Here is a 72,089-nt window from a genome sequence, read left to right on the forward strand (position 1 = left end):
GCCGCGAGATTATGCATGATTTTGCGTGACGTCATTCATAATTGGTCCCCAAGATTGGTTAGAAACTGCTAAATTCTTGCATGTTCCTTTTAAGCCAGTCCCCAAAGTCTGAGACTCCTAAAAATTGAATATTCGATCCATTGTCCCCTCCCTTACTCCCTGTGGCCAATTGTATTTTTTGTTCAGGCAACACTATTGTATTCCCTTTTTTACCCCCTCTTTACCCCCTCTATACCCCCTTCCCATTTTTATACTCAATTCAAGAATTAAGACGTTGCCTGTACAATATAATATGATATTTTCATATAATTCCTTTTATTGTAGTTTATATACTATATTGTAAACTTTTTTTTTCAATTTTGCTTACAATGGATTCGTAATATTTTTCTGATTCTAAAGGTTTATATGAACCCATATTTTTTTACTTGTGAAATGATAAAATTGAGTTCAAAGTTTTTATTCTCGTGGGTTTAAAAAAATCGATTTTTTCAATAATTACCTGACAGAATTGAAAAAGTAAGGTGTCAAATTAAAGATCTTACTATTTTTGTTCATAATGGCCATTTTCTTTCTTTTTTTTGTTGCATTTTAGTACCTTAAAATCGACTTATTTTTTTTTTTTTTAAACTTAAATTACTTAAAAAATAAGAGGTCTACAAAAAAACCGATTGCATATCTGAATTCTATGAAAAATTTTACATCTACTACTTACTAAAAGAACCGGCTAGCTATAAAAAAAAAGTTGATACACCTTCTTTCACAGGAATTACACAAAACGATAGGGGTAAAAAACACTAAATTTTTGGGCTTTGGATATTGTTATTCTTGTTAAATGCAATGCAGCTTTTATTCTATTCGAAAAAAAGAATCTAATCACTCTTAAATTTATTTGGCTGCATCTTTAAAATAATTCTATATAAATCTGTATTCTATTTATTATTTTTAGCCCATTTCTATATAAAATTCTATTTCAGTCAAGCATACATATTTTGATTTTTAAGACTTTCTAATGACTTCCCCTCAGGGAAACAGGGCTCGGCAACCACCTACTTTCAAGAGGGCTTGGCCACGGATAGATAAAAGGAAGTTAACATTGCTGCAGGTGCATTTATTGATAAATATTGAAATAAAAAACGGCTTGGATAATGCAGCGGATGTAAAAAAAATTAAGCGCAGTTCATACCTTTAGCTCCGAACTGCCCCCATTTCGCGCGGCTTAGCTGCAGATTTTTTCCTATCTGACGGCTCCGGCAGATTGTTATAAATTGGTTAGGCAGCTGCTGCATATGACGAGCCCTGCTTTGCTTAGTTTAAGGTATGTAAATTGTTAAGAATAGAGAAATTATGTCACCTTGTCATGCATATTATGTAATTCTAGAAACAATTGTTTTGGATAATGCAGGTAATTTATTATTATTTTCAAATTAATAACCACTGTGAATAGATCAGACAACATTTTATTTTGTATATTATCCCCGAACTTTCAATTTTAGTTTTAAAACAAAAAGTTAAAAAAATTGGGGGGGGGGGTTGATTTTTTCCTAGGAGCGATTTCTCTTGGGAGGGTGGTGATACCCTCCCATAGAATATTAAAAGGACCTTCCCAGGACCTATTAGAAGCTCCGCTGTAAAGGAGAACCATGTTGGTTCAGCGGTTACAGAGAATACTTAGGTTTAGAAGGCTTTTTTGATTGATTGAAATTCAAGTTTTTTCCCCAAGCTATCAAAGTGTGATTTTACCAATATTACCTGGAAAGCCAAATTTGGCACAATTCTAAAACAAGTTAATCTGCCCTAATTTATCAGTGTGTAATGTCAAACAATTCTGATTGTATTGATCCAAATACACAAATAAACGTGGTTCTATACATTAACATGGATTATTGTTCTGAAAAACAAAAAATTATTTTTAGAATAACATGCTTTTACTTTCTTACACCTTATAATCCTAAAGGAGGTGAGTTGTGTGTCTTGTATCTAATAGATCTGTTTGACCACTGGACTGTTATGGTTATCACTTATATACAGCGAAGCTTTTGACTTTTGGACGCATTCAACCCGTCTCACTCCCCCCACCCCCTCACTAAAACCAAAATGTTTTTCAAGCCTTTGTATATAGAGATGAACTAGTATTTTATAAATATGAATTGTTAGATATTGTTATATTTAATGTTAAATAAATTAAGTTTAACAAATCTGTTTTGAAATCACTCTATCTGCTTTTTGGAAAAATTATCACAAATCATTGGCAAAACTTCTTTTCTATACAGGTTCATTTTTGCGGTTACAATACAAATCCATATCTATAATCATATATTACAAACAGCTTAATTGTGTTTATTTAAACGAAGCTTTTCTACATTTAAAGTTTTTCTGTCTATTACGGTTAGCTCTGTTCGTAATTGATTTTAAACGTCATAGTTATCGTTAATTGTTTTTTTAAAATGCTTATTCCTATAACGATTAGAAACGATCTTTATAGCGCATATAATAATAATTTAGGCTTAAATAGCAAGCAATCAATCATTTTTAAAATATTTTTTTCCATTTAGACCATGCTTATCACATTTGCTGTTCGTTTTTCATCAGCTTTGCCATTATGGATGTTGTTTGTCTTGCGTTTATTTATTTTTATGTAGAACAATTATAGAATACATACAATGACATGAAAAATAAAGGAAATATTGATTTTAATACCTTCTTTAGGAAAGCTATATGTCATTTTTAAACTAGGCTAATTGTCATAGTTTATTATAAACAAAAAGAAAGGTAACTAATTTTGTATTGACAGACAGACAGACCCCCTCCTTTTATTTAACTAATTATTGTATTAGAATTTCATAAAAATTATGTTGATTATGGAGAAGCTTTATTTCTACATATTGGAGGAAGGGGACAATTGACTGTAAATTATACTGGTACCCAAAGTTTTATAAACATTCTTCCACATTCGTTTGCTTAAAAACTGTAAGTACTTATTAATTATTGATGAGTTGATTTAAACTAATACTGATTAAACTTTTCAACCGATAATTTATTTTAAAAAATAGGGATACTTTCGTTTATCATCAATATGGGTGTATATCTAGTGATGGTCCATTGTTTTGTCCTTTAAGATATCAGTACAAATATGGTTGCATACTTTCAAGGATGGTTAAATAGAAGCTAAGCTGTATTTCCTACAAATATAGCTTTGCATATATCTAAAATCAATATTACTGCATTGCCATATTAACAACATACACACGAATAAACTATGAAAAAATGTATCAAAGGTTGGATTGTAGACTTTTTGTTTTTGTTAAAATCACCTATTGCCTAATTGGAGCGGGATTCTTCTTAGATTTCAAGTGATCATCTAGAAAACCCAAGTGCATCATCCGCTTGTAATGATAATGAGTTGTGCTTGTTTAAGCACTAAGGCATTTCTCATACTATAACTATTTATGACATGCATCTGACATAGCAGCAGTAGGAACCGAGAATCAAACTTTTCACCTCCCCGACGACGAGCGGATGCGCTACGTTTCGAGCCACGGCGCGTTTTTCTTTGTTCAAATAGTATAATTTACGAGTTATTATTATTCAGAGCATACCCTTCAAGAATAAACTTCATAAAATAATACGGTTTTTTATTCTTGAAAAAAACTTTAAAAGATTGAATTAAATGAAACAAGGTTTTTAAAAAAGAATCATTAATTTTTTTACCTATATTATTGTCAGAGAGGGAGGAGATAGAATTATACTGACATCAAAAGGTTATAGACTCGTTCTGCTATTCGTAGGTTTAAAACTTTTTTTTTTCTCACTAAATCTTGATTGGAGGGTCCAACATTATTTTTTAAATTTCTTTTGATGGCAAGTGGAATTGTAGAGAAGCTTGGTTATTAAAACTTGTGTACAAAAATGATTTTTGCTTTATTATTGAATAAAGATGATACATATTCATTTGTGGTTTTTGGTTATATATAGGTGTGTATGTATGTGTGTGTGTGTGTGCGGTTAATGTAGGTATGTATATAGGTATATAGGCCATCAATTGAAAGTAAGAATAATCTAATTAGAATATCATCAGGGATCTAGGGATAAGTAATGTCGCTGTAGAGACTTTTCAGTCTTTGAGGACTATATCTGCATCGTTTAGGTTACTGTCTCTCTTTCTACATATACAGTGGTACCCACTCCAAAAAAAAAGTTATAAACCTTCTCACGGGACATATAGAAAGATACATTGTACAGGAGAACAATATTGATGAACTGGTTAGCAAGATTCTTCGGTACATATAGACATACAGGCAGTCATCATATATGTTTTATATTTATAATATTTTACTTTCTGTATTTATTTTAAATCCTTGTAACTTCTGGGTAAAGGAGAATAATACTGCATTCTATATACTCTCCTCGTATATATGTTATATATATAATACTAATTTGTACTGATATAGATGTGTGGTCTTGTCAGCAAAGTTTCTCTACAATTTTAATTATATGCTCTTATACTGTTGTAAATTTCTATTGAAACAAGATGATTATATCTATAGGAAGCTTAGCAATGTCATGCAAAAACAACAATTTTCCATCATAAACAGTGTAAAAAAAACGGGTTAAAAACTGAACAGTGAACGAAAGTAAAATAAAACCAGTTCTGGCGACGGGTGTTAGCGACAAATGGCCGTAAATATGTGTTAAAAAGTTGCTAGCTTTTAAAACAATAAGTTCGAGTCAGGAAGTGTAAAAACTAAATATACATATTATATATGCTTCACATGGGTTGAAGAGGCTGTGACCCGTACACGCAAATACACACCTAAATGTGTACAGATAGTCGGATAGTTTTACTCAAAGCTTTCAATTAATCGCTGCTATTACAAAAACAAACAAAATGGCATCAAAAATTGAAATAAATCTATCAGAAAATGTTGATGTTGTGCATCTGTTTGTTGTTTATGTTAATAAATTGTGGCGAGTAGTAGAAAGATGGAAATTAAATAGAAAGCCAGAAAAATGCCTGTTTATAGTATTCTGTAGGTGTCTACAGATGGAATATATTATGCTAAGCAGGTGGGAATATCTTGCAAAACTTTTCTAAATGTTGGGTCGGTCAGTCGCGACCTCAGCGGATGGCTCTGAGCACAAACTCGGTGTTAACTCTGCTAGGTCTGTACTAGAGTCACTAAAGTGACCAAACATTTAAAGTCTTTAAGCCATCAATTATGATGTAAAACTTTGGGGACAGTATATTTACTGTCAAATTTTGCCTTCCTACCTGTATCATGGCTCATATAATTTTAAAATATTTCTAAACTGGAAAAATGTATTTAAAACGCAGAAAATTGTTTAATTACGGACGGCCGACATGTTTTATTATAGTGCAATTGTGATACAAACTTACAAGGCAAAGAACACAAAGTGTGATCCTTTATAATATATATGTATACAAATATGATGCTTTATATGCATTGAAAGAAAGTACATATATTATAAAGATAACATATGCATAAAATCAAATATCATTTCAAATAATGAATTATTAAGAACTATTGCAGCTTTGGATCCATAAAAGCGAAGCTCTGAAACGGTAAGACAAAAGGGCATCAACACTTGTAGAGTGTCAGAACTGAATAATCAGAATATAAATGTATAAGAGTCGAAGCAAAATTGTAAGTAAATTTTTTGAAAAATTGCTTGATGTAGGATAATGTTTAAGGACAAACTTACATTTTTAGGACTTGATTATAGAGTTGCTTTGCTCATAAAATTATACTTTGTTGTCCCAGGAATCAGTATACCAAAAATCAGATCAATCGGATAATTAGATCCTATATAAATTAGTTGTTAAAAAAGTGAAATGTTAGAAATGAACGTACGGACATTCTGATAACGATTATAGAGTTGCTACGCTTTCTAAATTGTACCTAACTACTACAGGGATCACCATGCAAAATTTGAAATCGACAGGACAATTCTAACGTGCCTAAATTAACGTAAAAAGCTATCCGTCACGGACGGGCGTACGGACCGACCCTAATTTTTTCATTCTTTTCATTTTTTCAGGGAGGAGGGGTTTGTTACAGGGTTTTTACACAGCCTCGGAATAAAAATCAAGATCATGGTTTGACTATTAGGGATATTCCTTGTTAAGCAGAGTCCAATCGGTCCAGTGGTTATTGGGGGGGGGGAGGGGGGGTATAGATTTTGTCAGTCCAATGTACACGCTAAATAATGGACTGGCCGATAGACAATGTTCTGGTTTGTATCTTTGAAAAAAGTGTTTTTTTTTCAATTCTCAAACAGAATTTTAAGTTTTGTATGTTTTTGTAAATCCTGTATTCCTTTAAATGCAGCGACAACGTGCCTGTTTGTGGAGTGTCATTTTTGACAGGTAATTCGCCCACAGTCTATTCATAAATTTTCTTTTAAACGTCTATATATACAGGGAATAATTCAACATGAACAAATTTCTCAAAAGACAAAATAGGACATAAAAAGCAGGGCTTGGCTTCCGGAAATTAATTTGGTGGCTGCCTGTAAATTGTGCTTTTTCCTTAACTATGGATTTAACTTGATTTATTGATTATTGATTTTCCACCTATGATTTTTGGTCCAAAGAAATGGTAACTTTGTTTATCATAATTAAAGGAGTCAATTTAACGTTCATTGTTAAATCAGGTCAACATTTAGTATTCTCTTAAAATAATATTAATAGGTTCTTATAAACCAATGTATGTACAATCTTAGGATTAAAAAATTATAAAAGGATTTAAAAAGAAAATTTCTGTTTTTTTTTCAAATACCTTTAAGTAATTAGAAACTTACTAACCACAGATTGGGTTTTATTTTAGTGAAGCTTTAAATAGGTCCTGGGATAATCTTATATTATATTTCAATTATATTTCTAGAGATGGTATTAGACTATACCCTTTCCTCTGCCGCCGTAGGTGCTACAGTAAAAACGTTATTTGACGATCATGTCAAGAATTAATATTCCTTATAATAAAAGTTGTTCTAAAGGTGAGAATTTCCCTCTAACCTTTTCTGTCATTCCCTAGCAATAGATTTATTAATTAGACTGCTAATAACAAAACACTTTGTTGCAAAGTCCACAAGAAATTCTATTGACATAGTGAAGTATTTAATTAAGGTGCCAGTTGAAAAAATTTGTAATAAAGGGAGTGAGGGGGGGGGTTCTGTGCCTGTACCCAAAATAACTTAAAGTAATATACTTATTAGGGTTTGGCCGGATACTTTTTTGGCCGGATACCGGATATCCGGCTGATTTCAAATGCCGGATATCCGGTAACCGGCCGGATATCCGGCCAACGCCGGATATCCGGCAAATATTCGGTTATCCGGCCAAATTACCGGATATCCGGCCGGATAACCGGCCAAATTACCAGATATTAAAGTAGTAAAAAAAATTTCTTCAGAAATCTTATATAAATTTACATAAAGTTAAACTTATTCAGAAAAAATATTCTTCTAGCTTCAATAATAAGAAAATTATAGCCATTTAAGATTTTAAAAAGCAGAGATTTTTGGTGTAAAGTATAAAAAATTATAGAGCCGGATATCCGGCCGGATAGTTTGAATTTCCGGTATCCGGCCGGATATTGAAAATGGCCGGATATCCGGCCGCACCGGATATCCGGCCCAACCCTAATACTTATACAATATACATATCTACGTATGGTTTCATAGACCGTAGTTAGGAAAAATAAAAATCAAAATTTCCATACTCAACATGCGTTTTCAGCACGGCTCAAAAACGAACCAGAGCAATGTTGGAAATATATTCTTTATTAAAATGTTAAAATTACTCTACTGAAAAATTCGTACTTTTTAATAATGAATAAGGGGAATTTAACAGCGAGGGAAAGATGAATAGATGATTATTTCTATTATACATGAATAATTTCTAATAAAAGGTTACTTTATATAATCCATCATCTGCCTTTTTTGTAGTAAAGCTACTCTATAACTAACGTAAGTATTTTCAGTCACGCGTTCACATAATTGTCTTAAATTTAGAGTATCATTACAATTAATCATTAAATATTTACTATATTTTTTTTACATAAAAATGTTATAGGCTTATTTTGACTGGGCTAGCTATAAATGTGATAAATATCTTTTAATTGGTAGTATATCACATCATGATAGTACTACAAATATATATAAAAAAACTGACAATTGACGATTAATAACATTTTTTGGTATATGATAGAACGATATGCTACGTAGGTATGTTTGTGTCCTTGTTTACAACACTGGCGTTGCTTTAAAAGATAAATTGGAAGCCTCAATGAACATTGAAATCGTAACATATGTGGTCTAATTAAGCCATTTCAAAAACAACCTTTGACGGATGCAATATCAGCTTTGATATAACATCTGCACTTATGATGCAACATGTTCATTTTTTTGTGCTTTTATAACATTCATCCAAGAGTAGAAGCAATTATGTTATCAGATGAGTGGAACATGGTAGCAGCTTATACCAACAACGAAATTAATTCGGAAAAAAACTTACAAAACCTATGCGTGATTTTCAGCTGTCGTTGGGGGAACACTTATTACAATTGACGACTTTTTTATCTGCCACCAAAATATTGATTTAAATTTATTTCGCTTGTTGCCTATGGATTAAGATTTAAAACAGAAGATCTGGGAAAATGTTGGTCCCAATTTGTTTTCTTTTTTAAAAGCATTATATAAAAATTTCCTTGGTGTATTTTAGATTATTTTCCCGACTTACCCTGACCTTTCAAAGAGGCTAGGCAAGAAGCAACTAGTATAATACAAAGTGGAAAATATATATCCGTCTGTTTACTGTATGAAGCTCAAAATCTCGGTAACCGCTTAACCAATGGGATCTACTTTACACGGAAATTACCTTCTAAGGTTTGAGAAACCCGTTCCCTTGAAAAAAATCTCACCCCTTCTCGATCAGAAGCCACTAGCTTGTTAAAAAGTATAAAAGGCAGAAGTAAAAAGAATATTGCTACTGTTTTTATGTCAATAAGTATTGGTGAAATAAGCAATCAAATAAATTGGTTGGATCAGAACTGAAGATAAAAATATTCGGATTTCTCCCATATTTAGCTGGTTTCATTGAAAATGATTTTATTTCAGTATAATATGACCATGTACTGTGTATTAAGGTCAGAATCAAGCTGTAATACTACAATTTTTGCTAACTATAGGAAAGTGCTTTATGATATGTAGAAACTGCACCAATGAATTTTTATAAATGTTGCTACTCTATAAATAAAGCGTAGTCGGTATCTCAATCCTATATCAAGGTAAATTATATCCAACTACTGTATATCTCTCGTTTTTTGACAAGCTTAAAAAATTTGTGAACATTAATTGCTTCGATTAATAAGCGGACGAATTTGTATGTCATATTTTGTGATCTGTAATCAATACCTGGTTTTTTTTTAATCAAAACTACTTTTAACTTATGGACATGATTTTCCTAGTTTTTATTATGAACATAAGGGATGATGCAGCTGTGCTTGCTGGCAGATTTATTCATAAGTAAACTTAAATCCCTTTTATGAAACATTGCCCTTTTTATGAACTAGAGCTTCGCCAAAAGCTTCAAGGGGCTTTGCTACCCACATTTGTGAAAAAAATATTGTGGGGTAATTTGTTTCTTTTTATTTAAAAAAAATTAATGAGACCTAGAATCTTCACTATAAAGGAAAAAAATATGAGTCTAGCAATTATTAAAAATTTTTGGATACAGACAGACAAACATACCGACTTTTCTTTTATAACCTTTAAAACCACCTCTCCTGCATGTGTGGTGCACTATAGTCATATAAATTAACTTAAGTCCCATATGTGTTGAGTGTTTTTTTTTGTGTATATGTTACATGCGACAAGTGTAAGAAAATTATACTTTCTACGAATTTCGTAACTTTGAAATTGAATCTAGATAAATCTGACCATCCTTTCCTTAATCAACGCACAATTGGAAAACCCATAGGTCATAATAGCTTTAATAAACACTATGGCCTTGTAGACCAGTTAGTCAGCTACCCTTAAAAATTCATTACCTTTTGTATGACCTGTATATCAAGGGCTTTTAATCCACCCTTTGGGGAAAAACCTATGAATCACAACAAAGCTACACTGCGCCGGTTTTATATGTTAATTTATTATTGAAATTATATAAAGTTTTAGGGTAGCATAGATTTTTAAGTTACTACAAAAGCGTGAAATTGAGAAGCCCTAAAACCACCTGAAATTGTCCGTCCTGTTTTATCCTCCCCCTTTTTTCCACCTTCCCTGAAAAATGTCCGTCAATTGCCAAAAATCACCCCAACCCTTAATACCTCCCCCTTGAAAGGTGAAGAGGTCCCATGATTGTTAATGTTGCGCTACCAGGAGCTTGGTGAACCTGTCTGTCCGTCAAGGCGATACAACAACAACACTGTTGTTCTTTACAAAGGTGACTACACCTGACGGTGATAAATATCAAGAGGCCCAAGCAACTTTAGAAAAGAAAATATACAATATATGATAATTGTTATGCCCTATACTATGTCCGCCCGTCCAGATATCTTTCTCTAAAAAATTACATGCTTTTTGTTTTTAACATATTTTATACCTTAAATTTGTGATTCCTTGAGTTCACCAGCACCTACATAGTATTGGATCGATGAAAATTCTTGACAAAATAACTCCCCCCCCCCCCCCTTATCCCCACATATGTATAGTCCTCCACTTTCTATGCTCTTCCCCTCGATGAAAGAGATGTAGGATAGGAAGAAGTTTAGATCAATAATTTCGGAAACAGGGAAACGTGTTATGAAGAAAATTAATTTGAATGTTTAATGTTTTTGATTATAAATGGCTGGGCTCGGCCATAGCAACTGCGACAAGTCGTACAAACCGCAGCCGCACCTTTAAAGTATTTTACATGAAATTCCAGTCTTAGAGGTGGCTAAAGACTATGATTAAATTTTCCTAATATTTACTAGCTACCAATGATTAAATACAAATCTATAATTTGAGGGAAAATTAAATTATCGTCCATTGTCCTATCTGGGTTTACTCTCTTGCTCTCTTAAACTTTGGGTTTACAATTTTCTAAACAATGGCATTTTTATATATGTCCGGGTTAAGTCCAATATTAAATTTTTCTTTATCTTGCAATATATATTATTTTTTTAAAGAAAATTAATCCATTTCTTTAAATATGTTGAAGTACATTATACATATCTTCTTATTGTATATTAATATATATATATAGTACATTTCTTTCAAAGGAACCTTTTTATTATTTTCTCAGATTTATTCAAAATTTTATTAATGTAGAATCAAGTCTATAGTGATTTTACAGTAATTTTTGTCATTTTCTTCGTATATATATAAAAATAATTTTGAAAGTCTATTTATTTTGTTTAAGATAATAAGAATAGGAATTTAATCAAAATGTAGACTGTCCCTTTTTTTCAAAGAAAGTATGCCCCCCCCCCCCCCGTGCCGGTTGAAAATGAAAGGTCTTTGGAAAGCAACCACTTCTAGCAGGCACGGTACATCAGAACTTTCATGTCAATACAGGGGTGCTGAGCTTTCTATTTAGCTCCCCTCTCTATTTATATGGCTTTCCTATTTCTACCCCGCACTTGCAATATCCCTTTAAATAGGCCTACTCCTAAATTAAATACCCATCCCGCTCCCTCCTTACTTCCCTACATTCCCCTTAACTTTGCTTTCAATGGGGGGAATGTTATTGTTTATCGGAAGTTTTGTAAAGGGAAGTGGTAGGAATTAAATCTGCCCCCCCCCTTGTTCCTTTTAGCACAGCTGCTATTTACTGTTCTGTCAGATTTAAATTTGGTTATTTTTTTATTCAGTTGTTTATAGTATATTGCCACCTCTGTACTTTCATGAAAAACTTTAAAATTCTGAGATTTGTTTCCTTGAAGTTTTAGCAAATTTGTGATATATTTTTAGAATTATAAAAAAAAAGACAGCTTGTAAAGTTTTAACAAAAAAATTAATCCAAGTACTGTCATATTTCTCAGCTTTCTCTGTTGTTTCTCCGTCGGAGCTATACCCCTACCCTCTCCCTTTGATTCAATACCCCTCTGCAAAGTTACGGAGGTATTTGAGAGCCAAAAAGGGGAGGTTACCTTAAAGCAGCATAACGCAGCAGTTTTCAACAACTATTGATTTTTCCTGCTTATTCTACTACATTGTAAAACTAGTCGGATGAGCGGAATCTTTTTTTTTACAAAGATCCGTAAAAATGTATTATATTTAGTGATTTGTCATAATTAACAATATTTATATTATTCAAAACGGGTTAATAAAGTGAGTTTAGTTAATTAGAATTAGTTTTGCCACACAAATTGCGGTGAAAATTTATAGTTATGAATTCTGAAAGATAAAGTGAAAGTCAAAAAGTTAAAAATAAAGGATAAAAATATTCGATGTTTTTATTGCAAATTATTATTCCTTTTATATGTAGAAATGTATACCAGAAGTGATTTTGTAATAATTTTATCTGCGCTAAGATTATTTGCGGCGGTTAGCCAGTGCTGAGCAATGAACAGAGAAGTGATAACAATTGTTGAAAGTTATAATTGCAGGTTTTTTGGAATCATGTTTTTTTTAATTAATTTTGTATAAAAACAAGTTGCAATCATTTTTAAAATTATAACATACAAAATTATTAATTTAATCAAAATTTGATACGATTTTCAAGATTTCAAATCCGTTGAAAATTTATTTATATTAGTTGAAATAGATATAATTTAGGAAAAGCCAAAGCTTTTTCTTATATACTTTTGAAAAAAAAACTTTCATCATTTAATAAATTTATAGGTTAAAAATAATTATAGAATAAATTAATTAATTCTCAGTTTAGAATTATCGTATTAAATTAATGCTTTTTAAGTTTTTATATTTTACACTTGAAAATGTAATGAAATTTACAAAAATAGAAATAATTTAATAGATAATACTTACCCAATCAATTGTTATAATATTGTGAAAATCTGTTAAAATTCTGCCCATGTTATTAATAACAATTAATAAATTTAAATTTTAAAGATAATATTTAAAATGCATTATTAATTATTTCCCATTGATCAATACATAGAGAAAAAAAGTACACACAAATGAGAATTCAATTGAACAATAAATATGAATAAAAACATGAATATTCCATTTCAAGGTACTGTGACAAAAGTTTAAACAGTGAGCAAGCCTTGAGACAACACGAGATATTACACTCATCCAACCTTAGGTTTCAGTGTAGGTATGAGACATTTTTTTTTATTATAGAGTAGCTATTCTATAGTTTTTACTTTTTGAATTATAGAGTAGCTACTCTAGAGTTCTTACTATTTGAATTGTGAGTTTCTACTCTATAGTGCTTACTATTTAAATTATAAAGTAGCTACTCTAGAGTTCTTACTATTTGAATTTTAGAGTAGCTACTCTAGAGTTCTTACTATTTGAATTATAAAGTAGCCACTCTATAGTTCTTACTATTTGAATTATAGAGTAGCTACTCTAGAGTTTTTACTATTTGAATTATAAAGTAGCTACTCTAGAGTTCTTACTATTGGAATTATAGAGTAGGTACTCTAGAGTTCTTACTATTTGAATAATAGAGTAGCTACTCTAGAGTTCGTACTATTTGAATTATAGAGTTCTAACTATTTGAATTGTAGATAGCCAATCTATAGTTCTTACTATTTGAATTATAGAGTAGCAACTCTAGAGTTCTTACTATTTAAATTATAGAGTAGCTACTCTAGAGAACTTTACTATTTGAATTAATGAGTAGGTACTCTATATTTCTTACTATTTGAATAAAGGAGTAGCTATTCTATATTTCTTAAATTCTTATTACTTGAACTATAGAGGAGCTACTCTATAGTTCTAACTATTTGAATTGTAAAATAGCTAATCTATAGTACATAATATTTGAATTGTGAGTATCTACTCTATAACTCTAACTATCTAACGTTTTTACTTTTTTGTACTAAGACTCTAAGAGTCACTTTTTTGTCACAATAGAAATACATATGTAGGTTTTTATTCTAAAAATCATTATCTCATGAAACTTTTTGTTATTGACCTTTATATATCAATAATTTTTCATTAGGCATTACAAATGTTTAAGCCATGGAAGGGACTATTTTTTCATTCAAAGTTTAAATGATAGAAAATTTATATTATATGATATAATAAACCTTCCGTTTCTTCTATTGTAGTTTCACCCAAATATTTTGTAATTCTTAAGAAATTTATCTTTATTTAATAGTAGGTACTTATCATTGCTAATTACATCAAATATTAAATATTTTTTTAATGTTCTTATAATTAAAACAAGCTAAAACCTGTATAAAACCAATATAAAAAGTGTCTAAATTAGGTTATTTTTTTTCTTCACATATTCCAAATGATTGATAGGTTTTAAATAAATAAGCAATTACAAGCTAGCTTTTTTTCGCGGGTAATGTTAATAAATAATAATAATAATAATAATAATAATATGTTAAAATTTTCATTAGAAGTTTCATTTATTTATGTTTAAAATCGTCAACTATAGTTATATGAAAATTTGAAAAATATGTGTATTTACAAAAGGAAATAAAATCATATGGTTTTATTCCTGTATAAAGAATTCAATTTAATTTTGATATTTTTATGGCTTGCGCAACTTTTTATTTTGATAATAAAATGCTTGAAACAAAATTTTGCATTATCTGAAATGTTTGAAATTTGGGACAAAATGTAAGTTTATCTAAAAACTAGCGGTTTCGCCCAACGAGGTAAAAATTAATTCTTTTCCAGGGGCAATTTCTCTTGGGATAGTGAAAATATTCTTCCCAAAAAAGTTTTAAACCTTCCCCCCTGGAAACTGACGAGTAGCTTCACTGTAAAGGTGAAAGTAAGATCTTTTACTACACAAACACACAAAGACTTCCTGTAACTTTTATATTTACGTTAAATCATTTTTTGTGTATATTTGACTACAGAAAGGTGTTTGATCTTAGAAACAAAATCTTTTATTTATATTGTCGTTTTGCAGGTATTGTGATAAAATCTTGAACACGCTGGCTACCCTAACCCGCCATGAGGAGACGCACACCACAGTGGCCATTACGGTGGCCACCTCGGGGGACAAGGACCTCCTCTGTCCTTTCTGTGACCAGACTTTCCAGGTGAGTTTAATATGTTACTCGTAGCTTCAAATAAAGCGCTGGAAGGTGTCATGTGTGACGTCATAAAATTACGTCCTAATTGGAGGGGTGAGAGGAGAAGTGGGAAAGGAAACCTCTAATAAAGAGAAGGATAAAAGACGTATTTTTAGGACGGCTCCCATGACACTTTCCAGCACCTCGCAAAAATAAAACTAAAATGTTTATCGTCGGGTAAGGAAGTTAGATTCGAGTTCTGAATAATTTGTTTCTAGGTGTCTATCAAAGACAACTGACAAGTAAACTGTATAGCGAGTATTTAATAAAGGGAATGTTTTGCTTCATAAACAGGTACAACTCCTGATTTTTTGGAATTGTTTGTCTTTTCGAATGAATCAAAACGTAATTATTGTACTTCCTGACATTCTTTAATTCTTAGAAATTATTGCAGCAGTTACGACAAAAGAAATTCTAGGGCTCGACAACCTCAGTCGCAACTGCAATTAGCCGCCTTTTGCAACTCTATTCAGCCGCAGCCACCCTAAGCCTCAATCAGACTGAACTATCCTTAGTTACAGCCGCTAAAAAGGAATACAGATACAGCGGCACGGCTGTCGACTCGAGTCCTTACTATTTACCAAAAAAAAAACATGAATTGTCATATTTAGTTTTTAAAAATCTTTTGCTAATGCGTAAAATAGTTTTTGTGTCAATTAAGTACAGACTTAAGAAAATACAATTGTTTTAAATAAGTTTTGTTTTTGCTACCTATTCTTGTTAAATGGTAACTTTCGTAATTACAAATAATGTAAATGAAAAAGTTGTTCCTAATTTTTTTTCTGTTCATTAACACAATAACACAAAAGGACTTTGCTTGCTAAGTAGACTTTTGTTTAGTTTGTTATGTTTATTGAATATTATTTGGGGATAAAAAGAGAGAGGTAATAAAAAGAAATATGAAAGTAATCAGCATATTGAAGGACATTTCTATTGGCGGATTTTTAAAAATAATCCACAAAGCATTAATACAAATAAATTTATGAATAGAAAAAATTTCAATAGAATTAAAAATGACATAAAAATGGTTCATGCTTAACTCTTTTCTATATTGAAACCGATTTCCTTTTTTTAAATGTATAAGTAAAACCTGGGAAGGAATGGGTGGCTTCTTAATGACTGTTTTACTCTAACTTAGATAAACATATTAAAATTAAACCTAGGATCTTAATTAAACGTATACATTCAATCTTGGACAAGGAAAGTCATTCTAAAATCAATAGAATGAGACAGCCATGTTGTAAAAAAAATTCGTTAAATTTATAAGTAATCTAGTTAAATTAAAAAATTACTGTAAGATCCAATATAGTTGGTTGAGAGGAGAAGTCGAATATTGACTTTGATTAACTATTCAGAAAACATATCTCTATGTTTGAAAACAATTAGTTGACCTAATTTATGTATATGAATGTACCTTTTCAACTTGAGAACTTGTCTTTCATACCATATGGGTTGCTCACTTGCTGCTCACTAATATTCAAACTTTAATTTTGAGATTATATACAGAAATTTGAATTAGATCAGGTTATGTATTTTAAGAGTTAAAGGTTTAAAGTATAGGAATTTACACATCTGTTCCAAGATTAAAATGATAAAATAACTATACATTAACAATATAAAATTATCAAGACTTTATAATATACTAGCCCCTGGGTCCCTAGTATCAAGGCAGGGAAGGGTAGAAATATAGCCTAAAACCATTATGTGACCTATTTAAATCTAAAAATAAAATAGTCTAAAGCTATCACGGGACCTATGTTAAGAAAATTGTTTGCTTTTATTAAGTTTAATAGAAACAAATCAAAATCTAGAAAGGTTTTTTGTTTATTATTTTTTCCTTTGTAAGGTTAAATAAACATATTTATCTAATATCTACTTTTGTTTTTACATATAAAACATTTTTTAGGATAAAGATCCTCTGGTAAACCACATCACGAAGCTGCACGCCCTTCAACTGAGTACAGTTGCTGGTAGCCCCCTTGCTCCCATACAGCACCATCCTATCCAACATCAACAGGTACAACATATAATTAGATTCCAAAATTTCTTATTTTGTGTTTTTGAAGTGAAGTTACTCTATAATTCCAAATGTCCGTCCGTCTATCCACCTGGCCTTCAGACACGAAGTAGGGGGAAACGTGATTTTTGGCTTCTATTTGAGATAGAAGGCTGTCTTCATTCCCACCATTACAGAGCATAATCAACTTAAAAACATCTATGGTGTCGGACTGCTTTTTAGCAGGTTTTTGGCTATTTTTATATTTTTCCACGTTTTTTTTTAAACATAATTTTCTCGGCTCCTTTTTAAAAAACTTCTAGTAATATTCCTATCATTATAGGTACAATCTATCCAGCAGCAGCCGATTCAGACCATCCAAGGGCCGCCTGACCGCAAAACCTCCTACCTGTCGACGGTTGCCACCAGCCAACAGCCGACTGTAACCGTCCAGCCGCCTACCAAGACGACTGGCAGAAATTATTCGAATGCGTCGAATTCCAAAGGGGAGAACTATGTATCGACTACAACTAGGTATATAAGATTTAAAAATTTAACTGCAGCTACTCTTATTACATCTAAGTATGTCTTTACTTTACACTAAATGAACAACTTGATTAATGTTGAAGCATTTAATTAAATTTGTCCTGCTTAGAAAGATTCAAATTCAGAATGAAGTCTCTTTTATTGGTGTTCAGTTTATGTAAAGGAATAAATATCATCAAACCAAAATTGAAAAAAAATATTTATTAGATTTTTACATAAAAAAATTTGTTTCTTATTTGTTAAATAAGTAATAAAAATATTTAAAATAAATGCTTCTCTTTTTCGTCAAAGTATAACTATTGAAGTATGAAATGCAAAGCATCATTTTTATATAACTTATCTATTTCTCTGGTTTATTGATGTTATTTGGCTGGGATCAGAAAACAAAACAGAATCCAATATTCCAATTTTCAACCTAGTTATGTGTTGTATATACTTTTGGAATATTAATAAACTTTAAATTGAAGAAAAAATCTTCTAAAATCTGTTTTATCTTTAAAAAGATATGCACAAACTAATTTCTATTTATTCTCTATTAAAATGATGTAGAACTTGTATATCATTAAAGATTAAAACAAATTCAAAAATGTCAAATAAATATACTAAATTTGCATGAATATATAAAAGTTCAACTATTTCTAAACCAATCAGGGATAATGAGAATAGACAATGAACAACCAAATAATGTCCCCCCCCCCCCAATCTTGTTTATGAAATTCCACTTTTTGAAGCTTGTAATTTTTTGGGAGAATAAAAGAATGTGGATTGATTGCACTGTATTTTTATTGTTTCATCCCTGAGAATATATAGAGAGAGCATTTTAACTTAACATCAATGCTTTTTTTTTCTCCGAAGTTTGAATGGAAAAATTTAATAAGAGAAAAAGAACAGACGGAGATTGAATCAGAGAAATAGAGAGAGAGGGGGAGGAGGGGGGGGGGGTGTGGAAGAGATAGAGAAATAGCCAAAGGAATTATAAAAGTACAAAACTTTTAAACTTTAAGTGGAATTTATTTTCTTTAAATTTAATCCACATAATATCTGGGTGTATTTGTTTGTATACAAAAGCATAAATACAAATTATCCTTTTTCTAGGACATCACGAGGCGAGGGATCTAAAGAGGCGAGGTTCCAATGCGGGTATTGTGACAAGAGCTTTGCCACGCCCAGCAAGGTCAAGAGGCACATCCTCACCCACACAGGAGAGAAGCCATTCGTCTGCCAATTTTGCCAGCGTGGCTTCAGCCAAAAGGTTCACATGATGGAGCACATCTCAAAACACCACGCAGATGAAAGCCTAAAGGCGCAGCAGGAAGCAGCCGCCGCGGCTGCGGCACAAGCAGCTGCTGCCCAGGCCGCGGCTCCGGCACCGCTCATCAAAACCTTGCCAAGTAATAAGACTCTGTATGCAACCCAGACCATTGCCACAACCCCGCTGATCAGTAATACTCCCAACCAGCCGCAGATTCGGCTGCAGCCGGCTGCCCCACAAACTATTGTCGCCACCCAGCCATCTAACACGGTTGTATCATACGCGCGCGCACCAATGCCGCCGTCAGCAATTGTTTCTGCGGTTCCGGTGACAGCCATCACAACAGCTGTCTCCTCGCTGCCAGCCCAGATTGTTGCGGCTCAGCCGAGTCAAACTTTTACAACAGCACGCCAACATCAGCAGACGCAAAGTCAGACGCTAACAGCAGCCCTGGCCGACACTACAGGCGCTGTTCAGATACCATTAGCTGGAAATTCTTACATTGTGGCAGAGTTTTCAATGCCGGACTCAAACATGTCTACGTCACCTCCAGCCCACCATCAATCTCATCACCAGGTTGTCGACACCACCAACTCACACATTATTAGTGGCTCCAAGTCACCCGACATCATGGCCATTCCCATGACACAGCACCAGTTGACGGCTGAATTTGGCGGTGGGGGATCTCCCTCCTCATCCCTTACAAAGCCTGGAGAAGGACCTTTCTTGTCACAGGCGGCCGCCGGCAGCTACCAGGTTGTGCAATCAAGTGACAAACCTTTCCCCTGCACCCATTGTAGCGCTGACTTTATCCGCCAGTCCAACCTGAGTGTTCACATGATGAAGGTGCACGGAGAAGCGGTCGAGATCCGAACACACCAGTGCGCCTATTGCGACAAACGGTTTCGCTATCCGAACAAGAAGCGGCTGCACGAGATGACTCACACTGGAGAGAAGCCAAACATTTGCCAGTTCTGTTCGCTGGGCTTCTTCAAGAAGTCACGGCTAAAATGCCACCTCACCAAGGTGCACGGCATACCAGAGGATGATCTCAATTCTCCGAACTCGCAGTACTTGCAGAATCCAAGCAGCACCACCAACCCGACCCACACAGTCATGAAATCGGTCACCTTGAACAACAGCACCATCAACCTTGTCGGTAGCAACAACGGGACACAAACAATATCCGCCGGCGGCGACCATTTTTGCCAATATTGCCAAAAGCCGTTCAGCAACAGGGCTGATCTGTTGCTGCACGAGCGCCAAGAGGCCATGGAGTTTGAACAGCTGCACGACATGTTTGAGGACGGAGAGTTGACTGGCTTTGAGGTTGGCAACAGCCAAACTGACATTATACAGAATGCTCTACTAACAGCTGGCATAGAGAACGGTCTTGGCTCACCAAGTGTAACCGACTCTGATTCAGTGGTCACAATCTCTGAGGCAGACATTGACTCATTCTCCATCGGATTCATACCAGACGGAAACTGGACAAGCGAAGTTAGCACAAACCTGCCCACGTCGAACACGCCCGGTGACCCGTTCAGCCCCGCGGGACTCCAGCCCCTTGACCTTAATATCAATACTTCGGACGGTCACACGGTCGTGTGTTCGTCCACGGCCACGTCTGCCAATGATTTAGCAATATCTGGAGCTATCTACACAACCTCAGACTATAAAACAGGTAAATATTGTTACTCACAAATATTTTCAAAATCTTATTATTTATAAATATCAATAAATTAGGTATGCCAAAACTTATTATATCTTTTAACTATGATTAACAAACACCTTTATTTAGAAAAAAAATGATAAAAAGTACATTTAAACAACACAATCAATGAGTTTACAAATGACAAAACGAATTTATAAAATTTTCACAGTTAATTATCCTCTCCCTTCCCTCTTATTTTTTTAAAAGGAATAAATTTTGAATACACATATTCTAAAATTAATTTTTACATAGAAAACATGATCCAAATCAAATAAAATCTTACAGTTTCTGATCCTTGCAAAAAAATGTAATAAAAGATGAACATTTTCTTAGGAATCACATAATTATATTTTCTATTTATCTGTATTGAGAATCAAAAGAATGATAGAGAAAATGTTCTGCCAATTTTTTATTGATATTTTATAATATTATTTTGTTTTTAAAAACGTACTTTCTCATTTATATTAAACCAGAGGATGCGCCCATTAGCATTTAAGAGTTCTGCGGTAGAGAAAGCAAAAAGTAGCCTAAAACCATCTCAAGACATAAATCTAAAGATCAAATAGCCCGGTACCTATGGGATGCTTGAATTAATTGAGAACTCAATCGTTTAGTAGTTATTAAAATCCTAAGTTATTGCCAAAAAACCTTATTACTATCTATAAATAGGATTAAGGAATATTAAAATTCAAGAATGAAAATTATTTAGGTTTAGTTCTATCCGAAGCTACTCCCGGTTCTCTAGGAGACATAAACCAGATGTGGGAGACGACAGTTGCTCTGTCGGGCGCCGTACCCTCCAGCTCAATTATCAAGACGGAGCCAATGCTCTCATCCACCGCGCACGGCGAGATATTCACGACCTCTTCGTCCGCCAACACGCCGTTGAACAGCATCTACACGACGGAGACGTTCACTATCCCCGCCGGGGGTTTAACACAGGAGGTGTTGAATAACTCGATAATTAGCATCTCTGGAAATGGCGCGCATATAATCAACGGAGCTGACTTAGATTTAAGCAAATTGCAGGTAATATTTTTTTGAAGCAAAAAATAAATACCCACCTATTCATTTTATTTTTAATCATTTTTTATTTAAACACAGTAACAAGCAGTTAAAGATTTATTTTCAAATTATGTTATTAGGTTAATATAACTTATACTTTAGAAATTAATAATAATCAACTTATAAATCATCTGTCATTATCATTTCACTTAATAAAAAAACAAAACTATTAGTCAAGATTTATTTTTTCTAAAATCCTTTTAAAAGTTATAAAACTTCAATATTTGAAAATAATAATCAATAATTCATAATAATAAAAAAAAATTTTGAACCTTTTACTCAACTTTAAAAAAGTTTTCTCAGAATTTGTAATAAGAAATTTACGTAAATAAGTTAAAATTAGATAAGAAGTTTCTTAGTAGAAACCCTCTTATATACATGTGAAAAACACATTACACCCCCTCCCATCTCTTACATACTTCTAAAAAATTTAGGTATAGTCCCTTTCGTAACATCGCACCTTATGGGGTGATTCTTCGTATTTTTTACAGTAGCTTTTCTCCTATTTCTAGCCCCTGCGGGGCCAATTACCTAACCCAATATAACCTAACCTAACCTAAAATAACCTATGAAAAGCTATTTTAAAAATGCGACGAATCGCCCCTTATGGGGCGATGTTACGAAAGGGACTATTCCCAAAAATGTTTTTTATAATCCATGGATTTTGTACATATTACATCAAAATTAACTTTTTTCTCCAAAATTTTAAACAAGAAACGGGAGGGTGATTTATGTGTGCTTCATTTGTGAATGGGAGGATAGTATCAGCTAGTAAACATGATTAAATACTTTATAGATGATTCCTCATTTCTGGAATAAGCCATGGAAAGTAAGTAGTTTTAAACAATTATTTTCTTTAAATTTTTTCAATGTTGTGATTTTATGATTACAATATTTATTAAAATATTAAGAAAAAAAAACTTTACTTTTATTTTAAGACAAGAAATGGGGGGTTTGCAGCTTTTTAGCTGTTACACCTTTCATTAAGGATATAAATGTTTAGTAAATATGCTTTATAAAAAAAAATTTTATTTTTATGTATCAACTTTAATTAGATATTCCCAAATAAACAAAGATTTTTATTTTATATAAAGTATAATATTTCAAAATTTTATCTAGTTGCAAAATATTAAATCTAAGATTTAAAATATTTGGGCTAAATAAATATTAAATATGCTCTGAGTAGATCTATTTATATTTATTGTTTCCTTGGAATTAAATTAAAGAAATTTGAAGACCAAAGTTTTAAGTACATTTCAAGCATATAAAAATTTCAAAAGATTTAAATTCATGGCATACAAAATAAGTCATATTTCATATATTTATCATTATCATCATTTTTTGCAGAAATGGAATTATGTTTTTTATTTGGCATTTTCTGAATTACACCTGTTTTTATTTTAGGCTGGTGGATTTACAGTTTCTGCTCAACAGCTGTTGGATCAGGACACACTCACAACAACCTTCCAACCAGCCAACCTCACCACCTCAACTGCAAACACTATAATCAAGCAGCTGCCGTCGACGCAACTGGGTCAGTGGCAGGACGACGCCAGCCTGCCAGCTGGCTGGAAAGTTCGTCATGGTAGTGTTAACAACGGCAACAAGGTAATGGAGACGTTGTACATGGCGCCTGACGGCGCACAATACAGGACCAAGTGGAAGGTGGTGGAGTGGATGGAGAGCAGCGGCTTGTACTCACAGGACGAGATCGACGCTGTGCGTAATACAATCACCACCCCGAAAACACCCGACTCTTCCGGTGTCAGTGCTAGTCAAGGCATGATTGTCCGCGAAAAGACCGACAAGCTAAAACGGGAATGGAAAGAAGACGACCCCACGGTGCCCAGTGGCTGGAAGGTCGCGTGGACAACAACCAGCGACAACAGGGCTAAGATCGCGTTCATGTCGCCGGACGGGAAGATTTTCCACTCGCGCAAGTCTGCCCTGCAGCACATGCTGGCAGAGGGAACTTATGACCAGGCGGAGATAGAGAAGATGACCAAGGGATTGAATGTACTTCTCAATGTTGGAGATGAATGGAAAGCAGGTAAATTATATTTTTGTCTATTTATGTTACTTTGAATTCGTCATAGCATTTGAAACATTCTTTTTATACAGGGATCTAAAGGGATAAGCCATTGGCCGATAAATTGACACATATAAAAAAAATACACAAAATTAACTTTTCTAAAGATTACAAATAGTGGTTGAAACGTTAAGACACTCAACTTGATGAACCAACCAATCAAAATTCAATAAATGTCACCAAAACTATCAAGCTAGCAAATAAGAAAAAGTTGTCATAAACTTTGGGGACTGTTTGATAAAAAGCCCATTGTCTTCTTCTTTCCAGCTTTTTATATCTTTTTGAAACTTTTATGAAAAGGTCAGCTAATAATTTGATGTATCAAACTTATTTCCACCTTACTCAGAGATATATTTAAATTTTAAACCTATAAAACTAAACCTTTTAGATAGAATTAAATGTAAAAGTGCTGGAATTTTGTTCATTATAATTCTAACTTTAAAACATTTTTTCGTCCGATTAATCTTCCTTTATGTAAAATTGTTCATCTATCAGTTTTAAAGTTTAAATTTTCATGTTGAAGTGTATCTCAAGTCTGAAAAGTTTAAGGAAAGATTCACCATATAAAGTATAAATATAAATCCACAAAAAATTTGCCAAATTTTTCACAGTTTGGATAATTTAAAGCAGAAAAATGGGGTATAGTCCCTTTCGTAACATCGCACCTAATGGGGCGATTCTTCGTATTTTTCACAGTAGCTTTTCTCCTATTTTTAGCCCCTGCGGGGGGCTCTAACCCTGCGGGGCCAATTACCTAACCCTGTGGGGCAATCACCTAATCCAATATAACCTAAACTAACCTAAAATAACCTATAGAAAGCCATTTTAAAATACGACGAATCGCCCCTCATTCCCGAAAAATGACTATTCCCGAAAAATGAATTTTCTTTCTTTGACTATTTAATGCTGAAACGCATGTTAATCTCAGCTTATGATTGGTTATAGATAATCTCCTACTTTAACTCGGTCCTTCGTAACTTAATTTAGCAATATTTGTTTTTAACTCCTATTTTTTAAGCCTTAAGATAGCCAACTTTTCATATCGATCCTAAACTATTTTGTTAAATAGGTGCTAACCATTTTTTAACAATTCTGTAAAGAAAACTGTTATAACAAGTAAGAATATGAATTTAATAAAAATGTTGAAAATTTTGAAAGGATAAATGTAACTGTCAATAACTGCTTAAAGGGGGAAAAGCTGAATATGTGTCACACTAAAAAGTTTGATAATAAAATGCGACATTTTCTAGTATACATATATGCCTGGAATTCTTTTCAAAATATGATAAATTGTTCAAGTTTTCGGGGGGCAGGAATGGAAAAAAGTATTCGAAAATAAAACATTCGGAATAAAAAATTATTTTTTTTTAAAGCTTAACTACTTATAATTGTGTCATGTCGGTAAATGTATGAACGGCAGAGGTCAACATTTATGTGCTTCTTAAATTTAAAACAACTATTTTGACATTTTACATACAAATTTAATATTTTACAGTATTTAAGGTTTTTAATTGCAGCATTTCTGTTTAAATAATTATTTTTAGTTTTTTCTTATTTTTTTGTTATAACCGTCCGAATCTTTAAGTTATTGAAGAAAAGGGGTTGGAATAAGATTAATCTAAAAGTGGTAAGACCAACTTTTTAAAACTTTAATGCCAAAACTTCTTTTAGTTTTTGCATTTTTTTGTGTGCAAAATATAAGATTTTCAAGGAAGTTTTTAGAAAAATTTCCAAGAAAATGATAATTTGAGATAAGTTCGACAATTTGTAAAAATTCTTTTATAACTTTTAGTCTACATATCAGAAAGGACATTGTTTTTTTTTATTATGACGGTTTTCTCTTAATTTTATTATTTTAAGTGTTAATTGCCCTGAGATCCTTCTATGTCTCAATCTAATTTATATCAACAGGGATATGGCAATGAAATTGAGAATTTTTTACCTTCAGCTTTTCCAATTTTGAAAAATATTGATAATTGCAAATTTCGTCTACTTTTCTGTTTGTTATCATTGTGAAGAAAAAAATATTTTAAAAATCCTTTTTTTTCTTTAGTGTGTCATATGACTGTTCCTGACTAATATACGCTTTATGTGTTCCTTCCTGCTAAGGGTATTTGTGTCAGCTAGGGTAATAACAGTTTATATCTTTAATACTAGGCCAAGGAAATGCAGCTCTGCCATGGAACTGACTTTTGGAATACTCTATATTTGTCTAGGATTTTTCTGGAACCATGTTCATTAATTTGCTGAAAATGAATAATCAAGTAATTATACAGTTGAGTTATGTTAACCCCTCCCCCATTTATTGAAATAAATTAGAAATATTGGGGGGGGGGGGAGGGGTTTCCTTCGTTTGTTTATTACTTTAGGTCATATTAGATTAGGTTGTACTGGTTAGACCCACGGGGTTAGAGCCCTGCAGGTTTAGACCCAGCGAGGTTAGAGCTCCCGGCAAGGGTATGGCATAGGAAAATGTACTATAATAAATTTAATATAAGCATTGGGTATCAATACTCTACCAGCACTTTACACGAAAGCACCAATTTCTGGACCTATTGTGTTATACAATTTCTTTTATTACAGAATACAAAAACACTCTATAATATTATGAGTCTTAAATTGTCATATGATATAGTTTTATCTTGGAAAAAGAGAAAGAGTAAGGAAAAATTGTGGAAAGTAAATAAGTAACTTCTCCAAACTTTTATATTTATTATGCTGAATCATTGCAAAGAACAAGGACAAATAAGTAGGCCTCTAGCGAAGTTATATCTTTGAATTTAAATATTTTAAGATTGAAATTATCCTCCATTTTAATCCCTATATAAAAGTCTGTCTATCTGTGGCAAAGAATTTAGCTAACTGCTGAAACTATTTTAAGGTTCTTCATCACAGTGGTCCAGGGAAAATATATGATTATTTTGGTGAAGAGAACCTCAAGCATCCTAGGAGAAATCGACTCCAAAAGAAAATACTAATCACCCCTTCCCAAAATTAAAAAAATTAAATGAAAGTACCCATTTCCACATGCTGTGTTCAAATGGGTATTAAAACCAAATAAAAAAACCTGAATAAGTCAATAGCAAAACTTAGCCCCTCCCCCCCCCCAAAAAAAAAAAAACACTTTTTATCTATAACAGAGGTTACAAAATATCGAAATGTTTCATATGTTTTGATAAATCTTGCTTCATTATAAATACTAAGACAACTGACAGAGGAAACGTGGAAATTACCATAAATATTGACTCATTGAGTAGCTTTGCTTTTGGAAAGCGTATTTTCAAATTTATTTCTTACATTTATGTGAGTATAGAAAATACCATAGGATACATGGATAAGATAATGGCCGATAAAATGATTTATTTCCCCAATGATGATACACAAAATTACCCCTTTTGTAGTTAAATATTAGTTGGTGAAACGTTCGAACACTCATTCTAATTAACCAACCAAACAAAATTTACTCAAGTCCCCAAAGTTGTTAAGCCAATGAATAAGAAAACTTTATTATAAAACTTTGGGGACTAGTGTAATAAACAGCCAATTGTCCCCTCTCTCTCTGAAAGAAAATACCATAGAATACAGAGGGATAAGGTAATGCACGATAAATTAATCTTTTACCCCAATTTTATTATTCAAACTTTGGAAGGAAATATATATTTTGGGGAATAAAGGAATGTAGATTATTTTAACTGCCACCATCTTTTATCCTTGGAGATGAGAGAATACAAGATTTATGTATGTACATATTTGAGATTATTTTTCAGCATATTTTTGTTATACCAACATTTTCCTTTAGTGCGAATATACCAATTCATTTTCCATTTAGAATTTTGTGTTCATGGAGATAAAATTAGCTTGCCAACACAATTTGAAAGGGAAAAAATGTTTTTGAGCATCAATATATTTTTACGTTATTTTGAATATTTTTATATCATTTACTCTTTTTTTAAATAAATTTTATTTATTCAAAAAAATATATATTTTGTATATTGAAAGTATATAATTTCCATCTTCAAAGGAAAAATAATTTATTGAGAAATGGATAATCTAATAATTTCAATATAAAACCGGATTATTCGAATGGATTTTTCCATTCAGAATTTAGCTGAAATTGGAGAAATTTTTTTAAGTTACTATAAAATTTAAAAGTAACTAAAATTCATTTTTGAAAGTCCATTTAATCTATTCCTTACTCGATAAAAAAAAGGTAATTTTATCTCAAAAATAATCTATTTTACTATTATTCTTTGTACAAAAATTGATAAATAAAGATTTTAAAGTAGGAGAATGCAATAAGAAAAATGATAACCCGACTTTAACAAACATTTAATTTCAAATGTTCCAAAATTAAATTAGGTTGATTTTCAAATGTACTTTGCCATTTTAAAGCTAGGTCTTACATTTTAAACACCTTTAATTGCAAGGTCAAAATATTTTTTTTTTATATTCTTATTGAAACTTACTTATTACAGCTTTAAACTTTTATTTTAATAAAGAAATATTTTTCAGCTGCGATTTGATTTACACTATTACCATTCCTATATTTATATACATAGAAATAGTCTATGGGATCTTGGACAAAGTAGGTTCGGACAAAGTAGCTTCAGACAAAGTAGCTTCGGACAAAGTAGCTTCAGGACAAAGTAGCTTCAGGACAAAGTAGCTTTTGGACAAAGTAGCCTCCTAAGGAAAGTAGCCTCCACTGTTAATAAAGGTCATGGCCGCAGTGCTCGGCCCCCTGGCCTGCCTAGGCGCGGGTGCTCGGCTCTTTGAAGCTACTTTGTCCGAAGCTACTTTGTCTGAAGCTACTTTGTCCGAAGCTACTTTGTCCAAGATCCAGTCTATGTACAGATAAACGTACTGAGATAGAAATTCAAAAAGGGTTTTAGTAATAAAACAAGGTTTTCCTACCGGTTAATATTAAACAACATACTACATGCTTTAAATATATGTATAGTATATGATTTTAAAGATATACATATTGTTTTGGACTGTTAACAAATTTAGAAGTAGAATAGATTTGGCAGCCTCTAATAATAAAACAAAGAGCCTACTTATCTTAACCTTATTTATTATAATGTTTGTCTCTGTAGCTGAAGAGTACATTTGTATCCTGTATTCCACCACTTATAACTTTCTATTACAACTTTATAATTTACACCATGCTACACAGCAAGGATAGGCAGCCGCAGTCGTATTACGCAGTTACATTAGGATTAAAACCCGAGTTTGCAATATTTTCTGACAATATATCCATGTCATTTAGTTGTTTGTAATACAACAATTTGCAAACACTAAATAATAAAAAAAAAATTTACCAATCAGCTGTCCTAACATAATAAAATAGTATTCTATGAATACTGAATAGCATTGCCTTTCATTTTTATTATTCCCCTTTCTTAACACTCTAGTATGGAAATAGAATTTTTTAAAAATAATAGATTATATATTGTAGACTTTTATGCAGCTTTAAGCAAATATAAGCTCTAACATAATTTTATGGCAATTTAAAATCCATAAAAGCTGGTTTTTGGAAATCTATCTTCCAACTATCATTAAAAGAATGACTTTGGATTTCACAAAAAATGACAAATAAATTTCCCAAAAAAAGAATATTTAAAATCAACTTCTATTAATTTTTTATATAAATAGACGTATTAAGAAAGTATTTTAAGACTTTTTAAAATATACAGAAATATTCCATAGTTAATACTTCACCTTGCCTATATATCTGAAGGTTGATGGAAGAAGGGCACTTGTAACTTCAATATTAAACATACAAAATATTTTTCAAGCAACAAACGTAATATTTCTCAGTGACTTTCATTTGTTTACAATTCTACTTGTAAAACGATTTAAAGTTAACTTTTTGCAGCGTAAAAAGTTTGAGATTTCTGCTTTTTATAATTTTTTTTCTAGTAGCAATTTTTCTTTGGAGGGTGGTGGTACCCTCCCCCAAAATAGTTCACAGGACCTTTGAGAAACCATGTAAAAAGGTACCATATTCAGTTGTTAGCTCAATCCTTCGGTTCACACACACACAGACAGAGATCCTTTTACTTTATTATAAGGGTATAGACTTATGGCGACTATATAGCACCAGAAATTAAAGTTGTTGAGGCTGATATAATATCGACATAATGATGTTCTAAAAATGTTTTGACATCTTCCTTATGTTGTTTGAATAACAACACGAAATTTCAACAGGGGAGATGATTAAAGCATCAATCACCTTTCATTTCGGAATGAATAATTTTTTAACAATGAAATGTCAAATAAAAACAATCGATGAAGTATTATCTATTTTCAGAAATATCCAGTGATCTTTAAAGTTGTCATGAAATACTAATTGTATGTTTAACATTTTATAAACATAAAAACAATTTCAAACAAATTTATCGTAGTTTTTTTTAAACAAGGATGACAACATCCATAAAAGCGAAGCACAGAAACGGTAAGACAAACGGACATTAATACTTGTATAGTGTCAGAACTGAATAATCAGAATATAAATGTATAAGAGTCAACGCAAAATTGTAAGTAAATTTGTTGAAAAACAGCTTGATTTAGGATAATGTTTATGGACATACTTACATTTTTAGGACTTGATTATAGAGTTGCTTCGCTTATTACATTATACTTTGTTGTCCCAGGAATCAATACACCAAAAACCAGATCAATCGGATGATCAGATCACATAAAAATTTGTTGTTAAAAAAGTAAGATAATCAAAATGTTTAAAATGGACGTACGGACATTTTGGTGATGATTATAGAGTTGCTACGCTTTCTAAATCGTACCTAACTATTAAAGGAATCACCATGCAAAATTTGAAATCGATAGGACAATTCTAACATGCCTAAATTAACGAAAAAAGCTATTTAAAAAAGTAAAAAAAATCAACATGTTTAAAATGGACGTACGGACATTTTGGCAATGATTATAGAGTTGCTACGCTTTCTAAATCGTACCTAACTACTAAGGGAATCACCATGCAAAATTTGAAATCGATAGGACAATTCTAACATGCCTAAATTAACGGAAAAAGCTATCCGTTACGGACGTACGGACGGACCGACCCTAATTATAGAAAAGCTTCGCTTTTAAAAAGGTATCAAAAGAGCATAAATTTACTAGTTTTAACTTTTTAAACATGATAAAAACCAATTTTGCAGGGAGGGAGGGAACATTGGGCTGTTTATTACACTAGTCCTAATATTGATTTGTTGGTTCATTAAGTTGAGTGTCCAAACGTTTCAATCACAACTGTAATCTACAAAAATGATAACTTTGTGTATCATCATTGCCTTTGGATGAGGATAAATTAATTGGCCACTGTCTTATCCCTTTATATCCCTGCCAATAGTGTCTAAGAGTCTTATACAAAAATCCTACTAACATATGATACTTATAGAATAGTTTTGATGCTTAAAATACAGACACAAAATAGTAAATTAGGCTAATGCCAATCTAGCATTCAAGTCGTATTGATTTTTGATAATCATTACCTTCTAGGATATACAGGGGCGTGGAAATTTAATATTTTAACAATCTCTCATTTTCAATATTTCAAATAGCATAAATAATCAAAACAAAGTAACTAGTTTTTCTTTATATAAAACTAGCGGCTGCGCCCCTAGCATCTAGGTGCTCTATATTCGAAGGGCAGAAAAATAGCCTAAAATTATACCCAGACTTATTTTTAATAAAATAAATAGCCTAAAACCATCTTAGGACCTACAGGAAGTCTCACTGTAAAAAAAGAATCACACTGGTTCAGCGGTTTGCGAGATCCTTCGCTACAGACAAAAAAAGCTTATTACTTTATATTATAGGATATTCCTCCCATGTACAATGTATATTTTCTGTGTTCATTACATATCATTTAATTCATGATTCAATAAAAGTTATTTTTAAAAGAAAAAATATTATTGATTTTTACATCATACATTTCATGTTTTACAATAAGAATATGTAAATAAATGTGACTTTTAAAAATTAATATACATGAAAAAGAAAGCTAACCTGCATTAGAAAGCCTAATTGTAATAAACAAATCAATGTTGAAAGCAAGGACAATTACGTCCATAAGGTAATGCAGCAATAACAAGATAATAACAATTTGGATGAATAAGAAGTTTAAAGAAATTTTAAAAATCAACCAATAAACATGAAAGTTGTTTTAGTCGCTATCGTTCCATAGCAGGGATCTAAAGGGATAAGACAATGGCGGATAAATTGGTGTACATACCGAATGATGATACAAAATATTACTCTTCTGCAGATTAAAATTAGTGGTTAAAACGTTTGAACACTCAACTTAATGAATCAACCAATTAAAATTTACTATTAAAGTCCCCAAAGTTGTTAGACCAACAAATAAGAAAACTTTATTATAAAACTTTGGAGCCTAGTGAAATAACAGCCCATTGTTCCCTATCTCTCTGGCATTATGAGATAATGAATCAAACAACCAAAATTCACTAAAGACCTTAAAGTTGTTAAGCCAACGAATAAGAAAACATTATTATAAAAGTTTTATAATAATAGACTGATTATAGATAAAAAATCCTTTTTTTAAAAAGCTGAATACTTTTTAGCTTGATTGAAACAAAGTTAAATGAAAGACAAACACTTCAATATTTTCCTACTCTTTAAACTTTTAAATTCTGTTAACAGGTTTTTTTATTTCGCAGGAATTTATAATTCATAATGCAAAAATTACATTAACATATGATTATTAATCACAAAAAGTTATTTAAAAGCCTATTTTGAGTACAGTTCTCAGTCATTACGGTTGTTCGAGATCTTAACGGACAAACAAAACATCTTTGTTTAACTGGAATTAAAAAGAATATGAAAACAGTATATACCTTATACAGTATTCCCTTATCTAATATTTCTTTTTATTCAGGTGACAGAAGTTTACCTGAGGGCTGGAAGATCAGATCCCACCAGTGGTGGTGTCAAAAGCGCAACAGCCACCGCATCCACTACGAGTTTTTGTCCCCGCAGAATGAATTCTTTAAGTCCCGAAAAGCAGTTGTAGAACATATGACTGCTGATGGTGGCTATACTGTTGAACAGATTGATATGGTAAAGAATGCAACACAGCAGATGGCCGGTGGCAGTCAGGCAGATAAGAACAAGCGAAATATTAACAACAGGGTGACAACTATAACGGCAACAAATAACAACTCCGTGTCCTCAATGAATGCATTCTCCTTGTCCTCGCCAACATCATCAACTACCGTTGCAGCGGCAGCTTCAACTACAACTGTTTCCCCACCACCTCCCGCTTCATCTGGTAACAACACTGTTCTCATTGGTGGCAACAGCTATGCCACGTCGCTGTCCGGTTGGAAGGTTGGCAATCCAACATTGCCTGTCGGCTGGAGGATAAAGAAGCATGAGTACGCCAACCAAAATGTGTGGTTCTACATGTCACCCAAAGGGGAGATTATTAAGTCTCGCCGTGGGGTCATTGAGTACATGTTTGATGAGCCTGGCAACGCATACTCAGACAGGGACTTTAGCATTGTGATAAACGGCGGAAAACAGCGCAAATCCGCTCTTCAGGAGTTTTATGAGAGCAAAATCAATAAAAAGTGTACGTTAAAAAAGAAGAAACGGTTACCGGGACAAAGACACGCCGGCGGGGAAGAGCCTGACTTGGTTGACCTTGATCTTGCGGATAGTTCTGATGACAATCTAGGAGATGATGGAATAATGGTGGTCGGCACAGTTTCCCGCAACAGCACAGATAGTACAAAATTTGTAAGTAGCGGCAACAACTCACAATTTTTTACCTCAATGAGCACTGTCAGCGCTGGAGGCACCACGTCAATCTCCACGGGCGGCGCAATAATGTTGAATAAGAAGCCAAAAACAGAAAAGGAACTTATCTTGCCAACCCGACGGTCGGGACGGGTCCAGAAACGGAAACGGCTGAGCTCTTCCGAGGAGGAGGAAAATGGCAGCGGCGAATTCAGCGAGGTAGATCTCATAGAGCCAGATTTCAAGAAAATGAAGCATCCAATCAAACTTGAAAACTTGTCAAAATTACACTTTACGGCGACAAGCTCGGCAAGTGGCAGCACAGGGAACCTGATTGGCTTGTCAAATAATCAACACAATGTCTTTCTCAAAGAAGAAGTGAAGTCTGAACTTAAGTCTGAAGATATTGAAGTAAGCTCTGTAGATGACACCACTGGTACTGTTATACATCTGAAGGACGAGCATGGCGACGGAACAGACCAACCTCACCAACTCCCTGACTCACAGGGATCAGAGCTCAATCATCACAGCCACCCGGGCGGCACTATTCTCATTTCATCCGGCCACGCCGGAAACCTATCCGACCTTGATACATTCGAGGTTGTGACCAAGTCAGGCGTGGCCGGGGTTGGCAATATAGTGACCACAGGTAGTGGTGTTATTGTCAGCGGAACCGGAAGCATTCTTGACGGTGCACGGATTGTCAGCGTCAGCAACGCCAACTCGCTGACGTCGTCCGGTGGCAACCCTGCCACGTCGACAGTTGTGGTGAGCACGGCTGCCGGTCCTCAAATGGTGACCATGCTGTCAGAGTTTGTACCAAGTGTTGCAGACTGATCCTGGTAATGCCTCCATTCACAAATCCTCCCATAAGAAAAAAATCCTCCAAAATCCCATTTGAATAAAGTCCTCCTTAGTCCCCATAAATAATCCCGAAGACTTGTACTTACTAAAATCAAATGTGCAAGAAAATTGAATGGATGGTATAAAAAGGATGAAATAATCATGGAATCTCACAGAACACAAATTGTATAAAGAAAATAAAAGTGTTACTTGAGTTAGGACTAAAAAAATGTAACTTTATTTCTTTCATTACCATTACTATAACACTTTGAGAGAAAATTCTTAGCAATTAAGATTTTTATTATAATTCTTATTAATTAGATATATTTTTTTTCCGAAAATTGATCAGAAAATTAAACACAAGAAAATGGTTAATATCCCATATTATTTGTTATTTTAGTATGATTATTCTTAGATAAAAATTTGAAAATTCTGTAGCAAAAAATTTGTAACTTTAGCCTTTCCTAATTCTAGTCTAAATAACAAAAAGTGATAAACCAAAACCAAACTGTAACTACAAACTTACTAATCTACACGCATATGACTTATTGATGGACCCAAAAACCCTTTAACCCGGCATAAAAATTTAAAAAAAACTCAATGTCTAGTCAAAAAAATTCTGAAAGTATAAAAAGTAACCCTTTTCATGGGGCTAAGCTTTTGTTTTAGAAAATATAAAATTATTGTAAATGTTGATCAAAAAAAGTATTGTTGTTACTTACAAGTTATTTAATCCAGTCTACTATTGGGTAATAACAAAACTTTTACTTGAAGTGAACCAAAGACCTAGGTGTTTAAATTTCTTAATGTGTTTTTTTAAATAACTATAATCTAACACATTTTTGTGTTAAAATAATTGCATAGAATTGTAAAAAGATGAAAATAATATTAAATTGATCTCATTATTATATTATTAAAGTATTTTATGTTTTTACATGACAAACCCAAATAATAGATAATGTACATGTGGTTATATTTGATTATTAGTTGTTTGTTCTCTGTATTTTACAAATATTATTCTAGTCCTTAATATTTTTCTTCTATCTCTCTCTCTAGATATAAATAATAATAATTAATGATTATAAATAATAATAAATATAAAAATTAATCATAGAAATCAATGTAAACCTTAAAAATTGCATTTCATTGTTTTACAACAAAATGCAAGTATTAAATAATGCAATTTCTTTTCTTACTTTTGCGCATAAGCAAATTTTTGTCCTAAAAATGTAAATACCTAGAAAAAAAACTGTTTAGATTTCAATTATAATTGTTCAATATTGCTGTAAAAATATGAATCCGTCTTTCGTCAAATTTAGGTTAGGGCTGAAATCTTTTGTGCACATGTAAACACATCCTGAGCACACGTGTGTTGTATACATCAACACATTCTGTTCTTGTACACTTTTGTAAACAGTCAACATGTGTTTCACATCATACATCTTTGCACACTTTGGATTTCCAGCTATAAACACACAAAATGAATTTTAGTTTTCTATAAAAATTGATCCTCATTTGTAAATGTTATAACTATTTGTTAATTGTTTTATATTATTTAGTTTAAAACCTTGTGTAAAATTTGTTGTACACAAAACCATGTGTAATTATGTGTCTTTTTTATAGGAGCTGTTTATTTTATAAAAAAAGGAGTGTACATGTGCACTAGGATTTTTGACAGCTCCCATTATTGCCCTGAAAATAAAAGTGTGCATTTCATTATTATTATTATTCTTTGAATTATTAGATTTTTGTTAGTGAATTATTGAAGTATTATAATAAATTTTTGATGTTATTACTTCATGTGTTTTAATTCTTACAAATGAAAAATATAGGCCTGAGCGCAGCTTATCTATAACTAGGGTATGTCAGACCGTCAGAGTTCTGCATTTGAGCAGCATCATACGAAAACAAGTTTTCTCTTCTATTTAGTACCATGTTACTCAGTTAGTAGCAAATTCAATGTGCAACCTTTGAAAGTATCTCTCTTTCATTTAATTAACAAGTCAACAATATATACTAGTAGTGCCTTTTATTATTCATTGTTGTAGAAATCTAATGTCTGTTTAATATTGATGGACATTTGTTATTGAAATAACCAATATTATGATCTGTGACTATGAATGACTCTAAAATATTGGGAAAATATAAAAATCTTGCGTTTAATTAATGTTCCATGTTAAAAATAATCACACACGAATTCAACATCCTGGTTGAGGCCTTTTAAAATTTTGGACTGATTACTTTCATGATATCCCCTCCTCTGAAAACATCTATTTAGCGGCTTGTGGTATTAAATATCAGAGCCTTATGTTAAGAGTTTTGCCTGTTTCTTTGCCTGAACATTCTCTCTACTTCACAATCACCTAACACAATTCTTTAAGCACCTCTAAATAGCAGAGATGAGTTCTTAATTATCTATTTTGATTTTTAGTTGGCATCTTGATGTTTACAATTGTTAGAAAACAATCGTCATTTTTGCTTTTGAAAACTCATCAAAGCTTTCTAGAACATAGTTGAAGAGTTAATCTTATTTCATTAGATAATCAACTTTATCATTAATATTCAAGGATTTTGTATTTCTGTTGCAGAGGACGACATTTCAAATATGCGTGGTTTTATCTGGCTTGGTAAGATTTACTTATAAAATTGCTTCTGAGGAAATTATTACTCTAGTTTATAATGGAAACTTTTATTGAATTTGGATTGGTAGGTACATTAACTTCTAAAACCAATTGTAAAATATAAGGGGAATATTGGGGATGTAATTCAATTTTTCGGCCATTGTCTAGGTAATTTGCTACTGAATAAGTGTTTATTTTTTATCATTAAAAGAATTACCAGAGAAAAAAAAACATCTTTTCATAAACTAATGTATTTATGTATAGTTTACCAAGTAAATTATAATAAATAATACATTACAAACAACTTATAAATAAATCAAGTTATGCTCTTAAGATTTATCAAAATTAAATTAGAAATTAACTTATTGTGAAATATTATTAGAACACAACTTGGAAAATATTATCGTACAGTAAATGATTAAAAACAATTTTTGGCTTCGTTTTTGGGAAAGTATAAGTTTGAATGAACACAAAATGTAGCCAACTATAAAATATATAAAATTAATTCAAAGCCAGATAGAATTTTAGAGACTCAATTATTCAGATTCAATTTATATAACACAACATAATTACTTTACATAAAATACCGTACAATTATCTCCCCTCCGCCCTCAAACTAAATCTAAACTAGTAATTCATTAATAAAATTTAGAAAATAAAAAAAGATTAGATTTCACCAAACAAAATAAATCATAAGTCATCCAATGATTTTGTCAGATATTTTGAATAGGTGTTTTCAGTATGGCTTCCAAATCGATTAACATCGGCTGGAATAGAACCGGTTCTTAGCACTGCTGAAATTCTATGTGTCGCATCGTATTATAATCGTATTAAAGTCAATTTTGGACGGACAAAGAAAACAATTCCTATAATTTTTATTTTTCTATCCACGGAAAGATGTCTATAATACGATGCGATTATTATCTTTACTTGTATTGGTATTAACTAATTAACTGTATTTATCTTATAAATGTATGTCATAGTTTAATCACATCATTGAATATTATAAAAATATTCTGTAGCTGTGGGTAGGAATTTTAGAGAACTTAGATCCAAGTTTAATTATTGTTAAAAAAGCAGATCACAGCTTTTATAAGGAGACTGATTTAATTGGACTAAACTCGCATTTTTTTTTTGAGTTTTTGTTCTCTGTTAATTTCGGTAGGAGATATAGGCAAACTTTTTCTTCTAGTTTAAGCCTTGGTGTGTGAAAATGCATCACCAGAATTAGTTCCAGGTGCAATCAACACTTGGCTGAAGCTCTAAGGCCTATCAAACCGGTCCAGTTATCAAACATCCATCCTTATGCTTGAGAAGTATGAATTCTAAGTAAACCATCAGAGGATCATAATCTGACACACTTGTAGCAGTTCTGTTTGCAGGTGGAGGAATAGGATGTCTGCCTGGCGGGCAGGCTGGTGGGAGCCTGGCGTCTGGCGGCCACAGGAACCAACTCCTCTGGCTGGTCCGTGCCAAGTAGGGTGGTAAGGTCCAGATCTTGCTGCTTCACCTGAAATTAAAAAATTTAAATATCTGAGGAATTAGATTTTAAAGAAAAACTTACTATTCTAACATTGTAATAAAATATTAAACATACCCCACCCCCTAAATGAATTCTTTGCAATCAAATTATTTTAAAACCAGATTAGTATTTATGAAAAGTGATGCCTTTTTGGGTGGCCTTTTACAGAACAGACAGACAACATTATTTTCTGAAGCTTAAAAGCAAATAGAAATTCCGAAGAAAAGGGTATAAATCCAACTACTTTAACTGAGAAGACTTCGAATTACTGCATAGAAGGATTGGAAATTAGGAAGATATCTTATCCAGTTACCTCATCTAAAATATGGCTTTCAATGCTGTAGAGATGATCGTCCCAATACTCAGGGAAGGTTTTCCTGAAAAAGGACAAAAAATTTAATGAAGCTACCGAAAAAGGTAGCTAAAAATTTGTATATAGATAGTAGGTACTAAATTATCTTAAGAAGAGCAGTTTACCTATTAGGCTATATGCATTTAAAACCAATAGACACTTAGCCTAGAGGTTTGGCCTAGCCAAAAAATCTTCTAAAACTTTGAATTGTTACCTGAGCCAGTGAGCTAATTTTATGACATATTCAACGTTGTGTCCACTTGGTCCAGATGAGTTCACAACCTAAAACAGGAGAAAACTACGTCTTTATCATAAAGAGACTCTTTGTTAGAAGGGGAAAAGGTGGCAGAGAATTAACTTGAAATCAACCAAAGACTTCAATCTATAAATAAACTAGTTTAAAACAATACTAAGACGACATATGTAAAGTTTCCTTAAAAAGGAACACTCAATCAGTGCCCTAAGTTTTTTAGCAAACTTTGGGTTCTAGTGTGATTTACCGTCTAATGTCCCCCACCCCTATATTCATAGTCCCCCACCACCTCCATGAGCATAAAAAAAGTAAACATCATATGATTATTAGACAATAGTTGCACAACCTTTTTTGTTTAAAATCAGTCTCGTCATTGACTAGGTAGTATTGAAAAAAAGCAAAACAAAAACATTTTCATTATATGACACAAGAAAAAAATATGAAAATACAAGGAAATGCATTCTGTCAAAAAAAAAACTTCAAAATGCGTACAATTTTAAATAAAATGCGCTTTATTTAAGATTTTTTAACAAACCTTTGTATTTTTCAATTCAAGTAGGATTAGAAATGGAAGGAAAAATTATAATAAACCTAAATTGTTCAAAGGAGACCATACACGAAAGAGAGCTATTGATGTAAAGCAACTTTAGTAGAGATATTGAGCATTATTTTAGTTAAAACACTTGGTTTCTGTTGAAAGGGCTGAAATTTAGCAAACTACATAAAAAGCTGTCCGCTCATCGCTTGACAAAATATAATATTACGCTTATCTTAAGGAGTTAAGAACAGTTAATTAAACTAGTCATTGGCAGCAGAAATCACTAAAACTGAACTCTAACCTTGTTTGAACCTAACACTGAGTGATGGCAAGGCAAATATTTACCTGTTTAGCAATGGAAGACGCACAGGCAGGTCCCAGCCAATGTTTGGATTGAGCTGTGGCCACGAAGACTAGCACCGGGAATGGTTTGAATGACTCGTCCACGGGGACAAATGTGGTTATGGTCTGGATGTAACCTCCAAGTGTCATTTCTCTAAAATAAAAAATCAATCAGGAAAAGGTTCATCTCTATGAATATTTTTACAGGCGTTAAGATACCGTTCTGAAGTATTTGGCACAAGATTAGACAAAAATAATAGAGGGGAAGGGGTTAAATAACTGAATGTCCCCCACCCCGTGGACCCTGTATCGACTTTAAATTTGATATTTGAATATCAGCCAATAGCATCGTAAATATTGATACGGCAAAGTCGCTACAAAACAGCAGAAAGTAATTTGCTAGCAGACGAAAAAGCTCCCAAGACAGAGGCCAGGTAGTTGTCTGAATTATACATCTATACTCATCATATTTATTGGCACAACAAGCAACTTTTTGTGGATTACAGCAAACAATGTTTCAGGCCCGGGAGGATTTCAATTTATCAATAAAACTCGCTTTCTTTATTTTCTACCAATCTAATAATTCTATTTTTCTACCCTTCATACCCACTTCCCCTTGCTTTTACCTGACTTTAAACCCCGACAAGTAAAAATTTATTTTACTTGCCTATTATTCAAATACTCTAAAGCCTCTTCTCCTTTAAGCTCAAGGGCCACGCCGTGTGTGATTGCCTCCCTCTCCTCAACAATGGTGGCGACCCTGCCAGGACGTCCAGGTACGCCACGGTGGGTCTCATTGCCCTGCCAAAACCGCCGGGCAAAGCCCTTCACGAATCCTGAAATTCATATCCAATAAGATTTGATTAAAATGATAATTTTCACAAACCGTTACATATTCCAATATCAAATTAAGTTTACAGACTATGTTTACTGGAAGGCATAAAAAAGGTATTTTAAAGTCAAATCATCCTCAATCCGTTTCTCCCCTTTCTTTTCTGTAATAGGTCAATGAAAGTTAAACTAATATTTGTAATTAAAAGGGCGAAGATTATAGAAATAACAATTTAATAGTTTAGTTCATAGATAAGCTTTGTTTCTTTATATATTGAATAAGGAAAATGAAAAACTGTTGTACTCTGACATTCTATGCAATAAACTAGTGTGATTCAGAGAGGGAAAATTTTGCAATGTAAACTAAATATTTTTATTTTTTAAACCTTATGTAATTCTAAAACCTTAGTTACAATTCGAATGTATATTATAAATCAATTTGCTTTTTTTTAGCAAACATTAGAATTTTTACAAGTGGCTGTTAAGGCAAAATACGGCAAATGCTTTAATGTTGAAGAATTTAGAACTGATAAGAAACGGTGAAGTAAAGAAAGCTGTCACCGAAAACCATTAGGTAACTCCTGGTGAAGATTAACAATAATAAATTATGAAGGTAAATAGCAGTAAATATTATCCTCTTATACCTAAAAATAGTTATCTATCTCTTAAGCTACATGCGAGTTAATCAAATCATAAAGTTAGTATTAATTAGGTGCCAAAAATTCACAATTCTCTTTCATGAATTGTCCCTGTTGAAAGTAGATACATAAAATACATGTCTACATGTGTCTGTCTGTCTGTTCAATAATATTATGCAGAACGCGTAAACAAAGATATTTACGGCACTAAAACTATGGCTTGGAAACCTATTAATATCCGCTAAATTAGAACCGGTTCTAAGCCATACTGAAAAATCATCTATCGTATCGTATTATATCCAGTTTTCTACGAATATAAAAATGTACAATCATAATATTAAATAAGCTTTTTTAGCCTTGCCTTCGGCATCTTCGGGGTGGCTATCGAAACTGGTTTTAATCAAGAATTATAAATGTTTATACCCGCGGAAAGCTGTTTATGATACGATGTGATAAATAACTATTCTGAAATATACCTGTGGCCGTTTGGCCAGGCTGGAATCCAGGTTTCCAGACCAGGCTGCCATACCCGAAAACCCACAAGCTGGTGGTTGTAATTTCTCCACTCATTTTGATTTGTTTTATATGTGTTCTTTCTTAGAGATGATGGGATGATTAACTGAAACAAAAACAGTTCTCAATACACGCATTGCAATTTTGTTATTAGAATAATTTAATCACTGCTGCGCGTTTGTATTTTGCGTATATTTTTTTATGCGGCTGTACTTGAGGGATAATTGTTTAGAAATGTTGATCTCGTTTTATATTCCATGAATTTTGTACTTAGAAATTTCGAGTTTTAAATTGTTATGATGAAATCAGATATATCTGCATTTTTAATTTATTAGATGGTTTAAAAATGTGAAAGGGGGTTATAATCCATTTTACAAAATATTTTTTATTCTTCTACATACACTAAGTGTAGGTTTAGAACTGATAGCCCCCCCCCCCCCACACCTCTTCCTATTTTCGAAATAAAAATAAGGGAGGGGGTTAGTTGTATTTTCCATGCATAGCTACCCAGTTTAACCGAACCTGGCCCAAAGTAAGGAACATACAAACGAATCACTTGGTGGTACTCCCCCTTATTTTATTTTTTATCCAAATCAGGGAAGGGGGTTATGAATGCTTAACGGGGTACTATATGTGAAAGCGCCAGAAATATAGCACCAAAAGTCTCGAAGCTTTAGACAAAAATATAAAAATGAATAAATATGCTGGAGCAAAGTAAATAAAATCTGAATTGAACTTACCTATGAATTAATAAATTTGGTTTATGGCAAAAAATCTTCTAAAAGTATTTTTGCCTTTTGCTTTTATTGCTGTGATAGTTGTATAGAAGTAGAAGTAGGTTGATATGATTTATCTGCGCCATTGCACTGTGCACCCAGTATTTAAATAGACGTCATCATAGAACACATCTTTTCTCTTTCAACAAACTCAAACTGAAAAAAAAGTTCAAATAAGTTTTCTTTTACTGTAATGTAAGTGTCAATGACATAGTGTTACAGCTAGGTTTAAAAATAATCTTCACAAAGAAGACAGAAATAAATAACTACCAAGTCTTACCAAGAAAATTGTTATGGTTAATAAAAACTAAATTTTGTTTACAATAAATAATCAAGTTTTGAGGAAAAAACAATTCTCAAACCACATGACAATACGTCCTAAAGCTGCCCATTAACTTTCTTTTCAAATATGAAAAGATCAGTGCATTCGTTCACAGGATTACTGGACATATAGAAATAATGTTAATTTATAAGATAAAAGATTTATTTTACTAAAATACACTACAGCTCAATGTTATTGCGTCCCAACTTAACCTGTCCTAATATTCAGGGGGGGGGGGGACTTAAATTCCATAGTACCCAAAGTTTAATCTTACCCACACTCTTATCTACACACTTTATCTTATTCGTTGGCTATGAAACTTTGGATACTTTTACTGAATTTTGATTCTTTAGTTTAAAACTTAACTACTAATTTTAAACTAGTATGCAATGTACATCGGTTTAACGTATATGTCTTATCCCTCAAATTCCCTGACTTATAATGCATTTGGATTTTCCATAGAACCAACTAGAATAACCTATAACGTTATAGAAACTACCCCTTTGCTCATTTAAGTGCGTCAAACGTTCCACCCCTTCCTTTCGAATAATCCCACCCTCCCCATTTTCTTAACCCTTTTCTAAATCTTAACTCAATAAGTCGTCATGCAAAGTTTAAAATTGTATTAAAAGTTTGTATTATGCGTAAGATAGCGGATCAGGGCAATCTACAGTAAAATAAGAATATCCTTACTTGAAATAATAAGATGGTTTATAATTTGGTAGTTTTATCAACGAAAGTAATAATTGTACTAAATGATTGGAAGCCAATTTAGCTTTCATTAGGTAGTTTTCTTTCTCACTTATTACAGGGATGGCAAAATAAAAACCACGTGGTTTTAATCAAGTTTAAACCAAAAAAAAAGCTAAAAAAACAAAAAAACCAAGGTGGGATGGTTTAAATGGTTTTTTTAATACAAAGGCCTATCTTTCCAGTTATATCCTTATAATAAAGTAACAGGATGTTTGTATGTGTGTTTGTATGTTTCTACCAAAGGATCTCGCTAACCGCTGAACTGTTTGGGTTCTCCTTAACAGGGTAGCTTCTCATAAGTCCCGGGAAGGTTTATAACTATTTTCTTTGGGGGTGGGACACCCCCAACCCCCCCTCCGAATTTTTTTTTTTTTTAAAACTTTTGAACTAAATTTAAAAATGAGGGGGGGGGCAAACCCCCCCCCCAAAAAAAAAAAAAATTTCGCCTCCCCCAAAAAAAAATTTTTTTTTACTTTTTCTTACAAAATATAAAATAAAAAATTCAATTATTAAATTCGACTCTCTCCTCCTCAAGTGCCCCTAGAGGCCTCTAGGGGCCTAGCCGCTAGTCTTTTTATAATGTAAAAAATACAGTCAAAAACATAAATACCTAATTCAAAAAGTTTAAATCTTTATACTAAAGGGGTAGTTTCACCAAATGCATTTGAACTTAATTTAGTGAACCGCATATTTTTTCTTAGTTAATGGGGTAAACTACATTTAAATAGCATATATTTGAAATAAATTCAATTTTCTACCATGTAGTTTTTAAAATATCAAGACCTGAAAATTGTCTTTTTGTGATATATGCAATTTAAAAAGACGATTTTCAAGTCTTGATATTTCAAAAACTATGTGGTAAAAAATTGAAATTTTTTCAAATATATGCCATATAAATGTAGTTTAACCATTTAACCAGGATAAAATATGCGGTTCACTAAATTAAGTTCAAATGCATTTCGTGAAACTACCCCTTTATACTAAATTAGAATACTTTAATTTGGATATTATCAAAAAAACCAAAAAAATTAATAAAAAAAAACCAAAAAAACCTGGTTTTTATTAATAAAAACCAATAAAAACCGGTTTAAACCAAATAAACCACACTGGTTTGATCTTTTTTAAAAAAACCTGGTTTTTTCCCATCTCTGTCACTTAATGCAATATATACTAGTTAAAACTAACCCTTCAACAAGGTAAATATAATCAGAATTTACAAAAATAAATACAAAACCTAGATAATTTTTTTTATGCATCTCATTGCGGACCAAGACATCATATGCATTGTTGATGCCAACAAAATAGGGGGTTACTTTTTTATTTTCATTTTCTCTTTTTAGAAGACAATGGATTTAAAGTCATAATGGAAAATGCATTGTTGTTTGTTTCAGTAAGTACATAAATAATGCGATGACCTTATCATATTTCCTTTGTGAATATACAGGGTGCGGCACATAAATCCGGACTTTTTTCAAACGGCCATAGCGTCAAAACTACCTAACCAATCAGGACGTTTGAACCCACTATAAAAAGCTTAGGTAATAATGACCTTTTAGTACAAAAAAAATCTTTGAACGAAAATGGACGTGTATTCCGAGCTGGCTGTGCATATGTTCAGCAAGGCAGATTCGAAATGCGCAGGTGGTTTAATCTTGATTCTCGACTAGGGTCCACTAAATCTGACCTCAGCCCATCTGTAGGTGAGGTAGAGTTATGTAACTTGCTGGAATTACTGTTAGATACATAACTGAGACACTAGAAAAGACTAGAGCTCTCTATCTAAATTGGCTTGGCAGTAGTACTCCAGCAAAGTGAAATGGGGCAGATTTTGAAATGTAAAAAACGTCAAAAACTGTGAAAAATTGTGAATATTTCTCGATTCTCGATTTCAGGGACCCATATGGAACTTAAAAACTCATTTTAGACTATGGGTTACGCCGACAACCCTAGCTGAATCGTCATGCCAATTCGAAAAAGGTAAAAAACGTCGTTATAGCTCAATTGTGGTCCAAATAAGAGCCTCCGTGTCTAAGGGTAGCTCGAAAGTTGGGTTAATTTGGATCCTGCGGTTACTCACATTCCTAAGGAAATGTGGCCTCCCAGCAGCCTGATCTTAATCCAATGGACTTTTGAGCCTACAGCTACTTTGAAGCATGCACCAATAGACGTGCCCATATCACAAAGACCTCTCTCATTGCCACTATCAAGGAGAGCTTCGCCAGCTTGGACAGGTACATTTTGACCTGGGCCTGCCGGCGGTTGAGGAAGCGGGTAGAGGCGGTGAATGAGACTAGCAGCCATTTTTTTTGAATAATCTAATAGTCAAATACCTATTTTGCCTCTCAGTTTTTAAAATTCAATAAAATCTTTAAAATTGACGATTTTATGTTCATTTGTTTAAAAATTTGAAAAAGTCCGGATTTATGTGCCGCACCCTGTATAGTGAATCTAAAAGAAACACATTTTCCCCAGCCAAAGAACTGAAACTGCATTGTACTGGTTTTTTATTCTTTTTACATTGTTGTAGGCAAAGGCTTAACATTTTAATTATAAATTTCAAGAACAAAAGGATTGAAGGATTGAAGGAATGATGTTACCTCCCCCCTCAAAAAAATATCAATAAAGATTCCATTTGAATGAGACTTGCAATATCTTCTACAGTTGCGAGGCAATAAATACCACTTATATTGTAATAGGATAATATAAATTCTATAAATGTTAGAAGAATTTTAATTGCAGCTACTCAATAAAGAAATATTCTTTATAACTATTATCAACATTTATCAATACTATACATTAAAATGTACCTATGTGAAATGAAGAGGCGAATGATACCCCCCTCTATTATTTTTCAATAAATTGAAAACGAGGGGGTGGGATAGTTTGTTTGTTTATTACTTTAAGACAAGTTATGTTAGGGATTAGACAATGACATAGGAAAAAGGGGGGGGGGGGAAGAAGTATCAGTGCTCAATAGACACTTTACATAAAAGCACATTTTAAGTTGTATTCTTGTTTTTTTTTATTTTTCAGAATATTTACTCCCTTATCCCTGAGTTACCCAGACAGAGGGTTGCTTGCACTTTATATCAGTGCCAAGTGTATCTTGAATTATCTGGTTACATATTTATACTGTATTTGCCCTTGTTTTTAAAAGCGAGGCTATTCTATCATTGTGGTCGGCCCGTCATGTTGTCATCTTTGTTTTCATAACGGATAGAGGCTGGTATTTGGTAATTTCTTGAGTATTGTTTGTTTTTTTATTTCCAGTTCTCGAGTGAGAGGACAATGAATGGTAAATTAATCAACAGTCCTGTCTTCTTCCTTAAATTTTTAGGGTCACCAAACATCTGTACCATGATGGAGGAAGCAATTACAAGAATGACAAAATTAGACATTTTGGCGAAAATAGAAGAAAACTTTAGCAATGTCATGAAAATTGCAGTTTAAATTACAGTTTTGAGAAACAAGAACATGAGTATGCTAATATGTTATCTTAATGTTATAAAAGGTTACCTAATGTGACTCTTAAAGAAGATTGCTTATAATTGACTCGATATTTTTATCTATGTTGATTTGATTTATAAAGTTTAGCTCAATAGAATTACTTGTATTTTCTGACGAAAATGCAATTCATTAACACTTGTTTTATAAACGTCATAAACACACTTCATTGATTTACGTTAATAGCATTTACTTTTACTTAAATGTTATTATTTTCTATCTTACTTTATTTAATGACTAATTTCATATAAACGTAACAACTCTGTAACTACGTATGTATTTGTTTTTGAGCGGCGTTAGAAAAGGGGTGTAGGGGAATTAACAACCCCCCAAAACAAGAAACCTTTTACTTTTTTCCATCCTCCTGGTGAATCGCTGTGCACGCCACAAGATATGATAACATAAACATTGATAGTTAGAGCAGGAGGAAGGGAGCTTCTAACGAATCTATTAGAACCTTTAAGAAATAGGCTACCTTTGATTAGGCATTAATCGGCCTTATTTTCCTTTAAAAATCTGCGGCTAGCTACGAAAACTGCAGTCCGCGGGCAAATTTTTCAATAAAATTGAACCATATGGAACCATTTGAGACCCGTATTATTTTACCTACACCAAAAATAAGCTTAAAACTTTTTTTCTATAAGGCACATGTCTGAAGCTAGGTCCCAATAGCTCTATTGGGTTTAAAACATACACATTAGATAGACTAAATCTGAATGTCCTTGCATTTTACTTTCTATGACGTCCTTTGCTAGTCTCGACTAAATAACAAACATTTTATCTCTTCTCTCTTAATTGCATTTTTAGTCTGTGTGTGTCCGGTATAATTTAAATTTCTATGGACCTATTAAGAAAATTCGTAAAATAAAACTGTTCATTGGGTACTTTTAGAAACATCCTACACATCTAAAACTTCACTATACCTTCCTTATACCAGGTTAGGAAGCTCAACCAATTTTTTTTCAATGCCCACTTGATTTGAAAGGGGTTGGCTTTTTTTTAACATGACACTACTTCGTCTTTTTTAGATAGCTAGGTGTAGGTCATTTTCAATAGATGGAAGAATTTGAGATGTATCGACCCCCTATACCACTTAACGTACGCACTGTTCAAAAATTTGATTATAGTTAGCTTTATTTTCATTCTTAGCTTTCTATATGATGCTTTACGAGATATGTAAAAGATTTTTTTAAAGCAAAACAACAACATAGCATCTTGTAAATTAAGAGTAGGTATTCTCTGAATATGTACCTACGCAATTAACACATACAACAATATTTACTAATCAATATAACAGCTGACCATTTAAAACACGTAGACAAAGTTTTAAGGAAAATTCCATAGGTGTTTATTAGCTATTGACATCACGCGTTAACCCAGCGTTATAAAGACGTTCTCTCATTCGTTGGTTTGTAAACTTTATAAACTTTATTCAAATCTGGATTAATTGAAACAAATTAGCAGTGTCCAAACTTTTTCACCAATAATTTTCTTAAAATCACTACAAATTCTTCTCTTTTTTACATTAATGTAGAAAAAATGACAGAAATATAAAATAAACTTTCAAAATCAAATTATGGAAAACAGGTTCTTTATATAGACATATTTTACCTAAATAATTGCAATAAAATGAAAGTACACGATATTGCATCAGATAACTTAAAACTTTTTAAAAAATATTATTAAAATTTACCTTAATAAATTTCTTTAACACTTGTTTTTTATGAGGAAAATATTTGTTTATTGTTAAAATCACGATTTTTCTGTATGATTTGAGATAACTGTGCGCGCACTGTGTGAAAAAGCACGTAATTATCAGGTGCGTGCGTATATTTACTGCCGCAACAGCCTCGTTTCTGAATATACTGTACTGAACTGAATTATTCTAGCAGAGCTTTGGACACAGGGTTTGTAAATTTCAGGAATTTAGGGATGGTCAATAGGTGATATCAATCAAACTTTAAGTGTTAATTATGTCGGGGGTTGATTTTAGATATCAGGGAGAAAAAAGAGTTTAGGATTAAATTAATTGGTATTGTTCCCTTACTCCCTGATAATTTTTCATAGTATCACTCACCCCGTCTCGCTTCACCCACCCCTAACAAATGAACCTCCTTCTCCCGCCCCTCTCAGCTGATCGTGTGTGTGTCCTCTACTTTATCGGACAATATTCCTATAGAAAAAGACCTCACTTAATATTAAAATAATCTCATACTTTATAACTCAAAAGTGTTATCAAAAGCCAAAATAAAAAAATGCATTGTAGACCTCACCAAATTTTTTTTTATCGATCTGGCCAATTTCCACATAATTTTGCAGTATATAGATATAGTTTTCACATTAAATTGTTACATGTTTCAGTCAGTTTTTAAATTTTAAACAATGCAGGCAAGAATCTAATATTGTTTCTTGTTTTTACCCTTGAAGGTTGGGCCCCTTGCCACACCCTAATGGATCAGGGGGCATTCAATGCTCCCCCCTATCATATCAGCTCCTATTAGAGCTAGAGTACTAAAATTTTTTGTGCATGTTGTCTGTTTGATAATGAATTTAACCTTAAGTGAGTCAAAGTTAAATTTTGCTTCTTTCTCCCTTTTATTTAAAAAACTTTGTTTAAAGGTACTTTGTTACCTACAAATTTTAAAAAGCTGCAATTTTCTTATTTTTGAAGTATTAAGAACCAGAAAATGTTTATCTTAATGTAAATTTTATAATAGGAATCTCAAAACATAAATTTTGGTGGCAGCAGCAGTACCTGGCAGCTTCCAGCCATAGCAGCTGGCATTTCGCAGAATCCGAAGCAGATTTTTACGAAATTTTAATATGTCATGTAGACATGTTAGAAAGATTGAATTCTAAGTCAAAAATTGCAGTCACAGGTGACTTTTAAAGATTTCTGGAGACCTGCAGGATCATAACTGAAACATGAAATTTACTTGAACACCTGTATTTTGTATTAGGATGTACTACTAGAGGATATTTTATTATTTGGTAACATAAATTGCTTTGTTTCATTAAAAAAATATTTTACTCCTTACCTGAATGAACCTGCCAGGTTTGCTGGCATCCAGTGCCCATCAAGATGAAGAAATTAAAAAAATCCAACTCTCAGTTAAGTGCAATACCCATATTTAAAAAGTCACTCAGTTATGGCCCTCTACCTTCAAGGGTTAATAAAATCTGTAACATTGCATTGTACATTTACTTACTTTTTAATGTACTGAATTTTAGTTTCTGAAAGTGTGCATAGCTTCCCCTTCCTATTGCAATATTTGCTACTAGCTAAAAAAGCTTCAAACTTCCCAAAGAAAATCAAAATTTTAAAAATCAAAATTTTGAATGTATACTGTATAAATCGTTTATACATTATATCGCTTTTCCCTTTGATAGGAGTAGCTGAAAATAGCGTTTGCAATAATTTGGTTATCTGCTGTACAACTTTGGAAATTATTGAAGAAATTGGCAATCCATTTTCAGCACATCTACTTTTTAAAAAGTTAACCCTTTACAGTCAAATATTATTTTGGGATAAAATTATTTTTCAGCATATGAAATTAACAAAATCACATATTTTCCCCCATATCTTTTGTGTTTTTGGTCCAATTTCCAAAATTTTTCTGTTAAAGATATCAAAATTAAATATCTGGTTGTTTGAAGAAAACACCAATGACGGGCAGTTCCATCCATGAACTTTTGTGCTTCGCTACTTATGGATGTTGTCATCCTTGTTTAGGGTAAACATTCAAATGCCCTGCCTCAAAAAGCCAGTAATAGAATTTAAAGTTAATATTTTGGACTTCCCATCAAATTCAAGGTAAATTATTCAGGTTTAAACTTAAACCAGGGGTAAATATTCTGCATGGTTGACCCTGCTAAACTGGGGGGAAGAATAAATATAAAGTTGGGGGAAAAATGTAAAAAAATTAAGAGAAATGAAAACATTTTTTTCCATTTTTCTCTTCCTTGTTGAAAAAAAATCTAAAAGAATATGTAGGATAATATAATAATATGAATAAAATTAAGAATTCTGAATGTTTTTTTTCTATTTTTTCACCTTTCTTGATGTAAAAAACTAGGAGGGGGAAGAAAAAAAACATTTTGCAGCAGTGGTAAAAAAAATTATTCTTGTGCAGAATATACAACCCTGACTTAAGTGTTAAGTGGAGGGGGTTGAGTTTCTATAGAACAAAACAATGAGTGCAGGGGTTGTTAGTTTGTTAGTTATATATATGCCATGAGAGGGGGGGGGGGTAGAGGAAAGAGGTAAAAGGCTATATAATGCAGGGAGAGGATGGGTTGATCTGTTTATTACACTAGTTAAGTTGAGTGTTCATACATTTCAGCCACTAATTGTAATCTACAGAAGGGTAATTTGTAATTCAAAGAAAATTATGGAGTAGCCCCTCTCTTTACTTGGAATTGTAAAACTTTTAAAAATCTTTTACATGTTTATGTTTTATATGTTATGTATTATTTATATGTTTTAATTGAAGAATAAGAATTAATTTAATTACTTTAAATTAATTTAGTTTCATGATTATGTTTAACAATGGTAGATGAATTTTTGCTAGCATTTTAATTTGCTGACCTGTATGCAATCCTAATCATACTACTAATGCTTGATAATTAGTGTCAATTCATTTCAGCAAAGATAAGTTTTTAAATTCTATTGGGGACCCTACAATATTGTTAAATCAAATATTAGAAGAATAACAGTATTATTGAATATTTTAAGATAGTTAAGGCTCTTTTTCACATAACTCTATCTATGATCATTTCCTATTTTATTTAATAGTAATGTATGAACACCATGCATGATGTATTTATTGCCATGAAAGGGGGGGGGGCGAAGGAGAAGTGACACATTTGGAATTTTGGGGAGAGGGGAGGGGATACATTAGGAAAGGGAATTATATGGCATGTATAATAAATTCTCTTAATGAGGGTGGGTAAATATCATTATCACTTATGCTTCAGTAATACCTACAATAATTAAATGTCTATTTTAGTAAGTTTTTTTTTATAAATTACCATTTTTGAGCATTTCAATCAGTTTTTTTTTAAAACTCAACATATTTTTTCAAAATTATTTGAATATTTTGGCCCAAAATAACAAAGCAGTTTAAAAATTCTACCTATAATGCTTATTAGCGCTGTTCAGGGTGTTCAACCCCAATAATTAACATTGAGACCTTTAAAATTAGGCGGGAAATTAAAATACCCTATTGCTGGGTTTCTCAGGCCCGGGCTATGTGATACCTCGTCCCTTGTTTAAACTTTAACCATTTCATAGATGATTTTTATAATTTACTTGCAAGTTGCATTTTCCACCTATCCTCACATTTTTCACAGTAGCTACTAAAGTACAAATAGCACAAAGTCGGTATTTATATTTCCAAAAACTAGAGCTCAGAGCCATTCTAATGGTATGTTTTTTTCTACCATTAACACAAGCCACGCAATTTTTGTTTTAAAAAAGGATGCATTTTTGCACACCCTTTAGATGCAAAGGCGCACTTTTTCTTGAGGGTCTTTTATCCTAGAAGCTGTCTTTCATAGAGGATTCACTCAAGGGCGTAAATAAACATTTTTACATCCTATATCCTAATAAATTTCTTTCTTTAAAAATCATTTTATAAATCTTTGTTTTTGTTTGTAATGATTATTTGAATAGTTAGAAAATTTGATATTTTGAATGATAGAATAAGAACGATCAGGGAAAATGAATATATATTTATAAGGAAGTTCAAGATGGCCAAACACTTTCTGAATGAACAAGGAAAACCTTGTAGGAAAACTCGAATAATTTTAGTTTTAGAAATGGATATAATATAAGTGGACATTGTGACAGTGGAAATTTTGTCTTTAATTTGAGTGGCTACTATCAGGGAGTAAGGGAGGGGACAATGGGCAATTAATTCAATATAAGAGTTATCAAAGAAAGGGCATGAAATCCAGTTTAATCCAATAAATTTGTAGGAAATTATAAAGGGATTGTTAATTGAATAATAGATTTCCATAGCGTCATGTAAAGTGAAATCACAACTTGTTTTTGATGAAATATATTGAGGTTTTTTGGTGTAATTTTTATATTAAAAGATTATTGGACTTGGCCAGCTGCTAGCAAGAATATGACTGCCCCTTTTTATTCTGTTTATTTCCCTTGCCCCTTGCCCCCACCTCCCTTCTCCCCGTCTGCTACATTCCAAACTAACACAACGAGTGTTTATTTCCCTTTCCCCCACTTCCCTTATCCCTTCTCCCCGTCTGCAATATTCAAAACATACATAACGAGTAGCGGCATTTGATGCGCAAGTCCCCAAACTCAGTCAGAAACTGCTAAATTCTTGCACATTCCCTTTAAGCCAGTCCCCAAAGTCTGAGACTCCTAAAAATTAAATATTCGATCCATTGTCCCCTCCCTTACTCCCTGGGCTACTATGGTCATCATATATAGGTCAGCACGTTCCTCAAGAAGGAGGAGAGGGTATTGGTTAAAAGGGGTTGATGGGTAGTATCGCATGTTAGCCATCTGGACGGACCATTTTATTAGAGTTAGCGAAAATATGGTGAAATATCCAATTAAGTATATATCGATTGCTTTTGATTACTTTTGCAAAATAAAATTTGTTCTATCAAGACAAGTATGTAAATAAGGTGGTGTATTCGAATGTGGCTTTTAAGAATTATATTTTACTAGTGGTTGCGCCCCTAACATCTAGTGACTCGCTCTCTTCAAAGGGTCTGAAAATAGTCTAAAATCATCATAAGGATTTGAAAAGGATGAAAAACCAAACATAAGCTTATAGCCGAGAACTCAATTCTAAAGTTATTAAAATCTTAAGCTACAGACAAAAACCTTACTACTTTATTATAATAGGATACATAAAAAAAAATTTTATGAGCCAAATGTGATTTTTTGCTATGAATAAAGTTGCATGCAAGCTGGTAAAATTGGCTCCTAAAAGACGGGACAAATTATTCCGATTTACGTCACATTAGAATGAAATATGACATTATTGGGTTGCTTTGGCAAAAAGCTTTTTTTCTCCTTTTTTATGAGGCACTTTTGTCAGCTTCAGTGACGTGCAGTAACCTAGTTTAAATGTAAAATTAGAGGCATAGCCGCTTTTATATGGAATTAATATTTACAAATATCTTATAATTTAAAGTTCTAATACTTTCCCTTAAAGTGCTAGGGAGCAAAATAAGGGGTTTTGACTAGTACCATAGCAATGTCAATTAGTTAAGACTAATTTTGATAGAAATTTTGATTTTATAAAGATTTAAACCGTACAGAGAAGAAAAATAGGAAAAACTGATAAGTACAGACATGCCAAAGTTATAGGGTTGTTGTGCTACCAAAAATAACAATATCATTTTCAATTAACAATTTTTTATTACTCTATTTATGTTTCATTACATTGCATTGATACTATTATTTTTATTATTTAATCACACACAAAAGGATGAAAACATCTATTATCACATAAATATATTAATATAAAATTGTACATATTATAAAAATATTATGAAATTGTTAATTGGTTTTAAATAAGAAAAAAAGAGGAAGTTTACAGCAAAGGAATATTTCCAATATTTTGCATTTTAAAATTTATAAAAATAAATGCAACTAATTTCTTTTACACTCTCTAATACTGTTGATTAAAATTATCAGCAAAACCTCTAAAGTTGATAAACCTATTTCTCCAGAATTCTTGATCAATAAGGGGCTCTCTCCTCACAAACATCTTGTGCACGGAAAAAATGAGAATTCCAGCCATGAAGAACGGCTCAAAGACTCTAAGGCAGCCAACTCCAGCCCATAGGAGCTGGCCGGCCATCAAGGTAGGCAGGTGCAATCCAAGACCGGCGGCCAGCACCATGAATACAAGATTCTGCAGCAGCGCAACTGGGGTCAGCAATTGGAGGAATATGAGCAGAAATACAAGGCTACTTACTCTTGTTGTACAATAAAATACATTCTTCAGGATTTTACCCAGATTTGCGAGAAATTTAGGAAAATCGGGCATGGTGCATTGGTAGGATTGCTGGTTGCCAGTTGGAGGATAGCTCCAGGAGCCCCAGTTACAGCTGAAAGGTTGCTGAGGTTGAGGTTGTTGCGGTGCACGGCAGTGATGGCAGGTGCTCTGACAACTTTGCTGGGTCTTTTGGCCATTGGAGTCATTTGAATTAACATCGGCATTGTTGGTTGGTTCAGTTGGCGTATCTTGTGGTCCATTTGTTGTCGCATCTTCTCTTGGAGCACTTGGAGTGAACTGAGTACCCGAAGGAACCAAACCAAGAGCCTCTAGAAGCTGCATGATTGGAGCATTTTGCGGATGTCCAGAAGCCGTCTGAAAGGAGGACAGATCTGGGTACAGGTTAGAATTAGCCTGACTTGCAGCAGCTCCTTGCATTCTGTTTGGATTGGTTTGTTGTCTTGATGTACACATGATTTCTTTCTTTCTTTTACTTGTATGATAATTAAACTTATATGTTCTTAGATATTATCTCTGTAAAGTAAATTTAACTTGTTATTTGATTTAGGATTGTTTGAAACTGATTTCAAATTACTTTGCGTCTGTCTTTTTATCTAACTTATGATGAAATATATTTCATTATTGTTCACAAAGTTCCGGGGAACAAATAGAAATATTCTTTGGTTTGTGATTGGTCACTGGACCAATTCTCCTCTCTGATTGGCTGTTGCACTTGGTTATATTTCATCATAATATAAGATTTCACTTTTAACTCTAAAAAGTTCTAGAACATTATATTCAAAACTGTTTAAAATCCCTTTTTCAAGATAAAGTTCAATTAATTTTTACTTTTGTACAATTTATTAAAGGCTTTAAGTTTTGGGTTTATTAGATTTTATTCTCAAAATTTTCTTGCTAGTTTTAAAGGTCGTCTTAACGATAGTAATGTTTTATAGTTAAAATTTTGATGGATATAAATTATAAATATATGCTTTAAAGCAAAAGTAAACTTCAATGATAATATTTATAATATTTTTACTTTTCATCAATTATAAATTTGTTTAAATATGGTAATAATTATACATTATACGTATATGTTTTAAAAGTTACTTTGTTGTTTGTAAATAAAAAATTTGTCTTACATTACTTTGTTTCCTTTAAGTATTAAGTATACTTATCAAAATAATTTAAACAAAAATCCTAAAAAATATCAAGCCCATAGAATTAAAATTATTAATCCACATGTTACTAAGCAATTTATTGCATAAATATCCATCCATTGATAATATGATAGGTAATAGAAATATAAATTCTCTGTCTAAAATCAAAGTACTAATATTAATGTTTTTTTAGTCTACTACATACAGAAATTTACTTCTTGACTAATATCAAACTTTACAGCTAAACTTTTATCTAGAATTTAATGCTATGAAAATATTTTTTTCATTGACATATCCCTCTATTCCTAGACGAGCCTTTAGAGATTAAAAAAATGCCTCTCCCCACTTTTCTATATGTTACATGTAACATCCCACCCTAAAAATGCCAATAAGTTTTTCGTTGGGGCCCTGAGTAACAACCATCAAAGTTTTTGTATAAATGGTTTTTAATTAAATGTAGATGAATGCCAATACCACGCCTCTATATCCTGTATCACCCTTCAGAAAAGGCTTGGTCAGTTCGTTCATCCAGTAGTAAAGAAGGGGATGTTTCAAACGGGGTAAATGGAGGTTTAGTTTTTTTAGTCAGAGTAGTGCAATTTCCAAGTAATAATACATCGATTCTTCAGATTTCAGAAAGACCCCAAGAAAGTTATATAAAAGATAATTAAGGACATCAAATACTTTTTTAATGATTCAATTTGCAAAGCACAGAAACTCTATAATATTTAACAGAAAGTTTTATCTCACGTTTGATTTAACTTTTGAGATTTTTGGCATAAAAAAAAACAATTATTGAGCCTTGTAAGTTGAACTATTTCAAAGAAGGCGATCGTGTTATTTTTGTCATAAAAGTAAGTATAACCTCATTAATCATTTTACAACAGATTTACAGTGGATTTTTACAAAGATTTATAAATGTTTTTTTTCCGAGCTGTCTGGATCTTGTTGAAATTCACTTTTAAGGTTTTTATCATCCTTTATGATCAGAGGAGTGGTGTAGAAGGTGTATTTCCCCCCTGAAATAAATAAGGGGGGTGGCAAACCCCTATGCGATCGCCAATGTTTCTATTTAATATGCAATGTTTAAGAAGGCAATAGAACATTATAGAAAGAAACTGTGACGTATTTTATGAAAATATTATTTCTATTTTGTTGAGGAGCTAATATTATATAGTCGGAAACTGGTTTGTAACGCCGTGACGCAACTCAGGCCTTCGCAAGTTAAAACGCTTCCATAAGCTTGATGACCAACAAAGTACACAATCATGTCGTGCAGCTTACACTGACCAATTCAATATAGTTAACTATAATACAGGAAAAACTAAAAAAAATTCTCGGGGGATATTATATTTAAGGAACGATTTCTGTTCAAGAACATCGACCAAACACACACACACCCCCTCTGCTCCACTTCAACCGCAATAGTTAAGGTTTCTACAAGTGGCTTCACTGTAAAGAAGAAGTAAACCGATAATAGACAGAGAGACATACATGCCATCTTTTTTATAATTACAAAATTAGTCCCTTGTGATCCTTATTTAGTCCATAAAAGGATGACAACATCCATAAAAGCAAAGCAGACAAACGAACAATTAACATTCATTTTGAGGCTTGCTTATATGGATACTTCGCTTATGTTAAACATGAATCATTATTGAATGTTTAAAATCGATACCTAAATTAACTGTAAGAGCTATCCGTTACAGACTGACGGACATACTATTGTTATTGAGAAGCTTTGCTTTTAAAAATAATCACATAGTTAGATGTCTTCTATGACGTGTTGTTCATAGGAAGATAACATTTGCATTTCATCAGGCTATTTTATTTCAATTGGTAGTATAGCATAAATAAGTCATGTAAATGTTATCTTAATGATATAGGTTATTTTCTTATGCAATTTAAGAGATTATTATACAATAAATATGTGGCATAGTAACTCTTCAATTTGTATGCCCCCTGGCAAAACCCTGGCAAAATACACTTTTTGACAATAAATCAACAGAGAATTTTCTTTTTGATAATGTATAATATTAAATGCGTTGGTACTCTATATTTGTTAATGTTCATTTGTTCGACTTATTGATTTGTTGAACTTTGCTTTTATTGATGTTGTCATCCTTGTATTTTGAACAATTTGAGTGTCTAATAAAATTAGTTTCCTTGTATAAACATAAGAATAGAGATTATATACTGCGAATATATTGATACCATTAATTTGCCTCTTAGATAGAAAAAAGTATGTTTTTTTAATATTTTTCTCTTGCAACAAATCAAATTTCAAATTTGAGTCACCAAAAACTAATTTTTGCTCTAGAAGAATCAATTTTTGGAGTTAGAAAGTGCTTAATACCTCATTTTAATCGCCTGGCATTGCTTTATAATATACAGGTAATGACTTGTTTTTTTATGGAACAGCTGACTAAAAAATCAAGGTTTTGTGATAAACCCACTTTTGTTGTTGCTCCATAAATTATATTTTTTTCTTTCCCCAATTTTTTTGGCTGTAAAGAAGCTTTATATATTCATATAACATCCACCTAAATTTGACTTTTGATATTTTATTTATAACATCACCAGAGGGAATTGAATTTTGGAAAAAAAATATCAATTTATATTTTACACTGCTATGAATTGTTCTTGTTCTTGTTTCTAAAAAAAATTTATATTATAAAAAAGAGAATTATTTAACGCTTCTATAGGTATGTTTATCATTTTTCTAGGCTAAATATAACTATAATTACACCATTTTAAAGTTAGACATCATAACATATTAACACAATTATTGAATCGGTCTGTATTATTAAGCTGGCAACTCTTAAAACAGCTGCTTTCATTATCCTATTACATAAAGTAGTAATCTTTTTTGTCTTCAGCTTAAGATTTCGACCATTACAGTACCTATTGAGTTCTGTGTTTTATGGATGCTTCTTATAGGACCCTGGATAGTTTTGGAATTTTGAAAAAAATATCAATTTATATTTTACACTGCTATGCATTGTTCTTGTTCTTGTTTCTAAAAAATATTTTTATAATTAAAAAGAGAATTATTTAATGCTTCTATAGGTATGTTAATCATTTTTCTAGTCTAAATATAACTATAATTTCAGCATTTTTTAAACATCATTATATTCAAGTTATTAAATAAAATATCAATATCAAGAACTATTTGAACAATTTTTACCATGCAAAACAAGGTGTTATAAAGTGTAGGATCCCTCACAATATCTATCTGTCTGTCTATAATGCATTACACATGTAATGCTAATAGAGAGGATGCTGTAAGAGTGCTCTTATAATGTTAACTTCTCATAATTGAATGAGCTTCCTGAAACCAGAGACCATAAGGTTGGCCTAGTCACTACAAGGGGGAGTGCAGGCGTATCCAGGGGGAGGTGCTTGTAAAAGGGTAATTTTTTTTAGGGATGGGGGTAATCACCCCCCGTAATATATTATGGGGGGTATAAAACCAGCCTTTTAAATTTTTTTTAATAGGAGTAAAGAAAATCCTTAAAACAAATCTAGGAATCAAACTAGCACCCCAACCAGTATTCAATTCCATGCCAAATGTAGGAGTGGAAAAACATTGGAGGGACAAATGCTTGAGTCCCAAACGTCAGAGTGGAACAAACGCAGGAGTGGGACAAACGTTGGAGTGGACAAACTCAGGGTTTTTGGGACAAACATCGGAGTGGACAAACACAGGAGTCCCAAACTTTTTTTTCAATTTTGAATTTTTTTTATACAAACACAGCCCCCCCTACCTTCGTCCCGTTACTTTTCTTAGTTAGGTTAGGTTAGAATATAGGCTAGGGGGCTGAGCGCTGCAGCCATAGTCATTATTTTGTAGACAAGGGTATAAAAAATTTCAAAATTGTAATATTATTAAAATAGTAGACACTCCTAGGTTTTATTTAAGCAATGTCCACTCCAATGTTTTCCACTCCAATGTTTGTCCACCTTGATGTTTGTCTACTCTGACGTTTGTCCCATTCTTACGTTTGTCCACTCCGATGTTTGGGACTCCTGCATTTGTCCACTCCGATATTTGGGACTCCTATGTTTGAGGTAGAACCCCAATAAGTAAATCTCAATAAAACTTGATAAAATTATGCAAAATATCAAAGTATTCAATCCCGGAATTTCAACCATCTAACTTGAATAGGAGTAGAGAAAATCATGAAAACTTGAAATGTAGGAATCGATATAGCCCACCCCAGTTTTTTGGCAAATCCTAATGAAACTTGATGAAAATATGGAGTATTGATAGAGAGAGAGAATATTCAATCCATGAAAATTTCAGCCTTCTATCTTTTATAGAAGCCGAGAAAATATCGTTTTCCCCTTTCTGTCTCAGACAGACAGACATACCAATGAACAGACATACAGATGAATGGACAGACAATGGACGGACAAATATTTTGAATTATAGAGTAGCTTCACTACTAAAAAACTAAATAGGATAATTGTTGTACACAAATTGATTTCAGTATGTTTTAAATGAGCTTACTTAATCAAGGACGTCCAAGCTTTTTGATTTGGGGGGAAGGGGGGGGGGAAATTGAAATATCTAAATTTGGGCATCCCCATGTTCATTTTGTGGGGTAATCTTTATATAATAGAGGCAAGGACGTCAAAGCTTTTTATATTTTTTTTTTTTTTGGGGGGGGGGGAAGGGGAAGATTAAAAATTATGGGGTTGCCCCAAATTAATTAATAACCCTTAACCCCGTAACCCCCCCCCCCCCCCACCGGGACATCCCTTTACATAAAGTAATGATTATAAAGTTGCTAAGTACCTTACTGCTACAAAAATCATCTTCCAACATTTAAGATTAATTCTAACACGCCTGAATTAACAAAAAGAGCTAACCATGGCATGGATATACACATCCTAATTGTAAAAATGTTTTGCTTTTTAAAATTGTAAATCAATTATTCAGGAATCATTTTACTTTGTTTATTTACTAGCAGCTGCGCTCCAAGCATCTAGGAGCTCTGTAATTAAAGGAGTAAAGAAATTGTAAAATAGCCTTATACTTTACCGAAATCTTAAGCTACAGACAAAAAAGCTTTATATAATATGTATTAATTTGTAAAACTGCAAATGATAAAATATGACCTATTTTTTCTCTTTAAAGATTCTCTTCAAACACCTCCCCCTTTTTATATAAAGATGCTAATTCCCCCCCAACCCTAAGAGGATATAAGCAGTAAAAAACCCCGCAGGGGGCACAATTTTCTAACACTTCTTTCTTATTTAGTCTTTTAAAGGGATTCAAAATGCATTGACATATATATATATTTTTTTTAACTCTTATTTTATACATCTTAATTGGAACTGATGATCTATTTTTATAGAGAAACATATGTATTCCATCAATAAAAAGTAAAAAAATTTAGTGTGTTTATACATATAATAATTACTATATATAATAGGATAATGAAATGCAGCTGTTTTAAGGGTTGCCAGCCTAATAATACAGACCGATTCAATAATTGTGTTAATATGTTAAGATGTCTAACTTTAAAATGGTGTAATTATAGTTATATTTAGCCTAGAAAAATGATAAACATACCTATAGAAGCGTTAAATAATTCTCTTTTTTATAATATAATTTTTTTTAGAAACAAGAACAAGAACAATGCATAGCAGTGTAAAATATATAATGGTATTTTTTTCCAAAATTCAATTCCCTCTGGTGATGTTATAAATAAAATATCAAAAGTCAAATTTAGGTGGATGTTATATGAATATATAAAGCTTCTTTACAGCCAAAAAAATTGGGGAAAAAAATATCATTTATGGAGCAACAACAAAAGTGGGTTTATCACAAAACCTTGATTTTTTAGTCAGCTGTTCCATAAAAAACCAAGTCATTACCTGTATATTATAAAGCAATGCCAGGCGATTAAAATGAGGTATTAAGCACTTTCTAACTCCAAAAATTGATTCTTCTAGAGCAAAAATTAGTTTAGCATTTTTGGTGACTCAAATTTGAAATTTGATTTGTAGCAAGAGAAAAATATTAAAAAAACATACTTTTTTCTATCTAAGAGGCAAATTAATGGTATCAATATATTCGCAAATGTCTTATATACAGTTTAATACACTTTTAAGTCCATTATTTTTGGGCTTTGAGTGAACGTCGAATAAGGTTGATTTTATCTCACTGGCAGGGAGGGAGGGAGGGAGGGAGGGGACATTGAGCTGTTTATTACACTAGTTCCCAAAGTTTTATATTAACGTTTTCTTATTCGTAAAATTATCAACAATAGGGACTCTTCTTGAATTTTGATTGGTTGGTTTATCAAGTTGTGTGTCCAAACGTTTCAACCACTAATTGTAATCTACAGAACGGGTAATTTATCATCCATTGTCTTATCCCTTTAGATCCCTGGATTACTTGAGAAATTTAAAAACTTGAAAATATTTAATACGCAACGCAACATAAATTCAGGTTTATATGAAAAATAGGAAATAAATCTTAGAGCTTGAAATTAGAAATGATACATGTAATAAAGTTTTCTTTTCGAATTTCAAAAACGAAGCTTTTCTATAATTAGGGTATTTCTGTCTGAAAGTCTATAACGGATAGCTCTTAGGTATGTTAGACTTGTCCTGTAACAATAAGGTACGATTTAAAAAACGTAGCAATTCTTTAAACGTTACTAGAATGACAGTAAGTCCATTTATAATAAGCTAACTTTAAAGTTTTGACAACAATTTATAGCATGTTATAATTGTAGTATTCATCTGATTTTTGGAATAATTATTCCTAAGACAACAACGTAAAATATTATAAGCAAAGCCTCTCTATAATTATGTCCTAAATGTAAGTATTCTTTAAACAGTTTCCTACGTTTATGTAATTTTGCAACACGTTCATATACAATTTTGCTAATACTTATAAATTAATATTCTGATGATTAAGTACTGACGATATAAAAGTTATAATGTTTGTTTTATTTTAAATTTTAAATATAAATTTAATTTTAAAGAAATAATTTCTAGTTTACAATTCCCAACAAAAAATATGAAAATACATTAAAATAAAACGTCATTTCCGTTTTCGCTATAAAAATATAATTACAAAACTAGCTAACAAGAATAATTAATCTAATTGTAGCGAAAAATAAATATAGAGCATTTCTGTATTTTGTTACTTAGAAACTACCACTTAAAAAAGATATAGAGATGCTTCGCTTATGACATGGTGATTAATTGTACTAGGAATCACCATTTAAAAACTATGAACATATAAAATATAAAATATTGAAGTCATAATACATTAAAATTAAAAATGTTAGATATATGTACTATACTGTCTAACGCTTTTTAAATTGTACCCAACAGTTGAGGAATCATCATGCGATATTGATCGGTAAGATTGACTTGTTAAGATAGACTTTTTTGAGGCTAGTCATAGGTTTTAAATCAACATAACTTGTTAAAATATAGAAATATAGCATATTCCTGAAAATAGCATAAAACCTGACTAAGATTATTATAAAGATTCCCCGTAAATTCAAAACTAATGATACCCGAAGTTTAGTTAAAAAGATGTAAATGAATTTCTTGACAGAAAGACGAACAACTCAGGGATCTAAAGGGATAAGACATTGGCCAATAAATTGATTTACACCCACGATGATGATAAACACAACTACCCCTTCTATAGATAAAAATTAGTGGTTGAAACGTTTGAACACTCAACTTAATAAACCAAACAATCAAATTCAGTAAAAGTCCCCAAATTTGTTAAGCCAACGTTATTGTAAAACTTTGGGTACCAGTGTAATAAACAGCACATTGTCCCCTCTCCCTCTACAAACAAATAAAGTTATTAAAGAAACTTTTCTTTCCGAACAAAGGGTGCATCTAAGTTCATTCATTTGAATTTTATTTTGGACAAACCCTCAAAAAGCAGATGATAAACTTTCTACTATGTATACAATATACATACTTATATAGAATCTACATGAGTCTACCCTAGTAACGATGTTGTCATTTTAGTTTTTTTACGTGGGGTTCCATATACACCTTTTAATTTTTAAAACAGGGGTCATTTAGTTTTCTAGAATTTAAAAAAAATGTATTTTTATATCTATCAATCTGTTCAAAATATTTAATTTATTTAGTTTTGAAAGATCAGATTCTACCCCACCCCTGAAAATGCCTTGAGGCAGTGGGCCTAGCTCTACCCCGGCCCTCCCCTTTGAAGTTTTACGCACCCTTGCAAGCCACAGAGGATTTTTTCTAATTTTCTAAGTAACCTTTTATTTTCAAATATTTAGTTTCATGAATGTAGATGTTTTTTATTTAAACAAATATTTATGAAAATATTTGATTGCTGTAAAAGCTGACTTCACAAATAAAGTGCTGAAAAAATTGAGTCAGGCCTTTTAAAAAAATCCACCCAGTCAAGGTTAGCATGCAGAGATCACGTGACACTACAGCTTCAGTCACGTGATCAATTTAGCCAATCAGCAAGTTTTTATGTCTGATCACATGACCAGGCTGTAGCCAATTACAAGGTGGGAAATTTTTGCTTTGACGGTGGCGGTGGATGGATGGAGAGTTTTGGCTAACAAGAGTTCTTTCCCTCACTCTCTCTCTCTCTCCCTTTTTCCTCCCTATAGTAATTTCTTTCACACCACTCTTTTAATTCAAAGGGTGTAATTAAATTTTTTGAAAAAAAACAAACATTTTTTTAACAGTCAAATTTAGAGAGAAGTAAAATTTTAAATGAAATAAAAAATATTTTTATGACAGATATTTTTTTACAAGCCATTATAATGTTGTTGTTGAGTTCATCCCTCGAGTTTTAACATGGAAAAAGTGTGCGAGTTATAATATACAAAATACTCTACAGTAGGCCTAACTTGGGAGGGGGATGTAAAAGCTGTCTTATTGAAGGGGGGAGACAGTTTTCAACAGGCCGTTGCTGTCAAAGCAAGGGGAAAGCATCCACCCTTAATAATTTAGAGGGAAGTATAAGAGGGTTAGAAAAAAAGGGGAGAAACTTTAAGTATAGAACAACAGGTGAAATAACAGTGAGAAAGAGACAGACACTCATGCCACAACTAATTTTATAATTTTAACAGTGAAAATTAAAACTAAGTGCTTAATTTATTAGATTATAAAGTGCATTAAAACTCTAACCATAGTAACTATGAATTGGTGTAAAAATACTACAAATGTCAAAATCATATGTTTTTTGTTTTGAAGTTGTTGTTGTCGCATTGATTTTAAATTTCTCCGTAGTATTTTTAGTAAATATAGATGAATGTATATCAAATAGATAGATACAGCTTCATATATTACAAAGTAGGCCCAGGCCTATAGGCAATGGGCCCACACATTATTTAGGGATGGAGGAAAGGAAAAAAAGGGAAGGGGGAAGTAAATTTCAAATTTTAAAAGGGGCGGATTATTGTGGTGTATATTAAATTTTTGCGTTTGCTGAATGTTAATAAGTTTATGTAAAGAAAAATGAAAAATTTCGTCGCAATTTTAAAGCAGATACAAAAATTCTTAATCAATCATATGATATTGTGAGTGAATATGGTCTTCTGTATATCTGACAATAGCAAAAAAGTATATGCTATTCATGAAACATAAAGTGTCAAAGATGTAAAATGTTTTTGTAATATAACAGCAGTTCAAATTAAAACATAAAAGTAAAGCTCTGAAATCAAATGGTGGGACAAACGAATATGAACACATGTAGAGTGTAAAACTTTAATAGTAGCATATTAAAATAATTTGTATATTAAAAATTGTATATAAACTTTATGCAAAATTGCAAATATACAGGATTCTGTTAAAGGACATACTTTTTAGGAATTGATTATAGAGATGCTTAGCTTAAAATATTGTACCTTGTTGTCATAGGAATCAATGAGTTGTTGTCAAAAAAGTTAAAAACCAGCATATTTGAAAAGGACGCACGGAATTTTTGGTAACAATTATTGAATTGCTACGCATTATAAATCGTACCTTACCTATAAAGGACTCATCAACCGTAGTTTAAAATCGATAGGACAATTCTAATGTGCCTAAATTAGGGGGAAAACGCACGGACAGACATAACTGACCCTAGCTATAGAAGAGCTTTGCTTTTTAAAATAATAAAGAAAATAATTTCACCTTAAATGTCTAAAAGTTAATGACACTAAGGACAAATTTAATAATTTTGGACAAGTTTTTTCTGCAATAGAATTATAAGGATCATAGCTAAAATATAGTATGTACAGTATGATATGGTAAAATAAATAGAATGAATCTTTTAAAAATTGCGAAGTTCATATCAGTGATCTACAGGGATAAGACAATGGCCATTATATTGTTATACATCCCAAATAAATACACAAAATTACACCTTTTGTAGCGTAAATAAGCGGTTTCAGTTTCTTCTAAACGCTCAACTTAATAAACCAACAAATCACAATTAAAATTGTTTTTTTTTAAGTAAGAAAAATTCATTATAAAACTTTGGGGACTAGTGTTATACAAAGCCCATTTTCCCCTCTCTCTTTGAGTTCATATGTAGTTTATAATTTCTCCATTTATGTATATGTTCTAATGTCTTAGGTCAATAATTATAAAATTTAGCTTTCCCCCTTCTCTTTTTGTGATCACTGAACATTTGCTCTATCTTTTACTTTGTAAATCCATGATTTTTTTGTGCTTTGCTGTTGTCTATGGATGATGTTAACCGTGTTTTTGCACTGTGGCTGTTTTCATTCTTGTTGTTGTAATTATATTCTGTTATTGTTAACAAAAGTCCAACAACTTGTTTCCGTTTTATTATTCATTGCTATTGTGATAAAACCAGGGATACAGAGATAGATATATGTGAACATTTTCTTGGTTTGATATACTCTAAAATGGATATATATTCGTCAGTACGTCCTTCTAAGGAGGTTAAGAACAGAGTACAAGTATATTGATTGATCTAACAACTGCCAATGTTTAATTTTCACTAGGGAGTTTTTTAGAATAGAATTTTAAGTGCTTTCAAACAAAGTTAACTTCGAGCACTGAGGGTAGTTTTTATTTCCTTTGCCTATACAGTGTGGGGACCTTAACTCTGCGGAGCCACCAAGTGTCCAACTTAACCTAATTTAGCCTGATCTAAAGTAATTAACAAACAAACTATAAACTATTCTCCCACTTATCTTACTTCATTTGAAAATAACGAGAGGGGGGTTTCAGTGCTTAACAAAGTACTTTGAGTAAAAGCGCTGAAATCTAAATAATATCCATGTTCCTATTTTACAAAATAAAAGAATGATAATGAAAAATAACAGATTTTTCATACAATATTTTGATACGTATGTCATTCAAAAAATATTAGGTTTGTAAAATTGTAATCTACTAAATGACTTTATAAAAAGGAAAATTATGTTGCAAAGTGGCGCAGCAACAACAAGACAGTCACTTTGAACCTGTATAAGTTTAAAGCAAATTTATAAGATAAAAGTAAAGAAATGTTTTAGCAATTGGTTTTAGCAACTTCATAAACTAATATGGACAGTTATGGCTAATTTCTATTAATAACTTAATGGTCAATATTAGCTTTTCAGTTTCTTCTAAATATCTATAATTGCTGGTGCGGTTGGCGGACGCGGTTGCGGATGAATATCACTGTTAAATAGTATAGGTCTAATAAATTCTTTCGAGTTTTTTTTGTAGTATCTTTTGACAGTAAAAATTAAATAGTTTAGCTTCAATTAAGAGAAAGCAAATAAAAGCTAGATAGAGGTACAGGTAAGTTGAATAAAAATATAAATTGTATAAGGTATTAAATATTTATACTCATACAATTGGGAAAAAACTATTATATAAGGTAGTAAGTTTTTGTGTCTGAAGCTTAATATCTCAATAACTACTGAACCGATTTTGATTTCTATTTTGGGAAGGCTTTATATTTGTCCAGTGTTGGTTTTAAGCTATTTTCCTAGCCCCTCTTTGTCCTTCAGATGCTTCAGTTTTAAAAACAAAATGAGACGAAAAAACATTTTAAATAGCGAGACGTTAAGCAGTAAATAGAGTTGATTTGCTCTTTATTATATGAAAAAGATGTTATTCGATTTCAAAATATATTCTGTTTAATAATTTTATTGTATAAATGAAATCAAAGTTCCATTTGAAATATCATTATTAACATGGTCAGGTCAGTTTGGAGCTATGAAACCTTGGGACTTGCCTAACCTAACCTAATATTTATTTGTCCATTTCACCCTTGAATCAATGTAGATCTAAACTTGTAATGAGAAAGTTGAAATAAAATACATTTAGGCCTAAACTAACACTAGCATTACTAAACGAATCTGTCAATAAGAAAGTAAAGTATTTTTAGTAGCAAAGATACTCTGTAACTCTGGATTGTGACCGACTTATAAGCAAACTGACTATATCTACAATGTTATTTTAAAATACAAAAACAAATAATGCATAAAATTAAGTGATTTATTTATAATACTTGCTAAAAATTACTAGTATACTATTATATAAAGAAATGAGGTTTTTTTATGAAGCTTATGATTTCCATAACTACTTTTTAGGAAAGCTTTAAATACAGAGTCCCTAGATTATAAGGGCGCAGCCGCTAGTATTGTATAAAACAATATCTAACAAGCTTTCCAATTGCTGCGCTTCTCATTGAGATAACTGTCTTTGTTACTCTACAATAAAGGAATTTATTTTGTCTTGCAGATCAGGATATAAAGTTTCAAAATATTTTTACTAATGATAACGGATTATAGAGTATTTTAATACAATTATTTACTTTGAAATAACTTGTACTTGTGTTAGTTTATAGTTTACAAAAGGTTGCGCCCCTAGCATATAAGGGCTTTGTATTTAAAAGGGTAGGAGATCGCAAAAAGCAGCCTAAAACCATCTGAAGACAAAATATAAATATAAATAGCCTAATACCCTCCGGGACCTATATAATAAAGCCTCTCTAAAAGGGAGAACTAAGTTGGTTTCGTTGTTATCGAAATCATAAGCTACAAAAAAAAACTTTAAATAGGATTGATATTAATGTTTTTTTTGGTAAATATTAATTCAAGACTTTTAATATTTTTACAGGACGCAAAAAAGTACTGTTGTCTCAATTTAACTGTTAAAAAAACCTATGTTTTTTTCTTCCTATATCCCTAATATTAAAATTTTACTATCAAACCACAAAGTAAATTTAACAGTACCTGTGTAGAAGCTACACCTCTTATAAAATTGGCAAGTTCAAGGTTTATGGTGTTTATATTACCTAGACCTGGTTCTCTATGTCGACAGACTAAGTTATATAAACCCAGAACCACTTCATTATGCAATCTACATTTTCCTGGATATTTTGTCTACGGTAGTCCATAAGTGTACAGCTTTACAGTACATTGTTTCAATTTGTTAAAGCAACACGTATGATAAAAGAAAAAGATTCTTTTTAAAGTAAAATGCTTATATTTCAATCAAAACCTATATTTTTGTATTTTTTACCGATCCACTTCATTATGCAAATCAAAAGAAAATCAATGAGAAAACATTTGTTTTACACTTTTCTCCACTTTTAAAAAATGATTCTGATAAAATAACAATTTTTTATGAGATTTATGCATTAATTATAATGAAAAACAGTTTAAGGTAGATTTTAATGATTTTTATAAATAAGAAATAATTGAAAAAAAGAAATTCTATCCCTATCACTTTAGAGGACAGCTGCTGATCCCCAGTCTAATGGATGAAGCTAAATACATGTTAAAGATAAAAATTACCCTGAAAAGTATACAAAAATGTTTTTTGATGTGTTAAAAAAATCCATTTTAAAATCTTGATTTTGAGGATGATGGCCTTTAAGATGCTCTTACTGGTGGTGAAGGTGAGCTAAATGTTATCTAAGTACATGACCATTACAACAACTTGTCTATTAAGCTATGTACCATTTTTTGTAGTCATAGCAGCCTCCAGTGGAGCCTCTCGACATGAAATATAACCATTATCTAAAAACTACATTATTTACTTTATGAATTTTAGTAATTAAAATTGCAATTTTTTTCTTTTTTAACATTGCTTGGCTGGAGGCTGCTATGAATACAAAAATTGGACCATAGTTCAATATATAAGTTTTCTTCATGGGCATGCACTTTGATAACATTTAGCTCACCATCACCACCAGTAAGAGCATCTTAAAGGCCATCATCCTCAAAATCAAGATATTAAAATGGACTTTTTTAACACATCAAAAAATATTTTTGTATACTTTTCAGGCTAATTTTTATTTTTAACATGTATTTAGCTTCATCCATAAGACTGGGGGTCGGCAGCTGTCCTCTAAAGTGATAGGGATAGAATTTCTTTTTTTCAATTATTTCTTATCTAGAAAAATCAATAAAATCTACCTTAAACTGTTTTTAATCATAATTAATGCATAAATCCCTTAAAAAATTGTTATTTTATCAGAATCATTATTTAAAAGTGGAGAAAAGTGCAAAACAAACGTTTTCTCATTGATTTTCTTTTGATTTGCATAATGAAGTGGATCGGTAAAAAATACAAAATTATAGGTTTTGATTAAAATATAAGCATTTTACTTTAAAAAGAATTTTTTCCTTTTATTATACGTGTTGCTTTAACAAATAGAAACAATGTACTGTAAAGCTGTACACTTATGGTCTACCGTAGACAAAATATCCAGGAAAATGTAGATTGCATAATGAAGTGGTTCTGGGTTTAATCACATCAGGATAAGAAAATCAAACCAAATATTTTGTAGTTTTTAGAGCTACCCTTAACTTTTCAGGGTACATTTACTTGAAACTAGCGGCTTCGCCCCTAGCCTCTAGGGGCTTTGCCCCAAGAGATGACAACAAAAAAATTCAAAAAAAATAGGAAGAACTAAAGAAATCTTCTACAAAAGAAATTTTCTACAAAAGAAATCTTCTACAAAAGAATTCTTCTACAAAAGAATATTTCTACAAAAGAATTCTTCTACAAAAGAATATTTCTACAAAAGAATTCTTCTAAAAAAAAAAAAAAAAAAAAAAATGGGGGGGGATTTTTTTTGTTTTTGGGGGGGTTGGGGGTGTCCCACCCCCCAAGAAAATAGCTTAAAACCACCACAGGACCAATAGGTATATACCCTGAAGAGTAGAATCCAATCGGTTCAGCGGTTACCGAGATCTTAAGGGACAGACAGACGGACAGACGGACAGACATCAAGCTACTTTGTATTATAGATAACCCAATAAATTTAGATGTAAATAAGTAATAAACAAAAATACCATGCATAATGTGAATTTTTAAATCAATATTAATAATATTTTATAATAGAAAATATTAACATTTTATAGTGTAATAAGAGAAACATTCCCAAAGAAAAAGATTCAAATTAGTCTAGCACTAATTTGTCTGTTAACTAGGCCTAATATTCCCTTCACATAGCTACTTATTCCCTA

The 72,089-nt window shown here is 32.1% G+C and overlaps 2 protein-coding genes across 3 annotated transcripts; one reads left to right on the top strand and one right to left on the bottom strand.

The window, feature by feature from the left end:
- Nucleotides 1-11,857: 11,857 nt before the first annotated feature.
- On the top strand, nt 11,858-36,313 carry LOC145311885 (uncharacterized). 2 transcript variants are annotated; one of them, XM_080150909.1, is made up of 10 exons: nt 11,858-12,611; nt 13,199-13,282; nt 15,068-15,200; nt 17,140-17,250; nt 17,573-17,763; nt 18,871-20,711; nt 21,451-21,770; nt 22,603-22,635; nt 23,211-23,856; nt 32,813-36,313. In XM_080150909.1, the coding sequence occupies exons 1-10, from the start codon at nt 12,568-12,570 to the stop codon at nt 34,510-34,512; spliced, it is 5,103 nt and encodes a 1,700-aa protein (XP_080007035.1). In that variant the 5' UTR covers nt 11,858-12,567; the 3' UTR covers nt 34,513-36,313. The 2 variants fall into 2 exon arrangements, with proteins under 2 accessions (XP_080007035.1, XP_080007036.1); XM_080150910.1 differs by lacking the exon at nt 22,603-22,635.
- A 1,061-nt stretch (nt 36,314-37,374) lies between these two features.
- Nucleotides 37,375-49,592, bottom strand: LOC145311886 (putative glutathione-specific gamma-glutamylcyclotransferase 2). Its single transcript, XM_080150911.1, has 8 exons — nt 49,177-49,592; nt 42,869-43,060; nt 42,092-42,234; nt 40,814-40,982; nt 40,150-40,300; nt 39,228-39,295; nt 38,975-39,038; nt 37,375-38,649 (listed from the first exon to the last, which is right to left on the bottom strand). The coding sequence occupies exons 3-8, from the start codon at nt 42,183-42,185 to the stop codon at nt 38,485-38,487; spliced, it is 711 nt and encodes a 236-aa protein (XP_080007037.1). The 5' UTR covers nt 42,186-42,234; nt 42,869-43,060; nt 49,177-49,592; the 3' UTR covers nt 37,375-38,484.
- Between the last annotated feature and the right edge of the window lie 22,497 nt (nt 49,593-72,089).

The sequence above is a fragment of the Acartia tonsa genome, chromosome 2, assembly GCF_053477335.1.
Source record: "Acartia tonsa isolate MP-2025a chromosome 2, ASM5347733v1, whole genome shotgun sequence".
Lineage (NCBI taxonomy): Eukaryota > Metazoa > Arthropoda > Copepoda > Calanoida > Acartiidae > Acartia > Acartia tonsa.

Bases quoted from the DNA above. Each gene is read 5' to 3' on its own strand.
- LOC145311885 (XM_080150909.1), top strand. From the start codon at position 12,568: ATGAACAGAGAAGTGATAACAATTGTTGAAAGTTATAATTGCAG. The intron at 21,771-22,602 runs GTAATATTTTTT...AATACTTTATAG, and splicing joins TAGATTTAAGCAAATTGCAG to ATGATTCCTCATTTCTGGAA. The intron at 22,636-23,210 runs GTAAGTAGTTTT...TTTTTATTTTAG, and splicing joins TCTGGAATAAGCCATGGAAA to GCTGGTGGATTTACAGTTTC.
- LOC145311886 (XM_080150911.1), bottom strand. From the start codon at position 42,185: ATGAGTGGAGAAATTACAACCACCAGCTTGTGGGTTTTCGGGTATGGC. The intron at 39,296-40,149 runs GTAAATATTTGC...CTCCTGTTTTAG, and splicing joins CGTCTTCCATTGCTAAACAG to GTTGTGAACTCATCTGGACC. The intron at 39,039-39,227 runs GTAACAATTCAA...GTCCTTTTTCAG, and splicing joins AAATTAGCTCACTGGCTCAG to GAAAACCTTCCCTGAGTATT.